Genomic DNA, 72,089 nt, shown 5'->3' on the forward strand with positions numbered 1-72,089 from the left:
TAAACATCACAGCGAGTCTACTACCCTCGTACATGAAAGTACGCATCATGACAAGTGCGATTACAGCCATACATCATGCTCATGACTACAGCGATACTCTAACGGTCTACTGCTCGGTCGGTGCTGCTGCAGGCTCGTCTCCTGAGCCGGACCCTGATCCTGAACTGATAACAGAGACCTCCAGGTCAAGAGGGACGCGACGATGCTGCCTTGAGGGATCTCCCTCAGGGGCAGGCGGTGGATGGGATCTGAGCATAGGAGCAGCAGGAGTAGCGACAAGGGAAGACCATGCAGCATGAGCGCTGCAAGGGTTCACCGTCAGAGGGTTAACGGTACCCTGCGAGGTCGTCGGGGGAACGGAGGTGGAAGAAACTGGAGCATAAGTATAGATGACAGCAGTAAGAGGGTCCCTCATACGAGCAGCTGCGAGAGCGGTGCGAGCACGTGAAAGCTCCCAAGCTAACTCATAGTTCATGAGATAACTAGCGGTGATGTAGCGAGAAAGGTGGCTAGTGGGACGGTCGCACGCCGGATTAATCAAAGGAAAACGGATACACCCATTCTCGTGCAGAGATGGGTAGAAGAACAGACCAGGGTGGGTATGCATGCGGACCTCGTTGTAGTGCAAGTCTACAAGAGCCTCGAGAGCAGCAAACTAAACCGCCTGGGATGGCGTAGAAGCAAGACCACCCTTAGTCGAATGAGTGTAAGCGCCGAAAGGTGAACTATGGTGTAGAGTGACCTCAGCATAATACTCTACAATGCACTGGCCAGATGCTCGTGATACACCCGATACTCTGGATCAGCACCCTCTGGGTAGAGTCGTCGCCACATGTTTTGAAGCAGATGCGGCGATGTGTACGGAGCTGGCTCAGGATGGTACAAGATCGATACTGGTGCCATCTACACTCACAAACCATTCTGTTAGTAATAACCAATAAACATGCATGCAATGCAACAATCGGCACTCAAACGAAGCTATCTACCGTTTCACTAACGCACTAACGGTCTAGCGTGTCCTGCAATCAGCGCGGCTCTGATACCAAGTGTTGTGGCACCCCGGCTCAGAGCAACCTGTTTACCCTGCATTGCCAGCCCAGAGATCAAGTCTTCTGGCAATACACAACAACATGGTATAGAAACAACCGCTTTATTGATGCTAGCGGATTACATAGGTCTGATATTACATCAAGATTCGAGGCCAATCGGCACACATGGTACTGCTGGACATTATGTACATTATTTAATGAACATGATGGGGCCTCGATCACACGAGCTACATGGCAGCGGAAGAACGACGAAGTGGAACTCCATAGCACAGGGACACCGACATGAACACGGCCTAGACATGAGATGCGCTCCGGTGCGAACTGACTTGCCTGAAAACTGGCATAACACGCCAGGTCAGTACATTGAATGTACTTGCAAGCTCACAACATACATAAGCACGATGACAAACAATATCATGGTATTTAATCAGATTAAAACAATGCAAAACTACTACCGAAGGAAAATAAATGTTTCATGCATTGAGTCCCACGGACTCGCTTACCAGACGGTTACCTCGTAACCAAACGGTGACCATACCTGGGTCACACCTGAAACCAATCACTCATGAACACCTCAAGTGTTCATGCTTCGCCACAAACTGATGCATCACAGCACTCACTTAGTTTGCAAGATTTATTAGAAAGGTTGATCCATGGTGTGACTTACTCCCGAGTTATGCCCATAACCGAGGACACGGCTATCGATAGATTAATTACACTTTGCAGAGGTAGCGCACTTTACCCACACTACAGAATACCTGTCCTCGCATTCCCATTCGGGTGGACCAAAGCATTCCGATGAAACCCTCCCTTTGTCATGCACTCTCCCCGGCCACTCCGACCAACTCCCCCTCAGGGCTAGGTCTTGGGTGGCCCCGTCTCTACCAAAGACACCAACGGCCACCGTCGTGGCAAAACGGTCCCAAACGGGGACAAGGTACCATAAAAACAAAAATGAGCACACAAGGTTATGTCTGCCTACCGGGCCAGGGTATGCACGCCCATAACCTTCCCTCGCGGGAGGCACCGGTGAGAGCCACAACAAAGGACCGAATCAAGACCTTCCCACAAGGTAAATGAGGCCGCACTGAATTAAAACCTGATTCGGTGGCACCATGATGTGATCAACATCGTATTCAAGTTGAACTTAATCAAGTTTAGCTTTGATAAAAACTTTTTATCATCAACATGATATAACCCAAAAAGAATCATACAACTACTCGTCATAGAAAGCAAACAACTAATATTCATGGATCAAACTTAACAATATATGCATCTTGCAATTCTTAAAACCAAAACTTTTCTGGTTATAACTCATTTTTATTTATCAAGCGATATCGTTGTTAGTTCTTTATTTAAATGAAACTATCATTTAATAAAATACTAACATTAATTTCCATAGCAATACGTATAGTGCAAAATCTTACTCTACTTAACCAAACAAGTTCATGCATTCAACCAGTAAATGAAACAAGCATATCAAGCATAATAAAGCAACTAGCAATTAACCAAAGTTATTTATCAAATTTTAATTTCAAATAAGAACTCATATTCAAGTAGAAAATCATAGATATTGGAATAACACCATCCAAATGCTGGTGTGGCTTGCCTTAGTGTAGAGGAGGATCACACCCATCTTGGTTTGCTTCAAGACAAGCTTCTCCTTCTAAAAAAGAATTTAAACCACAAAAATATTTGTCAAAACACATTCTGAAAATCACCAGAAATTCTAGGCAACAAGGAAAAATCCACCTTCTGGTGTGCTGCTAGAGCTTTCTGAAACAAATACAATGCAAAAAGAATCAAATCATTTGGACTTATGGTTTAGAAATGGTGGCTAGTCAATGTTTAGTCAAATTTCTGAATAATATTTGAATTAAACAGAAATCCTGGGGGAGACGTCGAAGGTGTAAAATAGAAATACGCCTCCACTCGTACTGCTTCGGGCGCGAGTGGTGAGACCGACAGGTGGGTCACGCGCGTCAAGAGAGAGAGAGGGGGTGCGCAAGATCAGAGATAGGCGGGCCTTCGCCGGAGCTCACGCCGGCGACGAGGGGGTTTGGGGCTAGGCTAGAGGGATAGGATTGAAGCGGGGCTCGAGGCGCACCTGCCCATACCCGTAGCTTTCCTTGGGGTGGACGGAGCTGCTCGCAGTTGAGCTCGCAAGCTATGGTGGCGAACGGGTTTCACTGGAGTGGTTGAAGACGACGGCTAGAGGCGGCTCCGAGGGCTCAGTGGTGTCCAAGCAGCACCAACAGATCCCCAATGCCCCACCCAAGCAGCTACTTGAGCTTGAGAGGCACCGGAGAGCGGTAGCTGGACTGCAGGGATTGCCGGAGTCCTCTGGTCGGGGCGACGGCTAGAGGCCTGCCCGACCGAGCTTCTACTCATCTACGTGTTCATGGAGGTGGTGTGGAGTGGTGCTTGGCGAGAAATCGAGGAGGGGAGCGCTATATATAGCCGGAGCAAGGGGGGAAACATGTTGCTGCCGAAGCTCTCTGGACACGCGGCGAACGGCGACGAGAAGCTTCAAGGCGAGGGGGCAAAGTCTCAGTGTCAATGCAGGAGCTTGCCCACGCTCGTGGACGAGCACATGAGGCGGTTGGGGAAGAGGACAAGAGCACACGCGCACTATGGCGTTTTGGCCGCGACGCGCCCGTGCTTGCTGCGGCGGCTCCGACGTAGGCGAGCGCCAGGGAGCGCTCAAGGGTGATGGGTCGGGGCTAGTGGCGTGGTGTGGCAGTCGGCGGCGAGTGCTGGAACGAGCACACATGAAACAGAGAGCAAGGCGCCAGCCAGAGCGCGTTGAGACGCTGCCAGCATCGTGTCCACGCGTGGTCACCAAGCTGGCATGGTCAAAACGACGCCCAGGAGCGGCCAAACCTTGTCTACGCGCTCAAGCGTGCAGTGTTTAGTCTAGGAGAGGTGATGGTTCATGCCCAGGCCGACCAAACTTGACTCCACTAAGATGACAAGTTTCTGTATAGAAACTTGGTCACCAAGTTTGGCCACCTTCTAGAAGGCCATTAGGGCTGATCTCCTAGGGTTTAGGTTTCTTAGGAGGGTGTTAAAGATCAAGAAAGATCAAGGCTAAAAGGTCAAGAAAAATTGTACTTGTTGTACAAACTGAAGTTTTGGGTTAGAATAGAAATGATTTTCTACAACAAAATATTCCAAAAAGTGGTGCAATATTTTTGCATGGGAAGGTGTGCCAAGGTGCTAAGAATATTTAGAAATTATCTCAGTTTTTCCATAGCAAGAAAATTTGAGGTTGCTTTGGAGCACAAGTTTCTGAAGTGAGTTTCAGAGAGAGAAATGAATATTTACTTTGATGAAAAATATTCATTTGATTATTTTGAGGATTGATCAGAGGAATAAAGTAGATAGGCCACTTGGGTGAAAGTCAAGGATATGCCCAAGTGACAAGTCCATTTGAAATGATTCAAACTCCAATTCAACTCAGGGCAAAGCCACGATAAAAATCAAGTCCGGAAAAGAGAGAGAAGGCAAGTCCGGAAAAAGAGAGAAGTCAAAATCCAGGCTGTCACACATTGATTTTCAAAACTTGCACTTTCTTTGCGTGCAAAACAAACAAATTCTCGGCCATGATATCATAGTCGGCCGTACAAGAGCAGAATATAATTCCAGGCACCAAAAGCTTTCAAACTTCCCGCTCACATCGAAATATCTTGCGCCTGAAAGTTTAGCCCTGCGATATTTCTGTTTTACCCCTGCCACTTGAACGAAAAAGGGCTGCTTTGGTAACTGATACGTCTCCAACATATCTATAATTTATGAAGTATTCATGCTATTATATAATCCATCTAGGATGTTTTATAAGCATTTATATGCTATTTTATATGATTTTGGGACTAACCTATTAACCTAGAGCCCAGTGCCAGTTTCTGTTTTTTCCTTATTTTTGACTTTCATAGAAAAGGAATACCAAACGGAGTCCAATTGGCGTGCCAATTTTTGACAAATTTTTATGGACCAAAAGAAGCCCCTGGAGTGCAAGAGTTGGGCCAGAAGAGTCCCGGGCTGCCCACGAGGGTGCCCCCCTAGGGAGCACCCCCCTGTCTCGTGGACAGCCCGGAGACCCCCCTGACGTGAGACCTACGCCAAAAATTCCTATAAATACTAAAACCTATAGAAAATAACCTAGATCGGGAGTTCCGCCGCTGCAAGCCTCTGTAGCCACCAAAAACCTCTCGGGACCCTATTCCGGCACCCTGCCGAAGGGGTATCCCTCACTGGTGGCCATCTTCATCATCCTGATGCTCTCCATGACGAGGAGGGAGTAGTTCACCCTCGGGGCTGAGGGTATGTACCAGTAGCTATGTGTTTGATCTCTCTCTCTCTCTCTCTCTCGTGTTCTTGAGATGGTATGATCTTGATGTACCGCGAGCTTTTCTATTATAGTTGGATCTTATGATGTTTCTCCCCCTCTACTCTCTTGTAATGGATTGAGTTTTCCCTTTGAAGTTATCTTATCGGATTGAGTCTTTAAGGATTTGAGAACACTTGATGTATGTCTTGCCGTGCTTATCTGTGGTGACAATGGGATATACACGTGATCTATTTGATGTATGTTTTGGTGATCAACTTGCGGGTACAATGAACTTATGCATAGGGGTTAGCACACGTTTTCGTCTTGACTCTTCGGTAGAAACTTTGGGGCACTCTTTGAAGTACTTTGTGTTGGTTGAATAGATGAATCTGAGATTGTGTGATGCATATCGTATAATCATGCCCATGGATACTTGAGGTGACATTGGAGTATGTAGGTGACATTAGGGTTTTGGTTGATTTGTGTCTTAAGGTGTTATTCTAGTACGAACTCTATGATAGATCGAACGAAAAGAATAGCTTCGTGTTATTTTACTACAGACTCTTGAATAGATCGATCAGAAAGGATAACTTTGAGGTGGTTTCGTACCCTACAATAATCTCTTCTTTGTTCTCCGCTATTACTGACTTTGGAGTGACTCTTTTTTACATGTTGAGGGATAGTTATATGATCCAGTTATGTTATTATTGTTGAGAGAACTTGCACTAGTGAAAGTATGAACCCTAGGCCTTGTTTCCTAGCATTGCAATACCGTTTACACTCACTTTTATCATTAGTTACCTTGCTGTTTTTATAATTTCAGATTACAAAACCTATATCTACCTTCCATATTGCACTTGTATCACCATCTCTTCGCCGAACTAGTGCACCTATACAATTCACCATTGTATTGGGTGTGTTGGGGACACAAGAGACTCTTTATTATTTGGTTGCAGGGTTGCTTGAGAGAGACCATCTTTATCCTACGCCTCCCACGGATTGATAAACCTTAGGTCATCTACTTGAGGGAAATTTGCTACTGTCCTACAAACCTCTGCACTTGGAGGCCCAACAACGTCTACAAGAAGAAGGTTGTGTAGTAGACATCAAGCTCTTTTCTGGCGCCGTTGCCGGGGAGGTGAGTGCTTGAAGGTATATCTTTAGATCTTGCAATCGAATCTTTTTGTTTCTTGTTTTATCACTAGTTTAATCTATAAAAGAAAACTACAAAAAATGGAATTGAGTTTATCTCATACGCTTCATCTTTTTAATATCTTTAGTGAGAATGATGGTAAGGAAAATTGTGCTCAAGTGCTATAAGAAGAAGTCTATAAAATGTTTGGCATGAAATCTTTTAATGATGAGCATGATTGCAATGTTATTAGTATGAATTCCTTGAATATCCATGATGATAATGATATGCAAAGCCACAAGCTTGGGGCTGCTATGTTTGATGAATATGATATTTTTGTCCCCCAAGTTTTGATGAGCAAATTTATTATGATGAAAGCATGCCTCCTATTTATGATGATTATATTGATGAAAGTGGATTTGGATAGGTCATGACTTTATTTATTGATGAATCCACTATTTCGGAATAGGTTCCAATTGATTATGAGAACTAAGTTGCTATCTATGATGATTATTGTGATGACTTGTATGCTATTAAGAATAATGGTAACCATGAAACTTGTATCATTATTTTAGTTTTCAATTGGATTATGCTTCACATGATAATTATTTTGTTGAGTTTGCTCCCACTACTATTCCTGAGAAGAAGTTTGCTTATGTGGAGAGTAGTAAAATTTATATGCTTGTGCATCATGAAAATAATGCTTTAGGTGCTGGTTATATGGTTGAATTCATTCATGATGCTACTGAAAATTATTATGAGAGATGATCATATGCTTCTACATATTGCAATAATATCAAGTTTCCTCTCTATGTGTTGAAAATCTTGAAGATTTGCTTGTTTTACCATCCTATGTTAGTTGATTATTGTTCCCATAAGTTGTTTGATCACAAAATCCCTATGTATAGGAAGTGGGTTAGACTTAAATATGCTAGTCATATTCTTCATGATGCTCTCTTTATGTTTCAATTCTTATCTTTTATGTGAGCATCATTGAAATCATCATGCCTAGCTAGGGGCATTAAATGATAGCGCTTGTTGCGAGGCAACCCAATTTTATTTTTGTTCCTTGCTTTTTGTTCCTGTTTAGTAATAAACAATTCATCTAGCCTCTGGTTAGATGTGGTTTTATGTTTTAATTAGTGTTTGTGCCAAGTAGAACCTTTGGAAAGACTTGGGTGAAATCTTTGTGATCTTGCTATAAAAACAGAAACTTTAGCACTCACGAGATTAGCTGCCATTTTTTACTGCAGAGTGATTTTAGGTTGATTATTTTTGAAGATGATTAATAGACAAATTCCTCAGGTCCTCCAATTTATTTCAGAATTGTTGGAGTTACAGAAGTATTCGAATGATACAGATTACTACAGACTGTTCTGTTTTTGACAGATTCTGTTTTCTATGTGTTGTTTGCTTATTTTGATGAATCTATGAGTAGTATCGGAGGGTATGAACCATAGATAAGTTGGAATACAGTATATATTACACAAATATGAATTCATAATGAGTTCATAACAGTAAATAAGTGGTGATTTATTTTCTTATACTAACGGAGTTCATGAGATTTTCTGTTGAGTCTTGTGTTGTGAAGTTTTCAAGTTTTCAGTAAAGATTCGATGGACTATGGAATAAGGAGTGGAAAAAGCCTAAGATTGGGGATTCCCAAGGCACCCCAAGTTAATATTCAAGGATAAACAAGAGCCTAAGCTTAGGGATGCCCCGGAAGGCATCCCCTCTTTCGTCTTCGTTCATCGATAACTTTACTTGGAGCTATATTTTTATTCACCACATGATATGTGTTTTGCTTGAAGCATCATTTTATTTTGTTAGTGTTTGCTTGCTGTTATTTAGAATAATGTTTTGCATCTTTATTTTTAATAAAAATGTCAAGGATAGCCTTTACCATGCTTATTTTGCAAGTATACATGTTACTGTTTCAAAACAGAAAGTTTACCACTGTTGCAAAAATTCCCTAGAAAATTCAGAGAATGATATAATATTGAAACTTTTTTCGTATTGAGCTCTGATAAATCTTCTACAGTGTAGTATTTTTCTCATAATTTTTGGAGTTATGGAAGTATGATGGATCTTGCATTCTTTACAGACTATACTGTTTTAGCAGATTGCTGTTATGTTTGCATTGTTTGCATATGTTTGCTTGTTTAATGATTCTATTTGAGGATAGGAGTATTAAATATGCAGAGACATTTAGTATGCAATGTTGAATAATAATTTTAGTGATTTGTTACAGTAAAAAATGATAAGGTTTTTGCATTGGTTTATACTAACTTATCTCACGAGTTCTTGTTGAGTTATATTATTATTGTTGAGAGAAATTGCACTAGTGAAAGTATGAACCCTATGCCTTGTTTTTTAGCATTGCAATATCGTTTACGCTCACTTTTATCATTATTTACCTTGCTGTTTTTATAATTTCAGATTACAAAAACCTATATCTACCTTCCATGCTGCACTTGTATCACCATCTCTTTGCCGAACTAGTGCACCTATACAATTCACCATTGTATTGGGTGTGTTGGGGACACAAGAGACTCTTTGTTATTTGGTTGCAGGGTTGCTTGAGAGAGACCATCTTCATCCTACGCCTCCCATGGATTGATAAACCTTAGGTCATCCACTTGAGGGAAATTTGCTACTGTCCTACAAACCTCTACACTTGGAGTCCCAACAACGTCTACAAGAAGAAGGTTGTGTAGTAGACATCAGTAACTCCATTGTTTTCCCCTCTTTGCCCCCAACATTCTTCCCCAGAGCCCATCCCCTTCCCCTCACCGACCCCCCCCCCACCATGGCAAGCCGTCGAATCTACTCCTCCGTCGTAGCGGTGGACCCACACCCTGCCGGATCTACCTTCCGTACCTTGGAACCCCCAACTGCCAACTCACCACTTCACCGGAGCCGCTTCAGCGGATGGCTTGTCGACCGCTCCAGATCTCCTTGACGCCATCATGGTCCACCGCACTGGATCTGCTTAACCGGCGCCTTCGTCCACCACAGTGTAGGCCCTTCACTGAGTCCCTCGTCCGCCCCATCGCTGTCCCTTCATACAAGCCCTCGTCCGCCGCAACAGATCCGTCTCACCGAAAGCACTGTACAATGCGCCCGCTGAAGCCTTCGTCCACTGCACCGGACCTGCTCCATGGACGCCATATTCAACTCCACCGACCCTGCTTTACCGACGCCGCAGCCTCATCAGGTTATGTCGATTTGTACTCCTTCGGTTTTTTTCTTTATCGTGCAACTATTCACTTACCACAGATGAGCTTTCTTGTATGTCGACAGGCGCCGCAACCGTAGCACTGGAGCCGCTTTAGCGACAGCGACAGCCGGCCCAAACTCTACCGCAATACGAGCACCATCGATGATTCTTAGCTATCAAGTATGACAACGATACCCATACGCTGCCAAGAATTAGGTACTATTATCCAACGGCCGGTGCCTACGTTCACTTTCTTAGCATAAGCACCACAACTTTGAATTTCTTCAAGGCATCATTCAATTTTTCATGAGACGCGTTATTCTGCTTGCATATGTAGGGCCATACTTCTGGCAGTGAACATGTTACATGTGCTAAATTACATACCAATGCACATATAGTTAATATGCTTTAGTTTTGTCCTAAGTATTATTGTACTTCCTAGATATCACTGCCTACTATTTTACTTCTTGCATGCTATATCTACCATTCTTAAGAAGTTGCTCCCCACTTCTTCCTATTCTCTTAACATGCACGCCGTCCACATCAGATTTATGCCACCTCAGCGTTAACTTTGCAAAGAGCAGCCAATCAGTCTAATTGATTAGCCAGTGCAGCCACGCAGTCCTGATTTGCACAAATGAGAAGTGCATGCATGCGCGCCTGCGACCAGAGAGTTACTATGTGCGAACGACACAAATCAATGCAAGCACGCAACTTCTCATGGACTAAACCCATGCATGGCATCCAAGATAACTCGGTGCAGTTAATTCCAAAAATAGACCACCGAAGCAATCCAAGCGCATGCATGTTGTCACTTAATTCAGTGTAGTTAATTACCATTGCCTAAAGCCCATGGATGCAGTTAATCATGGCTGAATTTACAGAGGATTTTATTCCATTCCAATTCCCTGTCGTAGCATTTAGTTCTGGGCCTGGGCGCGTTATCATCTTCACCATACTCCTTTTCTTTCATCTGTCTCCTGCGGTTCCCTTTCTCTTCGTCTTCTACATCCGGTTCCACTCGCACAAATAAATCAACTTCTTGGTCTTATGTTTGGATTAAGATTACGTAACAATCTTCCTTCAAGAGCGATGTTGGCGTTGACAGCGAGGTGCTGCTTCTTCCAATCCTTCGTGAGTTGACGCTGCCGGAGACAGCCGCGCGCTGCTGCCAACCCAGACCCATGTAATCTTCGCAGTTGAACCGAGCCCTGCACCCGTTGCCGATGAATCGAGCCCTGTAGGCTACGCTGCCTGAAGGCATGCACCCCGGTGTCGACCAGAGCTCCCGGTGGGCAACACGTGCCTGTGCCACCGTCGGCATCCTCATCCAACATCAACTGAATCAAAGGTGGGGGATCTCCTTCTTCTCTATATCCTTAGATTTGAGCGAATTTTTCAAGTTAGCTTGAGTTGAAAGCTCTGTTTGTGTGTGGTACTAGGAATCCTATTTTTAGAAAATGAAGCTTTGTTCCATCACCAGACACCTTATCCACGTCAGCAACTCCGGTCTGTCAATCGCACCTACATTCTCGAGATACGATGGGTCATGTTCAACTATCTGATCTGATTGGATTTGATTAGAAGCACTAGATGGTGAAAAAACTTTTTAGTTTTTGTATTCTTATTGAAGGAATAAACAAATGAAACTTACCGTGTACTACCTGCAACTACAATCTTGCATCTCCCACACAGACGAATTAATATGAATCATATTGGTATTTTTGTTGCTTTCCTATGATTTGTAGAATCAGTGTGTATGACATACTGCACTTCATCTTCAATGTTTTCTTTCATGGAAGTATTATTCCACAGTGATCTCAGATCGATCTAATACCTTAGAGGTACGATTGTCATTCTTCTATGCAGGTATTCAAAACAGAAGGTTTTGTTTAATCGTTGCTTGGTATCCGGAGGCACATGCAGTTCATCCAAAAGGAGGCAAGGAGCTCTAATTTTATTTTATTTGATGATGTGTTTTTCGTTCAGAGATAGATGCTGGAATAGTAATTGATGTTCAGTTTCAAGCATGCATGTATAATTACAATTAATTATATTCTATAACGCTAATCACTTGGTATATTATGTGTTCAAACCTATAGCATCTCTTGATAAATGTAAGAATAATTCTTTTATGTGGTTACAATATCATTATATGATTGTTTTGGTTTGATGACACTCATAGCCTAAAAGGTACATCCTTGCTGAGAGGATCAAGCATGGTCTGTTCCAACCATCATTTGGTTTAATTGTTCTATGCTGGCTGAAAGCCTATTAAACCAAATGATTATTGTACTTGCATGTTGTGTCATGTCTCTGAATGGATTATGTTGTAAGAGCCCCTATGTTGTCCATGTGTTGTAAATATCCAAAATTTTTAGGCGAGGTAATCCTCAGTACTTGTATGATTGACATAAGGTGAACTGCTTTTAGTGTGAGCATATTGTATTGGATGAAATAACTGTTTGACTCAAAGTGTATCCAACCTACTGAATTCGAAGATCACGACATTTCTAAATCATAATCATATATAAAGGTGGAATAAATCTTTGTTGTGGTTTTGAAGAAATAAATAACAAAACGTAGAATTATCTGTGGATATTCGTAATCGAATACAAATTGGATTTGAATTTAGTTTGTCAGGGCCCAGGGCAAACGTGAATGCTAATTCTCCCAAGTTTTGAACGAAGCGGCTAAACACCCACTATAATTTGTGGGCTGCCCGAAGCAAGTGTTTATGAGATGGAAATTACTGTCTACCCCTGACACTTGACATCCTTATTGACTGGATTTACACTGCTGTCAATAGGGGTAGACTAGTAATTTCAATTAGACGTGACACGATGACCTCTGAGCCCATTCAGACACGGTGGGCGCCAAACGTGGGCGGCAAAACACATTTAATTCAAGCTCGTCCGAAAGACATGTGTCTCTCTCTCCATTTCCCCATTCATAAACGATGGGCGGATAAACAAACTCTCATCGTCCGAAATTGATGTAGGCCAATATTTTAAATAGGAGCAGATGTGTAACTTCCCTCAGACGTGACACAACCGCCCTACCTGTCAGGCCCGTTCATACACCGTGGGCGCCAACCGTGGGCGGCAAAACACCCTCTCCTCGCCCGAAATAGTTACCGGCAAATATTCGGGAGATGCGAGATTACCGTCCTATCCCCAACCGACGTGATGTCTGAAATTTTAAACGGGGGATAAGTTCGTAACTTTCCCACATTTCAGAGAAGCGCATTCCAAAGTTTGAGATCCCCCCTCCCCTCCATTTACCCATTCATACACCATCGGTGCCACGACAACCTCCCCACTGCGGCCAGCCTCCTCCGTCCGCCACCCCATCCTCCACCTTGCTGGAGCCGCTACCCCTACCCCGTCGTCCAGTGCAAGAGATGGACGTCTCTCATCCACGGCGCTGGACCAGGATCCTTTCATCGCGTCCTCTCGCTTCACCAGTGTTGTTGTTCACCTTGCCGTTGCCGCTCCTACAACCGCCTCGTCCATGGCAACATGATTTATCCCCTGACCCGGCCGTCTGCCATCTAAAGTCTTCTTCCCCGCCACTGACATCCATCACACCCGCAACACCCTCAATGTATCAGTAGAGGCCTACACGGCGTCGCAAGAGAGGTGGTACTCTTCCATATGTGCTTAAGTTATTGATCTCACCCGGAAAATAGATCGTAATTTGTTTATTGTACTTTTCTTGTCCGTACCAAATCGTAGTGGCTAGTTGAAAGCAAACATTGGTTGCGAAGTAGCTTTGTCCGGTTTGCACCTTCAGATCCGCCATGGCACGGGCACTATACTCATAAAGCTTATGGTTTCCCCCCTTTATATTCACTACCATCATCGTAGGTGCTTCGTGTCGTGCTAGCACTGCTCCTCAAGACCTCAACCCAAAGCTTACGTGTTGAAATACGAATTTGATATGATGCTTATATCACTAAAACAGAGAACGTTTAATTGTTCACCTAATGTTCCTATATTCGTTTCGAAAAGCATGTGTGCCACCCACTGGTCCAGCTAGTTCCACTTTCCTGATTTTACTCTTGATGCTTAGGGTTTTCCCCTTTTATCTACTCTACTATGATCTGCGTAGGTGCTTTATGTAGTACTAGCATTACTCCACCCTTCAAGCTAAACAACACAACACTCAAAATTCCAAAGCTTAGTTGTTCAAATATGATTGTGATATGATACTGATATTAGTTAACTGACACATTTAATTGGTTAGCTAAAGGTCCCACTTGAGTTTCCACTTCAATCCACTTGTTGATTGTACTTTCCTGTCCATACCAAATCTTAGTTGTTATTTCAAAGCGAACATCGGTTGGTAACTACCCTTTGCGCGGTTTGCAGCTTCAGATCTGCCATCCCACTGCCACGGTCAACACTATACGCATCATGCTTACGATCTCCCCATTTTATGATGACCACGATCAGCCTACGTGGTTCGTGTCATAATAGCACTGCTCCACCCATCGAGCTAAACAAGCTTAGTTGTACAAATTCATATATGATATTATGCTGATATTAGTAAAACTGAGAGATGTTTGATTAGTCAGCTAAATATTCCTACTTTAGTTTCAAAATGCATGTGAGCCACATATGGAGAGACCGAAAAGAATAGTATTTCTCTGTGCGCTCTGGTTCATTATGGGTGGCCAACCGACATTGTATTGAAAGACTTGTAATATCTCCAATCTGCTTGCTCTTCTGCTCTTCTTTAAGATGACCCTCTTCTCTTGCGGTCGATTGGTCAGGTTGAGTTGTTCTCCCTTAGTATATTTTGAATCTGTCAGGTCAGGTCGACTCGTTCTTCTTTACTATATGTTGAAGCTATCATCTACGATGTGTCATCACTTCTGGAGCTCTCATATTTTGAGTAGTAGGCCACATTATATTAATGCACACACCAAATTACAGCATGCAGAACATCTCTTAAAAGAATTGCAGAGATAGCACAAAGGGGTTTACAGGGAGGCGGTATTGGATTAGAATCACTTCTGCATTACAAAGATAATCTCACTTGTTTTTATGTTTTCATGCATGTCAGATATTGAACATTATCAAAATGAACATGAGAATGGGCGCACGAGAGGAATATTGTGGAACAATCCACTGGCTAACAAACTTGGCATGGTGGAGGATGGTCTATCTTATTCACCCATCAAGGTGCTTGCTCTAACTTGGCAAGGTTGTATTGGTCGCACATATTTTGCATCTGACCTCTTGCATTACTTCTACTTTGTTACACCATCGGCTTAGTTTAAGCATCATATATGAGTATATGCCATACCTATCCATTTTCTGTACCTATTCCATGTGTCGTCATACTATGTTTTTCCAGTCAAATGTTGTTCTTTCGTAATAGATGTCCAAAAGGAAGAGGGTGAGTGCAGATCCTCAAGGAGTACAAACTAGGTATTTGGAAAAGGTAGTGATACTTGTTAAATCAGATAGATCAGCAGCCACAGAAAACACAGGCCCAACTGTACCACACTTTACCCCTACTCCAGTGGCCAAACCCCTATTAGAACTGCTGAGAGCCCAGCGTCAGGTATTGTCTATGATATCAATTCAAAATTTGAACTCCTAAATTTTTGCATGTGCCTTACCTTCTCTCTTGTATGAAAACTAATTTCAGATGAATCTCCTTGCTCAAAGGATCATACGATCTCACAACAATACTGGGCTCTGCATTGCTCTTGTTAGTACCTCTCTCCCTTTTGCCTTGTAACACTATACTTAATTAATTGCTATTTGATTATGTATCATTAGTCTGCACCTAAGCTTCATTATCCTCTGATTCTTCCAATATTATTTGATCTATATTTACTCTTTACAAGATGTAGAATAATGACAACACTTATAAAGAATTTTCTTTGGGGAATTTATTGAATTATCCTTCCATCAACATGGAGAAGGGCTTTGTCCAACCCGTCTTAACATGTAATGTAAGTTCATCCTTCTCAAGCCTTCAAACTTTGTTCTAGTATAGATTTGGATAGGCATCATTTCCTCCACTGTTGTTTACTTTGTTGTTTACATCTGATTGGATGTTTGCAACAACTACCAGTTTCAAATTGTAGTTGTAAAAACATGTTCCTTATGCAGAACAAATCCATTTATTTGCTTATATAATTGTGAAACTTGTTACGTGTCTCCTTGCTTCTCTTTCAAAGTCGTATCTCTTATGCCAGGCAGAACTTTAGAGTAGATAATGAGCCAAACCATCCTGAGGACATCGAGATGACCCAAATGTCTTGTCTTGATGAAGACAGTGAGTTGAAGCTACTCACCAGCATGTGTGAGACAACCTCTGTGCAGTCGCTGCCTCAATTAGTTCGACTTCTTCAGTCTCAACTTAAAGCGGAAAGACTTGCTTCAGCTCAGCTCTGACTTGAAGTCAAAGATGTAATGAAGATGTCAGACGACTGCCTTGCGCACTATCGTGCCATACAGGTAGGGGTGAAGCATCTATTGTTGACACAACTGAGGTTAATCAGCTTCTTCGGCTGTTTGGGGGGGCCGACCTGGCCAGGCCTAGTGCCTTCTGATGTGCTCTCAGTTTTGTATTTTCTTTTGTCAGCGCGTTTATTTGCACTGGTGGCGAACTTTGATTCTCAGTGGATGTAATATGTGTAATAGCCGTGATAGCCTAGCGTGAATTGCTTGCTTATTTATTTCCTTGTTGCCTTGTTTATTTGTTTGCTTGTAGTCAGTGCAGTCTTTTTTCGCAGTTTGCTAGTGGCCGCAATAACCTATTTTTTAAAACTAGGCCACAGTAACCATGGGCTACATATTTACTATAGTGACACTGGGCCTCCTACGGGCAGTAGAAACAATGGGCCTTCTACGCGCCGTAGAAACAATGGGCCTTCTACGCGCCGTAGAAACAATGGACCTTCTACGGGTCGTATCATCGATGGGCCTTATACGGTCTGTATGATCGATTGGCCAAACATGGGCCAATAACAGACTGCATTATGGTCGTAAACGGGCTAGAGTTGGAATCGTCCGTTCATGAACCGACCATAATAGGCCATCGTTAATAGGCCGTATTTGATGACGCTATGAAAACGGCCCAACGTATTAACGGGCCACAAATGGGCCGACTGTAACCACGGGCTAAATTTGGCCCACAAGCAGAAAATGACAATAACGTGCTGTAAGTAACCGAATGCTGGAAATGAGCCCAAGAATAAATGGGCCCTGAGAAGGCCGAAAGATAACATGGGCTGCAAACGACCCAATAGATTAATGGGCCATTAATGGGTATAAAGTGATACACTGTTCATTATGGTCCAATTTCTGCCCATTTTTTCCACCACCATGCATCCTGAGTTGAAAGCTTACCTTGACGAGTTCGAGGCGAAGGCTCAGGAACGCCACGATGCCAGTGCCAGGCTGTTCGACACGTTGTTCTCCAAGCTCATCACGGGAGCTTCGCCCCCTCAGCCGGCGCGCTCCGCGGTCATGGCCTCAGATGGCGGCCTCATCCACAATACCCTTGTTCTCGCGGTCGTCCCCGGTGTCTTCTCCGCCCCCCTTCCACCAGCAAAGCCCATGAGGTCCTCGAGCTCATCACCGATGCGTCCCCCGCGTGCATCGCGAGGGCGCCCGTCACATGTTCGACAGATTGCTTGAACCAAGTCCTCGCGGGCGTCCCGACTCCACAGCCAGTGCATCCCATGGGCACGGTAGCCGATGGCGGCCTTACCGACAACGCAAGATCCCCCACGGTCATCCCCGGCGCCTTCTCCTCCACCACCAATTCCCAGGGGGTCATGGCGTCCCCCCATGGTGCATTTTAGGACTCCATCAACCCGATGCCCATGACCTGTTCGACGATTGGCTCGACCCAGGTCGATGTCGTCGCCAACATCGATGAGACCCAAGACGCCGCAACCACTGTCCACCCCGAGCACGCGGACATCGTCAACTACACGGAGGTCACGCAGCTCATACCGGTGCAGGCAACGCTCTCCCTCAACATCACCACCTGCTCTGCCGAGGCCATTTCCTCAACGGCAACCACCACCGACACCATCCCCATGGAAACCAAGCCAGATCCGACCAAGTGGGCCACAATCACGACCATAGCAGCCCATGGGCTGGGCCTGGCTGAGTGCCACACTAAGGGAGGCCTGACTACAAGTATCAACGTAGAGCGCAATGAAGATTCATCCGGGCTTGGATCAGAACGGCAACGACGACTTCCTCTTCCCCTACCTCCTGTACTTCCTCCTTCCCCAATCTCTCTATCTGAGCTTAATCTTCCTGTAATGGAGTAATTTGAGTGATTCATGAGTGGGTTCTTAGAGCAACTCCAATGGGCCGACCCAAACGGACGTCACATTTGTCCGCTTATTGTCTGTTTGGGTCGGCCGCCCGCCCGGTGTCCGCCCAGTTTTGCATTTGGGTCGGCAGTGCGCCCAACGCGCCGACCCATTTCATGTCCGCATTCAAATTTAAAAAAAGGCCCGCGGGCGATCATGCCAACGGCCATGTCTCATGCCGGCACCATGCCAGCGCCGACATACAATGTTGGCTTCAGAAAATATCACCATAGTTCATGCTGGCGCACTCGCCAGCCGGCCGGCACACATGCCAGCACACAATAAAAGGGTGGGACTTGAGTTCGACCACGCCATCGCGGCTCCCGTGGTCATGCCGGCACACCTGCCAACATACAAAAAAGATGGTGCTCGCCGCCATAGATCACTCATCGTCGAACTTGAGCATGTCGGCCTGCATCTTCTCAAACCACAACCTCTTCCTTGGCGACACGGTGTTGATATCCACCTTCATGATCTCCACCCCGGTCATCATGCTCGCAGGAGCCACTTCTTTCGCCTTGGTCTTGGTGTTGGCGGCCTCGATCTCTAGCATCTTGGCTTGCTTCTTCGCCTCTAACTCGAACATCTTGGCTTGCTTCTCGGCGTCCAGCTCAAGCCTTCTCCTTTGGATCTCCATGAAAGCATCCATTTTCTCTGCCTTGAAACGTCGGCGCTCCTCCTCCCTTAAGTCCTTATTATTCATCATGTCGTCCACGCTTGCGATCAAAGTGTTGGTGGCCGCATCTCGCTTGTCCTCCTTCTTGGAGTTGGTCTTCCCCCGCGGCCGTGCCGTCTCGCCCTCCCCAACATCCTTCACGGCTTTCTTCCCCCCACGCGACTTGAGTGTGGCATATTGCGCCTTGAACTTCTCCTCGTCCTTGATGACCCGATAGCAATGGGAGAGGTTGAAGCACTTGCCATTGTGTTGAACCTTGAATGCCTCCAAAGCTTGAAATGCCTAAAAAATGTTTCCATGCAAGCATATGGGCAAGTGATATGCAAATGAACATGCAAAGGATGAACTTGATGACACAAAAGAGGGCGGCGAGCTAGCATACCATGTCTTTCATGCAGATGCCGCTCACGGGGCGGGCCTTGACGCTCTCAAGAGTGGCGCAAAACTTGTTGCACTCTTGTTGGATCACCCTCCACCGCTTGGAAATGGAGACCCATCCGCGTGTGCTCACAAATTGGTAAGGTGGAAACTTCTTGCGCTCATGAAACTCTCGGTGGAAACGAATCCAAAAGGTTGAATGCTTTTGCTCGGCACCCGTCTTGGGGTCTTGCCCAATGTCTCGCCAACACTCGCAAAGAAGCTTGTCCTTGGCCGCCGTGTACGCCTTCGTGCGCTTGCTCTTGCGCTTCGGCTTATGACCGGCGGCTTGGTTGGCGAGCTCGTCCTCGAACAAAGGCTCCACTTCCATGTCGCACTCGTCCTCTTCCTCTAGCCCGTAGTCGTCCGGGAACTCGTGGTCGAGGGGGAAGCCGTCCAGGTCGATGCCGACCTGATCACACATGAAGGCCTCCTCGTCGGAATCATAGCCAGCGGCCGGCGTGAACGCCCCGCGGCCGTCCTGGCTTTGCGTCTCGTCGGGATCGTAGCCAGCGGCCGGCGCACCGCCCTCGAAGATGAGGTTCTGCATGTAGTCCTCGTCGACGGCGGACGACATTTCCTCGAACAGGTTGCGGGCGTCCGGGAGCACGCCGGCCAGCGTCTGCCACACGCATTTCCTCGCGCCGCCGGATGATGAGCCACCGGCCACCGGGATGGCGTTGAGGTCGATGGCGAGCGCTCCCCGGAGAGGCGGGAGGCCTGCGGGTAGACATGGAAGTCGGAGATCGGGTTGCAAGCCGACGCGCGGGGCGAGTCAGGCAGCACCATCCGAGGAAACGCCGACGAGCCGGTGCTGGCCGCGGCGACGACGGCTTGGACGAGGCTGTGTTGGCTAGTGTTTAACCCTAGCATGTAGAGCGCCTCCCTCGTTGCCGCCGCGACGCGGGCGCTGGTGACCTCCTACTGCGCGGCGGAGACGACTGCGGCCTGCGCGGCGGCCTCATCCCTCGCGTCCGCGGCATGCCTCCAGCCCTTCCTCTTGGCCGACTCGCATGCCCGTTGTTCGGGCGTCAGCGCCTTATTTGGCTTCCTCGGGGCTGCGGCGGCTGTCTTGCGCGGGGCACGAGGCTTGCTTTTCCCGGCGGGGGCGGCGGCGCCGGACGAGGCGGACGAGGCGAGGCCGGCGGTGGCGTCCATGGCTGGTTGTGGCGGGAGCGAGCACGCGCGGGGCGGGAGTATTTTTGGAGAAAATGGGGGAAATGCTGGTGACTGCCACCGACCAGCGGGCCCGGGGAGAGGAGTAGGCGCGCACGCGTCTGTGTCGTGTCCGCGCCGACGCAAATCCGGCTCAAAAATGGATCGGAAATGGGTCGCCATGCGGACGCCAAAAGGACACGCGTTCGTTTGGGTCGACACGTTGGGCCGCTTTTTCTGTCCGCGCCGACCTAAACGGACGACCGCAGACAAAATGGGTCATCCCGTTGAAGTTGATCTTAACACATGGTTGGCTCTTCCTCAGCTGAGATGCAGATGGATGGAAAACAATCTGACCGAAAATCCCGGTCACGAAGAGAGTTTGATCTATCCGCCCAACTTTCGCCAGGTCATCGATCCGCGCCGAAGCCACCAGGGCCGTCCATCATAAACAGCAACGAGCGGCTGATATCCGTCGATCCACCACCCGACGTCACCGATCCGCGGCACCAACCCGTCCTCCAATCAGAGCGCACCTCCTCCTCTCCATAAATAAAGCCGCCGCACCCTCCCCTTATCGTCACCAAAAAGCAATCCAATTCCCCACCAGCCCCCTCGCACCTTCCGGCGAATCACCGCACCTCTCCCCGGCGAAGCAGCAGCGTCCGATGGCCCCCAAGGCGGAGAAGAAGCCGGCTGCCGCGGAGAAGACTCCGGCGGCCGAGAAGACCACCGCGGGCAAGAAGCCCAAGGCCGAGAAGCGGCCGCCCAAGTCCAAGGAGGGCGGCGCCGACAAGAAGAAGAAGAAGGCCAAGAAGAGCGTGGAGACGTACAAGATCTACATCTTCAAGGTGCTGAAGCAGGTGCACCCGGACATCGGTATCTCCTCCAAGGCCATGTCCATCATGAACTCCTTCATCAACGACATCTTCGAGAAGCTCGCCGGCGAGTCCGCCAAGCTCGCCCGCTACAACAAGAAGCCCACCATCACCTCCAGGGAGATCCAGACCTCCGTCCGCCTCGTCCTCCCGGGCGAGCTCGCCAAGCACGCCGTCTCTGAGGGCACCAAGGCCGTCACCAAGTTCACATCCTCTTAGATAGGCTGTTCTCTGTCTTCGTGGTTGATCGATGGTTCTCTGTAATGCTCGTTAGCTGTTCGGACCATGTCGCTGTGTAACTTGTGCTGGTGTTGTGGCAACACACTGTTTCATCATCTCGTGAATCAGTAACTTTGCTTATTTATTCTGGCCATCATGTTCTTGTGCTCGTTGTCTGAGTAGTTCTTGCTATGATCCTGTTTCGTTCATCTTGGTTTGGTCTGCTATGCAACCTTTGTTCTGAATTATGAACTGCAAATCTCTGTAGACAACGACAGTGAACTTGCAGAGATGTTTCTCTGTTCTATTTCTTGGTTGTCTGCAGACAACGGCACTGAACTTTCAGAGATGTTTCTCTGAACCTTGGGGATCCAGCTTGTTGGTCGAACTGAAAATTACTGGCACTCTAGGGTTCATAGTAATTTAAAATCGTTGGCACGACGACATGATCTTTCGGTTTGGAACCCCGGCCCAATTCGATAGTTTGGGTTTGCAAAACGGCACCAACTTGGCGGGCTAGATGCAATTTGTAGGTATCTGGTTTCCTGTACGAGAGATCGGGGCAGGGCAGAAAGTTGTGGGATCCAAAACAAGCATAAACCAAGGAGGAAAAATGACCATATTTCTTGAAATAATGTACATTTTTCAAGTATGGGTTTACAAAAGAAACTGTCAAAACCTGCAAGTGTGAGTTTATTCCTTTCTTCGAGTTAACTACGAGTTTATTCAACTCTGAAGATTACTTGTGAGTTGCATTGGTGTAAAAATCATATTTGCAAACCAGAGTTTAGGCCACAAAATGTTTGCAGAAAACATTTAGTTGCATATAGGACGTGTCCCTCTTTGTTCCTAGCATTGTTGTATCATAATATTTCTTTCATTCACGGCCTCCTTGGAATCTAGGGAAAGAAAAGTTGGTAGAACAGACACAACGAAAATGGCGATATAGCCCTCAAAAAACAGAAATGGCGATACACAATGAGATGGCGCGGCGGTGATACAAAAACAGATGCTACAAACTGTATCCAGAAGGCCAGAACATACAGAGAATCACTACGCATCTGAGCCATCCCATAGGAATTCAAGAAGCTTGTTCATTTGTTCAAAGAGGGCCACATAGGAAATTTTCCTGTAGGGTTCTAGTCCTTCCGACATTCCTCCAAAATCCTTCACCAGAGATGGTCATGGTATTGCTATAGCAGTTTTACATCCAGTTCCTGCACATTCCCCATCTCTGCATTTCCCCTGCTTTCGGCGTCAAGTTTCTGTTCACTAAATACCCAATGTTCTGTCTAAGACATTCCATTTGGAAAGCATGATGTTTTCCTTGAATGAATGTGACCACCACCTATTAATCATTTACATAGTTACATGATACGCTGGCAAGGATCAACAGCTATACTTCTCCCGGAAATCTGTGACATACGATGTGCTCTGCATTATGCCAAAAGAAGTCCCATCCCAAAAATTTCCGAGCGGCGACTTTGCCAATGAGATCTGTGAATCATCGAACTGTCTGTTACTCTGATTCCTCACGAGAAGCATTCACGATGCTAGTTATGTCCTGGACAACTGCAGACACCGGTGGCCTGAATTCTGGCTCCCTCTGCATCATGAAAGTTTCTTATCAGATATGTTTTATGCCTTTGATTCATAAGGTTCTTGTGCAAAAAGTGGCAAGCATCACCTATAGTATGCTTAGGAAATTGCATCCTGGCACTATCATCAGAACAAAAATGAATTACCTGGATACAGCGGCTGATTATGTCAGCAAACCGCGACAATGCTTTCTCGGGGCACTGCCCTCGAATAGAAGGGTCCACCATCTTGGAAAGGGATTCAATGTCATGGAGCTGACAACCGGCCCATCTAACAAGATGCTGTTCATGGCGTGGGCGTGAACTGTATAATTTTTCGGTTTTCACAACAGACATGCAGGTGAGTCAGAGAGTTGTTTTCTTATGCCATGCAGAAAGAAAATAATGAATCTGAAACAAACAAGGTAAGTTCGTTGTGAAGCCAAGCATGAGAGTTCAAATCTCTTACCTATCGTATGGTTTACGCCCGGTAAGAAGTTCTAGCATCACTACTCCAAAACTGTAAACATCGCCTCGTTCTGAAATGATCCCAGATTCCTGGAATTCAGGCGCATCATAGTTCAGTAATGTGCGCAACCGACCTGACAGCTGCAATAAAAAGAAACATCCGTGAGCACATAACAAAGATGAGTCTGTCAATGCATGGGCGAATTAAATAGGCTAAGGCTAAGTATACTCATTTGTGGTCAAAATATAGGATATAAAGCATCAACAGCTACTGAAGTCAGTAACTAATTAAATCCTTCTAGCGAATGGTCCATAAAGCTTTTCTAACAAGTTTAATCTACTCATTTTACAGGTTGATACTCTAGTGGAATACACCGGGAAAGAAACAGTAGGCCCTGTTTGGATTGGATGTAAATTTTGTGTCATGCGCAGTATTCAGTTCAAACTTCAGCTAAATACCGGGGAGCTCACTAATTTTACACTTAATCCAAGTGGGGCCTTAACAGGAAAGACAATCTATTATCCCCATTACCAGATTACTAGTTTTAAGACTTCGAAGGGTGAAGGTATACACCAAAAACCTTTCATTTTCAGTACAGTGCACTGATTTACTGATACTAAAAGACTATTAACAAATTATTACAGTCTATTAGAAAGCTAAAGGAAGACAGAAAGGCCGTATCATGCAATACACAACCACATTAGCAAAGCTGATTATCAACATCTGACGTTGATACAGATTTTCTTAGAATGAACTAGTGCATGTTGGTACATCACTATTAACAGATATGCTTCACATGCTATACTAACTTTGGGCTGTATCACAGTTTTGAGACATAGCACCATCAGCCCTTAAAGTAAGAGGGACCTGAACTTGCCCCATTTTTATGTGCTTAGAACATGCAATATCTATAACACATATTACAGCTTACCTGAGTGACAGAACTTGAGGGCATCAGCTCTGCTAGTCCACATTCAGCAACACACACTGACAACTTATCATCTAGGAGAACATTAGCTGGTTCAAAATTCTGATGCACGATTGGGGGTTGGAAGCTTTCATGGAGATACCTGCAGGGAAAGAGTAATTCAGAGTATAAATCTCCACACATGTTAAGAGAGGCAGATATGGAGTGCATAAAAGATAAAAAATAATTTGGCTTACTCTAAGGCTTTTCCGGAGCTAAGAGCAACCTGGAGACGAGCATTCCATGATAGCTCAATGTCGATTTCCTCTCTATCATGAAGTGCATCATCTAGTGTTTTTCTGCTGAAGTGATTGTATACAAGTAATCGCTGTCCATATTCAGCACAGTATCCAACTAACTCAAGGGTGTTGGGATGCTTGATCTCTGAGATAAGCGCAACCAATTCTAGAAAGTCATCCACTGACACTCTTCCGTTAGGATTGTCAATCTTCATAACTTCCAATAACTACAAAGAATAGAATAAATCAGGCATAATGTTTGAACTGCACGACAAATAGTGAGTTGCATTGATACAAGTAGTACTTCATACCTTGCCTTCAGGAAGCTCAGCTAGGAATACCTTTCCTAATCTACTCTCTCTTATCACGTTCTGCTCTCTGAAATTGCTTGTATATTGCTGAAGAGATGCAACAGAGTAGGGTGTGGCAGAAGTTGGGGTACTTGTCCTTGGTGGAGGGCTATATCTCTTTTCTGGAGTAACAATGGGCTTGGGCTGTACAACAACTTTTTCAGGAGGGGGTGGTGGAGGTGGAGGGGGTGCAACTGCAAAAAGTTCCGAGTCTGTTCGATCCAAATTAATTATGTGCTCCTTTCGGTTTTCAGCAGGCTTCTTTGGGAGAGCTGCAAGCAATAGCACAGAACTTAGACATTTTAACTTGGTGAACATCATGACAAAGTTAGACCGTCCTTGCCCAAGGGCTTCATACCTGCTGCTGCCAAACTTGACTCGCGGCTTCTCTTGTCAAGGGCCTCACCTGGACCTATCAAATAAATTATTTTCAATTAATACAGAAAAAATAAATCTAGAACACCCTGTTCTACCGGTATATGCACAGAAGTTAACCTTTTTTAGTATCATCCTTTTTTTGCACTGAAGCCGGCATAATTTGGGGTTCAACCCTATGATGCACCCTTCCCAGCTGACTTCTGTTATAATCATATCTTGACCGTCTCTCTTGGTACTTGGACAAACAAAAGATTACCAGCAGGGCTATAGATATTAATAGCACTACTACAAGAAGAACAAATCCGGCAATCTTGAGCTTTTTTGACGAATTATGTTTCTGAGATGACGAGGTGCTATCTCGAGTAGTTGATCCATCAGAAGAGTTTGAGGGCGGAGGGGATTTTGAAGGGGGCGATGGAGGTGACGGTGCTCTTGTTGGACTTAGATCTGTAGGCGTTGTTGTTGGTGTTGGGGCTTGTTTTGGTCCTGCTGGTGTTGGAGTTGGTGCTGGTCCTATTGATGAAGGCGGTGACGCTGAAGGCGGTGATGCTGACGGGGCTATAGTCGTATTAAATGGATTACCATCCTTTCTGCACTGGAATTATGTCAGTCGCTTAACAAGTCACACAAAATCAGTGCGATTAAATATCTAGATTGTCAATAGATGAAATAATGTCAACATTAGACAATGTGATAAGCTGATAGCTATTGCAACTAGGCTGGCACTAAGAAATAGATAAATAAAAGAATGAAGAGGCTTTCTCACTTGAAGGTCGGTATGTTCTCTAGTTTCGGAGGTACTGGTCCAGAAAACAAATTGTTCTCTACATTCCTGTTCAGAGTAAGGAAATTGATAAGTAACAAAGAAAACCATGTAATATCTGGAGTAACATCTTTACCACTAGAACAGCAAATGGGTTAAACTTTATACTTTGGTAATTTCATCAATAGCATTGTTCTCTTCTATCAATTCAAACCAAGCAAATATATAGTGTTTCCAAAGAAAAGTTCAGAAGCAAAGCAAGTGCCTGTTGGGAAATTAATTGCTGATGTGGTGCCCGTTTAACAAAAACAGCAGTAAAATGGAAAGATGCTTTGGCTTCTCGAAAGAAGAAACCATAGTCACAACGGGAAAGCATTGCCTCCAGAAATAAATGAAAGCCAGAGGACAGAAGTGCTTCCTACTAGGAATAGTGTTTTAACTCCTTAATATATTGTGCAAAACATTCAAAAAGCATAAGCTTTTGTGTGTCGGCCACCATGATCTTATAGACTTTTCCTCTGAAGACAAATGTTGTGCAACTGATGGCTTAACGGTTTTGTAAGTAACTAACTATCTAAGGCTCTGAGCGTCAATCAATGCAGAGGCCGGGGGCATGGCTCTTTTTCGAAGAAAAAGTAAGTAACTCACTAAGCACATAATAATATAAATATCAAATGCCTTCTATTCAATTTGCTAAGATAACTGAAAGAGGATGATATAAGGAAGAAGACATTGAGGGATTACAGGTCTTTGATGGGGAGATCCTGCAAGTTGTCAAGGGTCCCTGACAGTTGATTGTTTTGTATGCGCCTATCATATAACAGTTAACAAAATAAGGAAACATAAATGATCTTGGAAAATAGGAACATCAAAGGTAAGATGTAAACTCACAATGTAGTCAAAGATGACAGGTTTTTCATTGAAGGTGGTAACACACCAGTAAAGTTGTTCTCAGAAATATCCCTGTAACGAAGCTTGGATGCTATCAGCAAGCAATTAATACATCATCCTGGTCAACACCTATAAAAGTGTATGAAATGGGATACATCTTACAGATTTATAAGTCCAGCAAGTGAATCGAAAGCATCTGGCAGTTCTCCATCTAGATGGTTGACATTGAGTGACCTGGGAAAATAAGGGTATTAAGAAATGCACTTAACAAAACAAACTAGCATGAGTACAGATTCGCTGAGAAAAAATAGAAGTGGAGTCTTACATGGCTGATAAACCTGTAAGTTTGGACAATGAACTGGGAATACTTCCAGTGAGCTGATTAGCAGAGAGGAAACTGCAGCAACAAGGAGTAAAGATTGTACCATCAGATGGATTATGTCTCAAAGACTAAAAGAGTTGCAGAGGAGATCAAAAACACGTACAGATTCTGCAGTGTGAGAGGTAGGTCTTCTGGTATAGTTCCACCAATATTATTGTTACTAAGATCTCTACAGGAACAGGTAGATTTAAATCAGCAAAAGACTTTATCTGGATACAGAAAACATAAATTAAACCAGCGGAAGAAGCCGTAGAAAATATCAGTGTTTTTTTACTGTGGCGACAATGGCGAAACAGGTTCCCTAAGCCGTAAAAAATATCGATATAAAAACATAAATTAAACCAATAAATTTCAACAAAGAATAAATTTACTGCGTTAGCACCCTTACATGGTGGTGATTGAAGTGAAGTTCCCTAAGCTGCTCAGCTGCCCTCCAAGGTTTGCGACATTCATCTTTCTGGAAAATGGTAATTTCATAACTAGTCCAAAACAAACGAATCAACGAAACGAAAGAGAGCCCAACGAAGAGCCTGACATACATTTTGGTTATGCCTGTGCCGGTGCAGGTAACTCCCTGCCAACCCTCGCCGCAGGGGTCTCCGCCGTTTGGAATCCACCCGGGAAGGCTTGGCGATCCGAGTGAAACGTACAGCCCATTCATAGCAGTAACTACACACCATGAAAAGGATACAAAGAAGAAGCCATGAGCATTATTAATAAGTGGAACCCATACAAATCCCCATGCCGCCAACTTTTGCATCACAGCACACATGAGCTGAAGGCAGCGAGCGATTTTTAAAGAACATGAATGCACTTGCAAAAGCCACCGTGGGGGGTACTGTTCCCCACCCACATTTATACTAAACAGAGTAATGAAAAAAAAGCTAAAGAGAATCAACACGTGTTACTTGGATCAGTTTTTCTTCCTACAACAATCCAGTCTCATCCCCCATCCCCTCAACCCCCCGTTTATGGCCACTATTTTGCAGAAGATTCATCGATATGGCAATTACCGCGATTAAGACTGAAATACGCGTTGTGGTGCCACTTAAAAGAAAATTCCAATCTACCATTGCTTTCCCCGGCCCTGCATGGCATCAACTTCACCTTCCACCGATCCGGCGAGCGACCAACATATCTCTCTTTATCCCGTTGCTGTCGAGGACGATGGGGCACAGTTGAGCAGAGGACACCACGTTACTACTGTAGGCCTCACAAGTTGCTCTCGTTATCCCTGCCGAAAGGGACGGCCCGGTCGCTGGAAAGCCAGTAAAAACATCAACCGATCCGAATTACACATGTCGCGGTCGATCGCCTCGCGCTCGCCAATTCTGCGTTGCCGCATCCGAGACACAAAAAACATGGTGGCAATCTCATGAACCCCGCCGCGGAATTCACCACCGGAGTCGACTTGTTCCAAAAAAAAAAAAAAACATCGGAGTCGAAGCTGTAGACCTATCCGGAAAGCCGGAGGGTCACTTGGGGTCCCCCGTCGGCGCGCTAGCTGTCACCACGTTCGTGCTCCCTCAAAAAAAAGAAAGTAACCACGTTCGAACGCGAGCGCCGCCCGCAGCCGACACAATTTCACCGCGCATGGTCAAATCGCAGAGTAAAAACCGCGGAAGCGGCGGCGGACCGGAAATCGATCCCCTGCCTGCTTCCCACGTCCACCGGGGACGGCGACGCACGCAGCTCCACGCGGGTGGCACGAGCAGCGGCGCAACCGTCTCGCTCGCTCGCCGCACGCACGCGCGCACGCAGCGGAACTACTAACGAGAGGAGGAACAAAAGGGCGAGGGAGCGTACCGTCGGAAGCGTCGGTGACCGCGCGCGCGCGCAGCGGCGCCAATGCCGCGGCCGCGACAAGCAATAGAACCAGCAGGAGTTGGCCGCCCCCGCCCCCGCCGCGCGCCGGAGCCCGCCTCGTCATCTCCGCTCGACAATTCACACCATCCGGCGCGCCGTCTTCCCCGCGAGGCCCGGCCCAACCGCTCCCCTGAACACGCGCGGGCGGGAGGGGAGCACGATCGGAGTCGGATGGGAACCGCCGGGCCGGCGGGTGAGGAGGCGAGGCGCGGATCCGCCGGGCAGACAGCGAGGCAATGGCCTCCGCTGGGGCTACCAGGGAAGGAAGACCGTGGGAGGGGTGGCGGAGGAGTGGACGCGGGCGAGACGAGACCAGCGCAGCAGCAAGTCGCGAGCGAGCGAGCAGAGCAGAGCACGAGGGAGGGACGGAGGGAGGGACGGGAGCACGCAACAGCAGGCGTAGAATAATAATGCGGTGACGGGTGAAGACCAAAGACAGCCGCGAGGAGGAGGAGAAATGCGTGGCGGACGGACGGACGGGATGGCGCCGGGTGAGTTTTATGGTGGCGGGCGTACGTGCGTGCGCTACGTTGGCGGGCGCGGCCAGGGACCCAGCGTGAGTGACGTGGTGGATCGGGAGCTACCCGGCCCGAGGCGGATCGGGCTGGCGGTCCACGGCGGCGGCGGCGGCACGGTGCGGCGCGGACAGGGGAGGCGCGCATGTGCGGCGCGAGCTCTGCGTAGCTGTCGTGCCTCTGTATTTTTGCGGCGGTTTATGGGCGGGCATAGCTGGTTTTGCCGGGGCGTTTCGGGGCCTCTGGACTTTGGACCCTTTCTGCCCTGCGCCATGTTCATTTGTCACGGCATTGCCTGGCTTGGCTTGCGACGACACGGAACACGAACCCAAGTTGTATTCTACTCGTGTGTTTCTGCCATAATCTTTCGAGAAGAATCGTGACCAGATAGATACACTCGTGTGTTTGGTTACCTGTCGAAATTTCGAGATTTTCCATGGTTATCGCATATTTTTCCGTGTCCCTTGATAAATCCTCATACCGAGCAAAAAAAATACCAATTTTTTTTGAAATTTTTGAATTTAAATGCTTCGTTTGTAGTAAAGTGCGTAGGATCTAATTAATGCCACGAGAGTTGATTCTGACGTGTTCGTAGCAACCTACTTCCTGTTTTGACAGGTCTCTGGTTCGAATGTTCGTTCATTCATTAATCTGAATTCAAAATTCAACTATAAAATTCGTTTGAAATATTATCGGTATTTCCCGGTAACCGTGGTAACCATGTTTACCCGTCCCCCTTAGTAAAATTGCCTCGTTCGGTAATCAAGACCTTGCTTATTTATCATTGGATTGGAGAAGCCATGCACCGTAAGCATGCGTGTCGTGTCCACAAACTCGTGTTGTTGGGATCACTGCATGTTCGCATCTTGTAGACCGAGAGCAACTCCAACCGTTGGCCCTGGGGCTCTTAAAATCGCCGCCTGGGGGCAACCCGTCGCTAAAAATCGGCTTGCGGGCGATTGGGTTCCCAGACACCCTTTTTAAACTGTTTTGAAAAACAATCGGCTAAAATTTGGCAAACATGATAAAATTTTGGCGAACAAGGCATAAACTTCGGCGTTCTACATTTTTACATAGAAAACATGAAATTTACTAAAAAAACAAAGAGCCGCGACAACAGGCTGAAGAACTCACTGAACGCGGCGTAGTCGCCATCGTTGCCGCCGTCGTCGTCGCGCCGTCGTTGTCGTCGCCGTCCTTCTCCTTCTTCACGCCGCTAGACCCCTGCCTGGGGTCGCCCACGCGGACAGGGTTGGCCGGTGGTGGCGCGTCGTCATCGCTGTCTTCAAGCACGATGACGCCCCCTTCGTCGCACCCATGGCGGCTCGCGGTGATCTCCTCCAGGGCGCGGCGCTGGCGCTCTATCTCCAGCCGCGTCCAATCTTCCCACGACCACTTCATGGTCGCGTCGTCGTCGAGTCCCGGCTCCGTCTTCACGAAGCTGAGCCCCGACTCCGTCTTCGGCTTAACGAGGCGGGGAGAAGCCGAGGAGGAGGCACGCCCGCCCTTGTTGATGATGATGTCGGCGCTGCGGGTGTGCCGGCCGAGCGGCATTTCCGTGGGCTCGGCCTTGACGCTGAAGAGCGCCGGCGACTCAAATGAGTGGGAGGAGGATCGAGAGGAGGAAGAGGAACTGGTCCTCCTCGAGATCCATTTGGCCGCCACTTCGGCGGGGATCGGGGCGGCCGGGTATGTCAGCATCGGATCGTTGCCGCCCTCAAGGTACTCGAGGACGGCGTGGAGCGTGCGGTCGAGGGCGCCCCACCACAGGCGGCGGCCGTCACTGTTATTGCTCCCCTGCACCACCGGCGCGTTGTGGAGGCCAGCGCTCCGCCTGCCGGCGCTCGAAGTACGCCGCCCACGCCTCGTGGTTGCCGGCGGCGTACTCCGGGAGGGCCTGCTCCTCCTCCGAAAGAGAAGCCCGTGCACGCTCGATCTGGGCGCGGAAGTTGCCGAGGCGCGTGATGTCGGGCAGGGGGGGGGGGACGCCGCCGGCGCGTGCATGTTGGGAGGCGCCGGGTAGTTGGCTTCTGCAGGAGATGGGCTTCCCACTCGTGCAGAGAGCGGCGGCCGAAGCCATTTGGCCCCCGCCGCGTCGCCGGGGAATCTTTCTCCCACCGTCTGCGGCGGCTGTAGGGAGGGAGAGGAAAGAGAGCTCGTCGGCGACGGCTGTGCACGGGGAAAGAGAGGGGTTGCGGGCGGGTGTGTCCACCGGCGGGGGAGGTGCTGCTTTATATAGCGGCCCGGGGGGTGTCGTCGCGTGTACGCGTGACGGGAGGGGGCGCGTCGCCTCACCGCGCCGCCTGACCGGCGGCAGCCTTGGCATTGATCCCCCGCGGGAAACTGAGCCAATGTGAGGACGACAAGGCGCGGGGATCGCTGACTCGGCGGGCCCGCCGTTCTTTTGCGCCAAAAACGATTGCCCCGGCGCCCCCCCCCCAAGCGCACCGTGTTTGGTCTGGGTCCGTCGACACTAGTTTCGGGCCTAACCGGCGAAAAATGGGCTCCTGGGGGCGCGACTAGGCCATTTTTTGGGCGCCGGCGCCAAAAAGGGGCCTGGGGGGCCTGTTGGGGGTGCGGCTGGAGATGCTGTGAGTAGGAGTACTCATTTGTGGGGGGTTTCTCTGCCTCCCGTCCGTTCGCCTTGTCTCCGGTTCGTCTTGTCTCCAGTGGACTTAGGGCCACGGCGGCGCGGTGCATCCCGGCCCTTACCAGCGGGAGGGCGCTGTTTTCTGTTGTTTCTTCGAGTTTTGTTAGGATATGTGTCATGCTCAGGAAAGACAAGATGGTGACGGCTCCCTAAAGATGAAATAAGTTTCTCCCCGCCTATAGCCTTCGTCCCGGTGGTGATCTAGCATCATCGCTGGACGTGTGAAGGTGTGTCTCTGGTGGATCTGTCCTTGGTGGATTTGCTCGGATCTGGTCGTGGTTCGTCTACATTCGTGTGTTTTCAGGTTGGATCATTTCGATCTAGGCTACCCTTCATCGGCGGCGGCTGCGGTTCTGCTGCGCTGGTCGTTTGGGGCTTTAGCACGGCGATTTTCCGACTGTCTACTACAAGAAATCTTGCTCGGCTCCGGCGAGGGAGGGGCGATGACGGCGACACGCCTTTGGCTCGCTTCAGTACTTGTAGTTGTCGCTAGGCGGTCTACGGATCTGAATGTAAATTTTCATTATTCTAGTGTTCATTGTACTAGTATGATTAAAGGTGGATACACTGAAAGTTTCCTAAAAAAGGAGTGCTCATCTTTTGCGTAGTACGTGACCTTTTTCTCGTGATTTTGCGAAAAGGTTAGGCCTTCCGGGTGCCTCAATCACAATGTATGTGTGCACGCCAATGCATGAGTCGCCATAGAATCCTCATGCGTGCACGTACACGGGCACGACACGATGCGCCCGTCAATGGCGACAGACGGATGTTGGCCCCCGTCAATGCATGCGCACGCGACGGCTTACAGTGCGACTTCTAGTTCCGTGACCGGTTCGTGCTGGCAGCCTACGGGCCGCTGCTTTTCTTGATTTCTTCTTCGTACGTGCTACGTTGTACTCTACACTCCAAGTTGATGCCGAGACGATGGCGACGACGTCGTGAGAATCCATTCGCGTTGTTGTCTACCGCTTGGTTTGTAGTGCCATCCTGGGCGATGGGCCTTTTGACTAGCGAAAATGCAGTCACCTACTAGCTAGCTCCAAGTACGTACGCAGTATTCCCTCCCTCTAGGTGTGTAAGTCACCTTACGAAAATCAGATTTTCCCAAAACGTTTAGGCGCCGTTCATTAATTTCTCATCTCGATTCCCTCCTAGCCTTGTTCGCCAGCCAGCTTTGCCTCCTATACCTCGTTATCTTCCAGCAAAAGCCCCTCCTTTTTTTTTCTCAGGCAATGACCAATGCATGCAGCATGTCTATGCGTTGATTAGGCGAGAAATCAATGCGGCTTTGCATGCTAGAAGTACGTGGGCATGCATGGTAGTTAATACGTCATCCTTTTAATTGTTGCAATTAAATGCTATGTTTAGAAGAAGGAAATCAACGTTTTGATTAGAAGAAGGACCGGTCCAAATTTTTCTTCTCCTCCAATCAGCTTGTACCTAGGTCGTGATGCACCTTTTAATGTGACTTACACACCTAGATAGAGGGAGTAGGTATTGTTGCTCTGACCAGGGTCATTTGTAACTACATACGTACTAGTACCACATTTGTCGGCGTTAGTGGTTGCTTGAATTATGAGCTGAGAGTTGACCGACCTTAGTTTTGCATGTGTGGCTGTCATTCGAATTTAGAATCACACGAGTTGACCGACTTGTGCATGTATACTACCTACAGTAGCTAGTCCTCGTTTCGAATTGCAATTTGGCAGATTTAAGTACTTGCATCTGTGTGTTTAGTTGACTTTTGGGACATTAAAGTATTCTTACCATTGTGAATTTGGGATGAATCCAGATCCTACGGGCCGACTTCATTTTCTTTCTTTCTTTCTTTCTTTTTTTCTGTCTTTCTTGATGCATCAAATATTCAGATTGTACCGTATCCGTCACGAAATGGTAGTCGACGGCTTAGGGGATGTGTGAACACATATTTCTTCAACCTTGAAGTATATACCACTAACTCCCCGTAAAAAAAATTACACCACTAACAACTAAAATTAGTCAAGTGAAACCAATGCTACTATATTGATTAACATTGCCACATTAGGGCATCGCAACGCCGACCATCAAACCGCCCGCATTTGTCCGAACCGCGCTAGCTGTCTGGACCACAGAAGTCATCCAACAAGGTCTTGTACCGGTCTGCAACGTTGTCCGTACCATGATTTTCCCATAAACCGGAATCAAGCGTGGGGGGCTTTTGCGTGAGTTAGGACATGCGAAACGTCGCTCTCTGACCCCCCGGCCGACCCAAAAGGAAGGGGGAGGCCGCACTTTTGTCAACCCGTACTATTTCCACGCCAAATCTCCCACTCTCTTCTTCCATTCCCGGCCGCTCTCCACTCAATTCTCGCCCTTTTCTCCCATCCTCTCATTCCTTCCGCCGTAGGCGCATGGAACCGTCGAAGAACCTGTCGAAGATGTAGGTGGCGGAGGTGCCGGAGGATCCGAGCATCACGCATGCATCAATCAAACTTCTATAAATGTGTAGGGGTAGTTCATGAAAATAGTTTTTTTTGAGAGTACGACAAAGGCGTACCATATTTTTATAGAAGGCAGAAGACAATTACAAGAGACTACAACTCATTGCGAACAACAAGTCTAGTATCAACACCACACCCGAGCTAATCCGAAGAGAAGCCTCTGCACACATTACAAACACAACACAAAGGAACTTGTCCCGAAGAGCATCAAGGCCGCGTCTCGACCTACCGATCACCACGAAGAGTAGCAACTTTAATCGGACCTCCCTTGCCGACGCACCAACCACTCTTGATTGCCGAAGGAGATGGCAAGTGGGTGGAGGGACTTGGTTGGCCCCGCCAAAGCCACCGTCTTGGAGTCACCGGCATCGACGTGTATTGCGCCCAAGAACCTCTACTCGGACTAGCGACACGCACCGGAAGACTGCAGCACCGAACAAGCCATGTCTCCCTCCACGATGCTCCCAACAGAGATACAGCGCTAGGACGCCGCCATCGCTGGTCCAAGACCTAGGCTTTCGCCCGGAGACCGCAACCAACCAAGATGGGAGATAGTGACACACCTAAGCGACACCTCCAAGGAGGGTAACGACGCCCACAGGCGCCGTCGCCGCCAACACCGATCGAAGACGGGCAGGATTTTCATCCGTAAAGTTGGCCACCTCCCACCCCTTGCGAAGAATTGAGGCCGTCGTCAGTGCTGGATCAAACCGCCGCCGCAGCAGCACCTCACCATTGTGATCAAAGTGCACTGAACACCAACACCCTGTACGCCGAGGACACGCAGTCCAGCTTCCACCTCCCGCACGGCCGGGGACAACAACTCCATCTCTCCTACCACAACCAGCACAGCCAGGATCTTCCGCCGCTGCAAGCAGCTGCCACACCACCTCCTAGCGGACAGAGCCCAGGGAGCCACGACAGGGGAGCCACCTCGCGCGCGCATGCTCCCCGCAGCAAGCCGCTGACCCGGGCACAAGCTCCCCGGAAATAGTGACGAGAGAAGGTTGGGTGAAAACTGAATGAAACGTATAGAAAGGAAAAAAAAAAGAAAAACAATCGATGGATATACACCTTACTTAGATCCATAGCATTCTCTCTTCATGATTCTGCGAAAAGGTTCAGGCCTTCGGGTGGATGCCTCAATCAACAATGTGCGTATGTGTGCACGGCAATCCATGAGTCGCGATAGAATCTTCATGCGTGCACGTACACGGCCACGGGACGACGCGTCCATGGCGACGGCGTTTGGCGCGCGTCAATGCATGCGCACGCGACGGCTACTACAGTGTCCCGGGATCGGTTCGTGGCTGGGAGGCCAACGCCTGCTGCTCTTCTTCGTACGTAGTCGATGCCAAGACGACGACGACGGTCGTCGTGAGAATCCATTCGCGTTGCCGTCCAGCGCTTGGTTCGTAGTGCATCGGTGGCGACAGTAGGCCTTTTCACTAGCGATGGCTCGTAGTACTAGTACTGTACTACTGCGCAGTAGGCGTTGCTCTTGACCAGGGTCATTTTGTGAGTAGTACATTTTTATGTGCATCAGTGCATGCGTGGTTGTTTCTCGGAATGATGATCTGCGCCCACGTTGACCGGCCTTAGTTTTGCATGTGTAGCTGCCGCTCAAATTTAGAATTGCACGAGTTGACCGACTTTGCATGTATACTAGTACTAGTGTAGTTTCTCATTTATAATTGCAATTTGGCTGCTTTAACTACTATTTGCATTTGTGTGTTTAGTTGACTTCGGGACATTATATGTATTCTTTACCTTCGAGAAGTTGGGATGAATTGAGATCCTATCGGCCGACTTTAATTTTGTTCTTGCATCAAATATACAAATTGTAATGCATCCGTCAGGAATTAATGAGTAGATGAAGTTTCAATGATGATGTGTGAGCACAAATGTCTTCGGCGTTGAATTACACCACTGTAAACTTAAATTACTCCCAACTCGACAAGGAAAAAAACTCAAATTACTCGAGTGCAAACAATCTTCTTACATTAACATAGCCACAATAATTTATTTCTTCAACACTAGCATATTCATATGGCAACTGGTGGTCACGCGGTTGCATGATAAAGACTATGCACATGAACACCATCTATATTATGGGCAGGGTGACGGTACATCTGGTTGAACTTTTCTCCGTGGGTGACGCATGAGGATGATTTTCCACAAGAAACTTTTCTCCGTGGGTCACTGCCCATGAATTTTACCTTCCCACCCAAGTGTGAATGATCTCAAGTCAACAAGGGTAACTGAGAGGGACTAGGCTAGAGCCAACCCAACCTCATCCTAGAGCCTCACCTCTCTCCTCGTCCCCTGACCCTACCCCCACTCTCGTTCCCGTGCGGCGGCGCCCCACCGCACAAGAGCGCCCCTGCCCCCTTTCTCTGGTCCTCTCCAACGCCATCTCCCCTACCGCCGCCGCCTTCGGCGGCTCGTAGGCAAAACCTGTGCGCCGCAACGGTGACGGCGGCGCTTCTTCTCGGCCAGATCAGGTCAGGGAGGCGGCGGTCCACGCCGACCGTACATACGCCAGTGGCGCGAGGTGGCGGCAGCTAGTTTCGGCATACAGGCGGCTGCCTGCGGCGACAGGTCCTGCGGCGGCGGCGGCTTGGGTGCCCGATCTGATTCCAGATGGGCTTCGGCGGGCCGCACAGGCTGCTGTCGTGTACCATCCCTGTTCCATCAACGTCAAGGGCTTTGGCCCTGGGCATGGCGGTGGTGGCCACCTCCTTCGCCGGAGGTGGTCGCCTTGAGGCTGGGTGGTCGGATCTCAAGATCCGTCATCTAGTCCCGGCTGCGAGTTGGGGAGACATAGTTCCCAGTGATAACCGAGCCGTTGGCGGGGGATGGCGGCGTTTTGCGGCGTTACCATGATGAAGGCATCGTCGTATAACTATTGTCGACCCACTCGTGCTGCTTCGGGGAAAACCCTAGGATCCGGTCTTCCAGATCGACCTATGACGATACTGCGGTGCCATTTCTCTCTTGGGAGCATTATTTGTGGAGCAGCGCTGGAAGACATTGGCAGATGATGGAACGGCTTTGTCTTGCACGGAATTTCGGTGGAACTGTCAAGTCATGCCTAACCGACATGTGCTACAGTAAGACTTTTAGTCCCGTGATCGGTTCGTGGCTGGGAGGCCAACACCTGCTGCTTTTCTTCGTAACTACGTACTGTACTACCAGTACTACATTCGAGCTTCCGAAGTTGACGCGAACACGACGTCGTCGTGAGAATCCATTTGCGTTCTTGTCTACTGCTTGGTTTTTAGTGGTGCATCTGTGGCGATAGCAGGCCTTTTGACTAGCAAATGCAGTCATCTAGCTCGTGCATTTGTGTTGCTCTTGACCAGGTCATTTGCAACTAGGCACCACATTTGCGATGTGTGTGCATAGTTGTTGCTCCAATTATGAATCGCTCGTTGACTGACCTTAGTTTTTGCATGCGTGGCTGTCACTCAAATTTAGAATTACACGAGTTGACCGACTTTTGCATGTGCATATGCCACTCTAGTTTCTCGTTTAGAGAACTGCAATTTGCCAGACTCAAGTATCTGCACCTGTGTGTTTACTTGACTCTGGGACATTATAAGTATTTCTTACCACCTTCGTCCTGGTTTATTAAGCCTCCTTATAGTCTGGGCCAAACTTTAACTTTTAATTTAACTATTAAAATATAAGTTATATATCCTAAAAATAGTATCATTGGAAACCTCTTTCAAATATGAATCCAACAATATAAGTTTTATGACATACAACTTACAATTCAATAGTCAAATTTATGGTCAAAATTGAGCACAAAATACGAAAGGGACCAATAAACCCAGACGGAGCTAGTAGCTTTGAGGATTGGGGATGAATCAAGGGCCGACTTCAATTTTCCTTTTTTGTACGGATGCAGCAAATATTCAAGTTGCACCGCATCCGCCATGAAAATGGTAGGTGACGGCCGGGTTAGAGATATATGTGTGAACACATATTTCTTCCACGCAGAATTACCACGAACAACTTAGCTTACTCGAGCGAAGACAATGTTGCTATTGATTAACATTGACACGACGCATTTTTTCTTCAACACTAGCATATTCATATGGCAAGTGATTGTCACGCGGTACATTTGGTTGAAGTTTTCTCCGTGTGGGTGACGCATCAGGATGATTTTCCACGAGAAACTACCAGCGTCACGGCCCATGAATTTAACCTTCCCACCCAAGTGTGAATGATCTCGGGTCAACCAGGGGCACGGCATGGAAACTACCCATCGATCACGCGCATCCACCCATCCAAGTGTCGGGCTTAAACAAAGCATTCTGGACATACAATGACGCGCACACGGACATGTCACACCGTCGCCATCATCACAATTCACGGTGTGAACCTTGAAAACTTCAGTGCTCACTCCACAAGAGTGAAGTTTTCCACAAGCGAGCAAGCGGCCAAGCACGCGTATCCCTGTCTCCCCCTCGCTAGGGTTGACTAATCAAGTCACTCCACTGTGATTGGGCGCTGGTTGGTTGATCCAGCGTGCATTAGGTGCGTCTGAACGGGCGGCTCATAAAGAAGAGTAGTTCTCACGTGCATGCACATACAGTACGTTTGTCCCGTCCATCAGATCGTAGGTTTGGTCATTAGTTTTGGTTGGTACCATCCACTGACGTACCATAATGAAGAGGAAGCCTGTGCAAGTGCACTGTTGATGCATGATTCCCCTAGGTGGTACACGTTGAACTACTGTGGTACACTAGAAGCTATCGGAGTGCTTACGTACCGCGTCTCGATTCTAATCTATTTAGAAGGCAGGAATTTCACCGATACTTTTCAAAAGAATTCTGGAGGTCCGAGAAAATTTGATGGTTACAAGCATGGAGATGGTATTGCTTCGCTCGTGGCACACCAGCAGAGCAGTGTTTGCTAGTAGTTGCTTTGTGCACCAATAAGCTAGCCAGATCATATTTTTTTTCAGATCGCGCGACCACCCACAGCCAGCAAATAGTATATCACTTCTGTATAGAAAGAACTTTTAGGACTTGCATATATATTCGTGGGGAAACAGCTGATTTATTATGTATCGGCTCCATTGTTGTTGGATCCGGGCATGGCATGGGCATAGCCGCCGCGTAGATGATCCCAACAGGCAGGCAGAGGAGGATCAAGCCTGTCTGAGCTCATCCATGTGACTGAAAACTGTACTCGGCCACTTGTCCCCTACTTGCATCCTTTGTTTAAGGCCAACTCCACCGCGCGATCTTAAACGGACGTCCGTTTTGTCCGGATTCTGTCCTTTTGGGTAGGGCAATGAGGTCGTGTTCGGGCCTGTCCTGGGATGCGGTGGCCGCGCGCCCAGCGCGCGGCCGCATCGGTTTGCCCCATCTCGTTCGTCAGGGCCTAAAAATGCCCATATTTTCATATGAAAACAAGTTTGCACGTTCGAATATTAATTGTTTGAAAATTAAAATAGTTTTATAACCCAATCAAAATTGTCTCTAATAAAGATAGTTTTACAACCAAATCAAAATTGCCTTGAATGAACATAAAACGAACCAATACATTTATCGGTTGCCAACATGCTCCTACACGTGCTCAACCAAGTCATTTTGAAGAGCCTTATGAGTGTGCCAATCACGCAGCTCACGATGGAACTGGTAGAACTCATCAAACGTGGCCGGTTCTTGGTGCAGGGGCTCAACATTGTCACCTTAAAAATCAAATCCTTGGTCGAAGATACTGTCATCACGCTCGTCCTCGACGATCATGTTGTGCATGATCACACAAGCAGTCATCACCTCCCAAAGCTTCCTTTCATCCCATGACAACGCAGGGTATCGAACGATGCTCCATCGGGATTGAAGCACACCAAAAGCACGTTCCTCATCCTTTCTAGCACTCTCTTGCATTTGGGCAAATCTCTTTCTCTTCTCACCTTGGGGCTTCGAGATTGTCTTCACAAAAGTTGACCACTGAGGATATATACCATCAGCTAGTTAGTATCCTTTGTTGTACCGGTGGCCGTTGATCTCAAAGTTGACAGGTGGGGAGCGGCCTTCTGCAAGCCTCGCGAAGACTGGAGAACGTTGCAGCACGTTGATATCATTGTGAGAACCTGCCATGCCGAAGAAAGAATGCCATATCCAGAGATCCCGCGATGCCACCGCTTCTAACATGACAGTGCACTCGCCTACATGCCCCTTGTACTGGCCCTGCCAAGCAAATGGACAGTTCTTCCACTCCCAGTGCATACAATCTATGCTGCCAAGCATGCCTGGAAAGCCTCTAGCTGCGTTGGTCGCCAACAATCTCTCTGTATCAGCGGCAGTTGGCTGCCTCAAGTACTCTGGACCAAACACCTCGATCACAGCCTAACAGAACTTGTGCATTGACATCAGACATGTTGTCTCGCTCATACGCACGTACTCATCCACAAGATCGCCTGGAATTCCATAGGCAAGCATGCGGACAACTGTGGTGCATTTCTGGTAAGAGGAGAACCCAAGCTTGCCAAGGGCATCCGTCTTGCACTCGAAGTATGGGTCATGAGCAACCACTCCCTCTCGGATACGATTAAACACATGCCTTCCCATTCGAAAACGGCATCGGAATTTATCCGGCTTGAAGAGCGGTTTGTTGGAAAAGTAATCGGCATAGAGCAGGGCGTGGCCTCTCTCCCTGTTGCGGTTCAGGTTGGGAGCACGGCCAGGGACTGACCCCCTGTACCGAGGAAGCTGCCGTTGAATGTGGTCGTGAACGACCAGTGCAGCCACCACAAGATCTTCATCATCCGACGACGAATCATCCGATGAACAAAGGAAGTGGTGAAAGAAGAGCTCGTCTCCACTGTCCATACCTTTGTGGGTAAAATGTCGAACACCTTGCGGTCGTGGTGGCGAACAGGCCGCGATGATCACCTCGACGCAGCAGGGGTGGTTGTCGGTCGGCTACTGGCCGCTCTGGAGCCGTCCGAAGCTGCCGCGGCTGCCGTGGTACGTTGCCGACGGTCGTGTCTCCTCTGCCACCGGCAAAGACGGCGACGGCCAAACCTCCTTCGATCGACGGCCAAAACTACGGCGAAAGCGCCGGCGTGATGGCGGCCACGTGGTTTGGTATGGACGGCCGGGGGCTGCGCGGTGAGGAGGCGGCTGGAGAATAGCGGCGGCAACGGCAACGGGGCAGGGCGGAAGAGAAAGGGTCGAAGCGTTGGGAGGGAGGGACTGCTAGTGTCCCCGACAGGCGGGCCACGGGGGGACAAGGGCGTGCGTCGCGGCCGTCCGCGCGCGTCCGTTTCACCCCAAACCGAGCGCAACTTTGGACCGAGATGGGTCGAAAACGGACGGATTCCGGACATTTGTCCGTTTGAGGCCGCGTGTTCGGCCGCGCTATTCGTCCGTTTTATCCCAAACGGACGCACTCGGACAAGACGGGGTTGCACGATGGAGTTGGCCTAACGGCCAAAATGATGAAGCTTGCCAAATCTCACCACACTTCCTCAGGCGTCAGATCGATTATATTAACACCGCATAGTGTAGCAGGCCTTCCAGACAAAAGAACTAGTCCTGCACAGCAATACAATAGCACAATCATACTACTACTGCATTGGAGTAGATTATTGTAGAGGTACAGTAGCAGTGAAAATCTACTGTCCGTGTGAGATTGTGTGTGCGCTTGCCCCTCTTTTCTTTCTTCCTCGGTCGGTACACACAACCCGTTTGGACTCGTGCACTCGAGATATCCTATATCTTATCTGCAAGGCACTGCACTGCACAATCGGATAAGTCAGAGATGAGTCGATGGCACGAATAATTGCCGCTGCCGACTGGGACGACGACGACGACGATGATGATGCCGTCTCGCCGTGGCGTGGCGTCTGCGAGGCTTGCGATCCTAGGCAAAAGGCGGAGACGTCACCGGACTTCTTCACCGGCCAACCCCGAATTCTCCACGCCCGACAGCGGCCGCCGTCCACGCCACCACTTTCACCCCTCTTGCTTGCCTTCTTACGTGATGCACCACCAATGGCCCAGGCCCTTTTTACTTTTACTACCCGCTCGGTCAGTCAGTCAAAGTAAGCAAGCGGATGGATAGAGTCATAGAGAAATCCCCGCAAAAAGAAAAAAAGAGTCATAGAGAAATCAAAAGGGGTGGCCGGACCAAAGAAAGGCGTACGGGAGGATCAAAAGCCCGGTGCTCGCCGCAGGCAGCAGTTGCCTGCGAAAGTCCCTCCGAATCCTCTTTGGGCCACGACTCACACCTTTGGGTTTGGGTGGATCGTCGTCGTCATGATGGGCACCCGCACCTCCACCCCCGTAAAGCCTGGGAAGTTGGGATTCGCGGTCACTCCTCCCGTCCCGTCTCATCCGGAAGGTCGATCGATCTGCAAGTACTTGCCACATGATTACCCGTCCATCGCCATTTAAACCCAAATCATATCTTGAAAAGAAGCATGACACGAGCTGGAGCTTGAGAAAAGGCTACAAAAGAGGGAGAGCTGACCCTCACCTGCTTGATGTGAATGGCGGAATTTTACAAAATGTTTGGCTCAAGATTGGAGTGGGGGTGGCACAAGAACCGAATCCTGCCATGAAACTTGATGATAATTTCCCTCTTCCTTTTTTAAATTCATTTATCATGGTTTCCAGTCTAGAAGGCAGCCCTACAACATCCACAAAGGGGAAGATTCCGTGGTAGCTGAAAGATAATCATTGTGGGAGTGCACCCACTCAGAGAGGAGGCCTGGCCTTTATCAGGTTGTTGTTTGTTACACTGCATCAGATGCTACTACACCCTACACCATCGCTAGTGCCAGCTGCTCATTGGTTCAGGGTGAATGAACATCATCCCCTTTTTCGCTTTAGCACTACATAAGCTCGCTTTCAAGGAGCTTCCGCGTCACTAAACAGTCCAAACATCAAGCATGGAATCACATCACACCATAAACAGTACTATATCAGTACCACATCACAAGACAAAACTTAGTGCAGAATCAGCGGAAAAGGCGACCGTTTGTTCCTCCAGATATCTCGTCGTTGCAAATCAGTACAGTTTATTCCAACAGGACACCAACTCACATACATCTCACTAATGCCTGGCTACAGGCATACTTCTGCCAATCAACCACCAGATTCATCAGATGTCTCTTGGGTTTATTTTATTCATTCGGTTCTGCTGTGCATCTGCTGAATCCGGCGGCGCTTATCAAGGGGATTGAGTCTCCTAGCTACTACAACAGCCCCGCTTCGACGCTATCAGGCGAGGTGAGCTGTCACAGCCTCTTCAGGCTCTTCTTCCTGGCATCCACCTTCTTCTTCTCGGCTGGGATTTTGACGGCAAGCGGCCCGTCCTTCTTGTGTGCCGTTGATGGTCCTACAGAAGGATCAGAAGGAGCAGCGTTCTGATCCTGTATGCCAAGAACTTTGGTCGAGGTGGATGCAGATACTAGTGCTGGCGCCGATGGTATGTTCTTGCTCGGAACGGTGTTGTTGCTCTGGCCAACGTTTAGAGCTGTGGTTGACTCACAAATGGCTCCGCTCTTGGACTTGTTCTTATGTTTATGTGCATGAATGCCGGTGTATAGCCTGCATATGGAGCAATATTAAATCATCAGTTGCCTAGTTTAGAGCTCTAGGTGAAACCTCACTATCGCCTGCGATCTGATCTGACAGAAATGGTAGCCATGAGATTCATGATCATGTTCCGAAATTGCTTTGTAAGTAAAGGTCTGCCAGCATCGCACTAGAACTGAAAAATACATAGTCGAAGGCTGACCTTGCTAGGCGTGCATACTCCTCGTAGTTTTCAAGCAACATTTTTCCAGCTTGTTCATTAAGGGCAGATTCGGGGAATGGTTCGATCAGAAGGCATCTCACTACCTGTGGCACATGACAAAAGGAGCTCATAGTTAGTCTCCCCCATGTTGTGAGAGCAGACGGACCTTTATTCCTAGGCCATAGCTATCATGGAGTCCTTTTAAATCTAAATTCAGCAATCTCTTACAAAGAGATCATGCATTGCTCTCAACAGAAGAATGGCGAATTGTGCGGCAGCTTTAGCTCACCAGCAGAACATGTCTCAATCCAAGACTAGGGTTCCAGTCTTTTTTCAACGTGTTCACACATATCTCGCCACTAGTTGCTATGTTTGGATGGAATATTTTTGTCGAGAAGAATCCTGCAAATCAATCAAAGGAAAATGCAGATTTTCAGTGAGAGGCTTCATTTAAAGAAAGAACTAAGTATAGAAGATTGTAAATTTTCAGTCAGAGGCTTTATTTAAAGAAAGAACTGAAGTACAGATTCCAGACCTTTCGGGGGAGAGTGAGGGAAGTCACGGGACAACAATAGCTTCATCCGGAATACTCCATTCTCATATGGAGTACCAGCTGCATCACGCCCAGATACTGATTTTTAGAACACGAGATTGAAGTAGTGCAATAAGGAGAGAGAGAAAGAGAAACTTGAAACACTTGAGGTTCTGTAGTATGCACTGGCAGAAAGGACAAGATTCATCAATGCTTAACTCTAATATAAATAATATGTTAAAAAAAGTCTTTGAAAACCAAAACACACGTAAATTACGAGGAAGGTCAGCATAGCTGCACAGGCACGTAAATTCAATTGTGGATGGCCAAAACAATTAGATTTATGTGCCTGTATAATAGCATGGTCAGCATAGCTGCACAGGCAAGTAAACTCAATTGTGGACGGCCAAAACAAATAGCAGCTGAATACATCTTTAATGGATCATACCAGGGCCCTCAATATCAGCAAAAATGGTGCTGAAGTCATCATCATTAACAATAACTTTAATCCCTTCCGGAGGTGATTCATCAAGATTCTTCAGTTCTTTAGCCAATTGCCTGATGACATTTGGTGGGAGGTTCTCATTTGTTGCCTACGAAAAAACACACCATTAGAAACAGAAAAGCAGAAAGCATTTCAATTAAGTCTTTCAGGCACTCACCATGGAAGCAATAACAGCAGACAACTCTAAAGGTTCTCTGTGTGCAGCTTCACTTAGAAGTTTTCTTGTTCCAAAGATTCAGCCCTGTGCAAACAGTGTGGTCATCCTACAAGGCAACAAAATTTAGGAGATTAGATATGACTGAACCAATATGATATAACAACTCAGTAGACTTATCTGTAACATAAGAAATCAACACTTGTAATATGTTATTTATGGAGAAACTGTAAAACATCATTAGTAAACGACTTTAATACAACAATTATCGGCGCAAGGGGTGTACATACATCTTACAAGTATTACATTCAATATGAAATAAGTGAATAACCGCTTCATATGCTAAGTGATAGCTTAGTGATGCCAATCCATACTGATGTATGAGTAACGCACAAGTAAATTACAATTTTGTAAAATTACTCACACGGCTAAGGTATTTTGGAAAGCCAGTACAAATAATGGATCCAATGAAATATTGCGATTAGTTAGAATTGCAAATTTGGAATTTTGAACAAAACAATTTATTGCGAGTCTAAAGTAGTCATCCCAGCAGACTAATTTATGCACTGTTAACACTTTGACCTTTAAACAACAGAAGGAACATTCACAACTATAAATAATATATTTATCCGCCCTCACTGTGTGCAAACTGTGAGCACACTCACATGTAACGTGAGTGCTGAACTAGTAATTGAACGATCCTACAAATTAATGGTGCATCCATTAACACCTGCAAGCGACAAGTATTCCTACATAAAGCTGGTCATATACCTTTTGTCTAATACAGTGGTAAGAACTCCAGGAGTGGGGCTACCGGCCATGGCTCGAACCCTGGTAATCGCAAATAAAAAGGCCCCCACACTCACTGTGTATACTTGCGACGTAGTGGCAGGTGCAGGCTGGTTCGGGCCTTTTTCCCGACCTTACAGTGCTATGCATTTGGGTTGTCTCTCCCGAGGGGTCAATTTGTTTTGTCTAAATATAAAGGTATTGTTACACATAAATGTTTGCGGGGTGAGGAAACCAGTTAGACCAGACCATATAATTGGCGATTCGGTATTAATTAGGGTGCATTCCTTGTCCCATGCTACTGCGTTTCTATCAATTTACTAACGTGGCAATGTGCCATTTGCCGGTGTGCTAATTTATTGCGAACTTGATAGTAAACTGGACTAAAATGGCAATTCATACTGGACATATCAACTTGTATCCCCTTGCCCCGGCAACGTACTCACAGGCATGCTGGCAAGTACTCTCACCCACGCTAGACACGAGCAAACATGCTCACACACACTCACCCAGTGCAGGTTCAGTCCATCGGGTAGCCGGCGTGATAACAGGGCACACATGCTCACTGCTGCAGGTTCAGTCTATCCAGGGACCGGTGTGGTAACAGGGTCCCAACTGAACATTACAAGCACAAATCACAGACCTGCCCCTTTTCTACCTACCTATAAAGGAACTAGACACTCAAATCTCTCTCTCGTTACACACAGGAAGGATGCCTCCGCTACGAGGCCGCATTGGGTGGAATGCTAATCGCGGGACCAATGCACACCGGCGCGGGTGACGAACGAATCTGAGAGTAACCGGGACCCCCAATCTCACCCCGAATGGAAGAAACCGACTGCTCACCTACTACTGCCGATGCTGCGCAGGGCGGCGACCACAGCGCTGGCCTTCCCCTGCCCGCGCGCCCAAGCGCCGGTCCGGGGAAGAGATCGAGTTCGGGCCGGCGGGGAAGGAGGGAGCGGCCGATCTCCCCCCGCGCTCGCTCCCTCGCGGTGGCAGCCTCACCGCGAGGAGGAGAATGCAATCGGCACGCGGTGCGGCGGTGGAGAAGGAATGGGCGGCGCCGGCCGGAGCCGCGGGGATCGAGGGGCGAAACCCTAGGCGAGGGCGAGGGGAGCGCTCCCGATTTGGGCAGACCGAAGGGGGAAGAGGGGGAGCGGAGCAGTAAAAATCGGGAGAATCGGGACTGAAATGATGGATTCCATAGGGTAGAGAGGAGACAGGTGGGCGGTGGGTGCGGGCGGCCGTGCCGTGCGGGTGATCGGACCGTTGGCGGCACGTGGGCCCGGATGGGCAGGCGCGCGCGTGGGGCCGCTGCCTGCGGCTGCCGACGCGTTTGGTTGGTAGCCGTTGCGCGGGGTGGCCGGCCGACGGACGGCCGGCCTCGCCTCGGGCTTCGAAGCACCGACGGGCGTTGGCTGCTGCCGGCCATCGCGCCAGATGGGGAACAGTCTCGGCCGTAAATCACTTTGGGTTTGAGGTCTACTCCATTGCGCGACCTCAAGGGTGTGTTTGGTTACATTCCCGATTCAGCCTAGCTCTATTGAGCCGGTTTGAGGGGATGCAGGCAAAAAAAAACCCAGACGCACGTAGTTTGATTGCCTGCATGCCCCTAGTTGCACGAGACAACCATTTTTGACCCGGCGTTTGGTTGCCCGTATTGCATTAGGCGCACATATGGCATGATGTTTGGTTGCAACCTGCATAAGGTGTTGTCACCACTTTTAACTAGTGGTGACCTTACTACACATAATCTGAACATAGTGCCAGCTAGTTAAACAAATTACAGTTCATCCTAACTAATATCAAATGACGTTCGAATTATTAAGAGCCATTGGCTAAATAGGGGATAGTTCTTCGGTGTTGTTGCTTCATCTTCCTCTTCTTCTGCTTCTGCTGTTGCTGCTTGTTCTTCCTCTTCTTCTTTGCTTCTGCTGCTGCTGCTGCTTCCTTCTCCTGTTCTTCAAATCCTGCACTGACTTATGTTAAGCCACATCGCCTCTGCCCACTTCAACCTTCTGTTCTTCCAAGCGTCATTGTCAAATGCCTCCACACCATGGCCAGAGCTAACAACATCGTCAGGCTCGACCTCTTCCTCCTCAGGCACGTGTTCATCAAAGCCCCACTGGAGGATCCAGTTATGCAGAATGCAACGAACAAGAACTAGCTTAACCTGAGTGGAGTATGGGTGGAATGACTTCTGATCCAGGATCTTAAACCTATTCTTCAGAGCTCCAAATGCCCTCTCAACAGTTACTCTAAGGCTGGAGTGTCTGAGATTAAACAGCTCCCGTGCAGTCATAGGAAAGTTCCTACCAGAGAACTCGTTGAGATGGTACCTTGTTTTCCTGAAGGGTGGAAGAATACCAGGCCGACATGCATAGCCAGCATCTCCAAGGTAGAACTTGCCGTCGGGGATGTTGAGCCCATCAGGTCGACTCATGCTACCAGTGAGAATGTTTGCATCATGCGCTGACCCCTCCCAGCCAGCCAACACATATGTGAATTTCAGATCAAAGTCAACAGCAGCAAGCACATTCTGGCTTGTGTAGTGCTTCCTCCCCCTGTATGCTGCAGACTGTGACCTAGGAACTCTGGCAGTGACATGAGTACCATCTATTGCCCCAATGCAACCTGAAAATGGCATCACTAGCCTGTGTTAGTGCTCAACTTGAACAATACAAGCATATCAAGCCATGAAAAGTGTAGTCAATGCTCACCTTGAAGTATGGATACCATCTTGGGCTTCCGTGAATCTTGGGTGGAGTCTGGCCAGATGGTCTCCTGATCATCTCTCCTCTAAGCTCCCCAACATCAAAAAGCACTTGCTTGAAGTACCTAGAGATGGTATCCATTGATCTTCTGAACGTGTTGTGAATGACCCTGAACCTCTGGTTATGGCCAACAACATGGAGGAATATGGCCACTTGCTCTTTGACACTGGTGTTGATGCTATCTTGTAACAGGCCCCTGCTCCCAAAGGTCTCGACAAGCCTGGCAAATGGTGCTCTTTTCATTCTAAGCATCCACAGAGCCTCGACGTCATTGCAGCTGTAGATGTAGTTCAGATTTTGGATCCTCTCGTGTTCCCGGGGAAACAATGGACCATAGCGGATCAAAGGTCTCCCAGCACGACGAACAGCTCTCTGGTGCATGAACATGACCCATGCCCGAATCACACTAACCAGTGCTGCTGCCTGGATTATCAGCCTCATCCGTGCATCCATAACCTAGTCAACATCGATGGTTCATTCAGTGGGAAATCGATCCTACACCTAGCTTAACGGCCTAACCACTTAGCTAACAAAGGGGGGAGGGGGTGCTGCTTACAGGCATCGGAGACGAGGATGGCGTAGGGGGAGCCATGGCATAGATTAGGTCGACCAGATGATGACCAACAACAAGGGGAGCACCAGATCCGCCGCAAACGCCGCCGCCTCTTCCGCCGCCGTCGCCGCCGCCGCCTATAGCGTATATCTGAAATCGCAGCCACCGCCGATGGTGATGCAGTAGGGAAGAAAGGAAGGCAGTGGCTATGTGTGAGCGAGTGAAAGGAGGGTGAGGCTAATTTGGCGCCGGGACGACGCGCCAGATTTCCATCTCCCGCCATCCCCCCTCGCCCTCGCCTCGCTCCCGCCCATGCGACCTCGCGCCGCACTCAGCCTAGCTTGCGAGAAACTGCCGATCCCAGGGTTTCCAGCGAGCCAGGCTGTGGGCTGCTTTGAGAAGCGTGCGACGCAGGCCCAACAGGAAAACCAGGCAACCAAACGGGCCTCACCCTTCTCGCGCGGGCCTGGTTGGGCTCGATGTGGGCAACCAAACACGCCCCAAATGAACGCCCGTTTTGCCCGGATTCTGTCTGTTTGAGCAGGGCAATGGAGTTGTGTCCGGGCCTGTCCTGGGGTGCGATGGTCGTGCGTCCAGCGCGCGGCCACATCCGTTTGCCCCATCTTGTCCGCCAGGGCCAAAAATGCCCATATTTTCATATCAAAACAGGTTTGCATGTCCAAATATTAATTGTTTGAAATAAAAATAGTTTTACAACCCAATCGAAATTGTCTCTAATAAAATAGTTTCACAACCAAATCGAAATTGTCTTCAATGAACATAAAATGAACCAATACATCTATTGGTTGCCAATGTGACGTGCTCAACCAAGTCATTTTGAAGATCCAAATGAGTGTGCCAATCATGCAGCTCACGATGAAATTGGACAAACTGTTCAAACGTGACCGGTTCTTGGTGCAGGGGCTCAACATTTTCACCTTGATAATCAAATCCTTGGTCGAAGATACTGTCATCACGCTCGTTCTCGACGATCATGTTGTGCATGATCACACAAGCAGTCATCAACTCCCAAAACTTTCATCCCATGACAGTGCAGGGTTTCGAACGATACCCCATTGGGATTGAAGCACACCAAAAGCACGTTCCACATCCTTTCTAGCACTCTCTTGCATTTGGGCAAATCTCTTTCTCTTCTCACCTTGGGGGTTCGAGATTGTCTTCACTGAAAGATTGTGGATGTCGCCTAGAGGGGGGGGGGGGTGAATAGGCACTTTAAAATAATTACGGTTTAAGCTTGAACAAATGCAGAATAAACCTAGTGGTTAATTTGTCAAGCAGAAAACCTACAACAACTAGGCTCACCTATGTGCACCAACAACTTAAGCTAAACAAGATAAACAACTAAGTGATAGCAAGATATATGACAAGAAACAATATGGCTATCACAAAGTAAAGTGCATAAGTAAAGGGCTCGGCTAAGAGATAACCGAGGCACGCAGAGACGACGATGTACCCGAAGTTCACACCCTTGCGGATGCTAATCTCTGTTTGGAGCGGTGTGGAGGCACAATGCTCCCAAAGAAGCCACTAGGGCCACCGTAATCTCCTCACGCCCTCGCACAATGCAAGATGCCGTGATTCCACTAAGGGAACTTTGAGGGCGGTCACCGAACCCGTACAAACGACAACCCTTGAGGGCTGTCACCGAACCCGTACACTTTGGCAACCCTTGGGGGGTGGTCACCGATACCCGTCAAATTGCTTGGGGCAATCTCCACAACCTAATTGGAGACCCCAACGCTTGCCCGGAGCTTTACACCACAATGGTTGATCTCCGAACAACACCAACCGTCTAGGGCACCAAGGCACCCAAGAGGAACAAGCTCTAGGGTGCCCAAACACCCAAGAGTAATAAACTTGTCAAACTTCACTTCCACGTATCACCATGGAGAACTCAAACCGATGCACCAAATGCAATGGCAAGGGTACACGGAGTGCCCAAGTCCTTCTCTCCCAAATCCCACCAAAGAAACTAATGCTAGGGAGGAAAATGAGAGGAAGAACAAAAGAAGAACACGAAGAACTCCAAGATCTAGATCCAAGGGGTTCCCCTCACTTAGAGGAGAAAGTGATTGGTGGAAACGTGGATCTAGATCCCCTCTCTCTTTTCCCTCAAGAACTAGCAAGAATCATTGGAGGGATTGAGAGTTAGCAAGCTCGAAGAAGGTCAACAATGGGGGAAGAACATGAGCTCAAGAGATAAGGGTCATTGGGGAAGAAGACCCCCTTTTATAAGAGGGGAAAAATCCAACCATTATGCTCACATCCCGCAACAGAGCGGTACTACCGCTTGACCTCACGGTACTACCGCAAGGGGTAGCGGTACTACCTCAAAGGGTAGCGGTACTACTGCTTGCGAGCAGTACTAAAAAAATACATCCGTGCCTACCACCACTGGACTTATGATGAGTTTTTGGTCCGAAGCGGTAGTACCACTGTAGTAGCTGCGGTAGTACCACTCTAGGGCGGTAGTAAAAAATTACATCCGCTCCTGTCCGCGGTAGTACCGCTGCAGCCTTTTCAGAACGCCAAAACTGCCACAACTTCTGCAAACGGACTCCGAATTCAACGAAACCAAGTTTGTTGGAAAGCTAGCGACAAAGGTTAACACAATCTTGATAGAACTAAAAATAAGAAGGAAATTAGAAAAGGCCCAAGAGAAAATGGTGAGAACCCTTCCTCAAAAAAGACCGGTAAAACCTCCAACACCGAAAACGCGATAGAAGAAGCATATGAAATCCGTTTTTGATGTACTAGAGCTTGTCACGAAGATAACCACAAGCTCTAAAACCTTAAAAGAAAATACAAATAAGAATCAAGAAATATGATGCAAGGATGCAATGGTTTGAGCTCTCGACAAATGATATGATCACGCTACTCACTTGAGAGCCCCCCTTGATAGTACGGCTATCGATCCTATAACCCGGTCTCCAAACTATCACCATGAGACCGGTAAAATATAAAACCTATCAAGGGCAAACCTTTGCCTTGCACGAAGTCCACTTGATCTAGATGATAATGATCTTGACTCCTTCAAGTGGGACCACCTTTCTTGATTGCGTTCGCTCGATGAAGACTAGTTGATTGCTCCTCCATACTCCACTATGGGTGAGACACTCTTTGGCACAACTTCGCAAGTCCATTGATACCATAATGGACGGCAAGCTACAAGCATGATTTCTTCGTGATGCTCCACTTGAACTTGCACAACACAACCTTGATTTGATGTCATCCTCCATGGGTTGTATGTGATCTTGCTCTTGACGCAAGCCCATGGAAGCAAACCTAACCCCACATAGAACTCTCACAAAGACCATGGGTTAGTACACAAAGCGCAATGGACAATGCTTACCAAACTGTGAGATCACTTGATCCCACTCGGTGTATCTTCTACGCTTTGTGTTATGATCAACTTGAATCACTCTCTATACTTAGTCTTGATCAACCTTGACTCTTTCCAACTCTCTTCATTTGGATGATGTCTTGAAGGTAAACATGAATGATCACACAATTTTCTTATTCAAGACATGCTTGCAATAAGCTCAATACTCACATGACCAATCTTTGGATAATTCCTTAAGAGCAGCTTGATCAACTCATAAACTCCTTGAAACCAACACATGTACTTCAAGAAATGCCTATGGACAAATCCTTCAAATATAACTCAATGCAACCATTAGTCCATAGAGAATGTCATCAATTACCAAAACCACATATGGGGGCGCCGCATGTCCTTTCATTCATAAAAGTTAACCACTAAGGATATATACCATCAGTTAGATAGTATCCCTTGTTGTACTGCTGGTCGTTGATCTCAAAGTTGACTGGTGGGGAGTGGCCTTCTACAAACCTTGCGAAGACTGGAGAACCCTGCAACACGTTGATATCATTGTGAGAACCTGCCATGCCAAAGAAAGAATGCCATATCCAAAGATCCTGCGAAGCCACCGCTTCTAACATGACAATGCACGCTTTGACATGTCCCTTGTACTGGGCCTGCCAGGCAAATGGACAGTTCTTCCACTCCCAGTGCATACAATCTATGCTGCCAAGCATGCCTGGAAAGCCTCCAACTGCGTTGGTCGCCAACAATCTCTCTGTATCAGCGGCAGTTGGCTGCCTCAAGTACTCAGAGCCAAACACCTCGATCACAGCCTGGCAGAACTTGTACATTGACATCAGACATGTTGTCTCACTCATACGCACATACTCATCCACCAGATCGCCTGGAATTTGATACATTCCCGTCGTATCTACTTTTCCAAACACTTTTGCCCTTGTTTTGGACTCCAACCTGCATGATTTGAATGGAACTAACCCGGACTGACGCTGTTTTCAGCAGAACTGCCATAGTGTTATTTTTGTGCAGAAATAAAAGTTCTCGGAATGACCTGAAAATCCACGGAGCAACTTTTTAGAATTAATAAAAATACTGGTGAAAGAATCAACGTCAGGGGGCCCACACCCTGTCCACGAGGGTGGGGCGCGCCCCCTCCCCTAGGGCACGCCCCTGCCTCGTGGCCCCCCTGGACGTCCACCGACCTCAACTCCAACTTCATATATTTGCTTTCACAGAGAAAAAACCAGAGAGAAAGATTTATCGTGTTTTACGATACGGAGCCGTCGCCAAGCCCTAATCTCTCATAGGAGGGCTGATCTGGAGTCCATTTGGGGCTTCGGAGAGGGGGATTCGTCACGGTCGTCATCATCAACCATCCTCCATCACCAATTTCATGATGCTCACTGATACATCTCCAACGTATCTATAATTTATGAAGCATTCATGCTATTTTATTATCTGTTTTGGATGTTTATGGGCTTTATTATACACTTTTATATTATTTTTGGGACTAACCTATTAACCAGAGGCCCAGCCCATATTGTTGTTTTCTTGCCTATTTCAGTGTTTCGAAGAAAAGGAATATCAAACGAGGATGGGGGGCGCGCCCCCTACTGGGCACTCCCCCCTGTCTCATGGGCCTCTCGAGCGTCCCCTAGTCGACATATCTCTTGGTAATTAATGTGAACATATCTCTTGTTGGACTAACACTTTTATCTAGTATGTTTCAGATAAGTTCAACAATGGAGTGGCATGGACTAAAGGATGTGGGAACTCCTTCAAGATGCTAAGGACAAAGGATTGGCTCAAGCTTCAAGCTCAAGACTCTTCATTTTAAATTTTAGTGATCCAAGATCACATTGAGCCTATAGGATAAGCCAATACTATCAAGGAGGGATGAGGTGTTGCTTAATGAGCCTCTTGCTTCAAGTGCTTAGTGATATGCTCCAAATACCCTTAACCACTTTCCCACTTCCACACATATGTCCTAAACCTAAAGTCAAACTCGGCCCCACTGATTCTTTCCATCCGGCGCCACCAAGTTTTGATGACATAGCCACTGCCACAAACCCTAGGCAAATCGGTCTCACCGATAGGGATCTCGGTCTCACCAAGATGGGATTGTAATCTCTATGTGTATGTCCATTATCAAAATCGGCCTCACCGAGTTTGAGCAATCGGCACTACCGAGATTACAATGCAAACTCTCTGGTTAACTTATTATCAAAATTGGTCCCACCGAGTTTGAGTAATCAGTCCCACCGAGTTTGCCTGACCAACTCTCTGGTTAGCTAATTACCAAAATCGCTCCCACTGAGTTTGTGTAATCGGTCTTACCGAGATTACGTTATGCCCTAACCCTAACCATATCGGTCGTAACGAGTTGCATTTCGGTCCCACCGAAAATCCTAACGGTCACTAAATTTGCTGAACCGGTCCAACCAAGTTTGTTGATTCAGTCCCACCGAGTTTGGTAAATTGTGTGTAACGGTTAGATTTTGTGTGGAGGCTATATATACCCCTCCACCTCCTCTTCATTCGTGGAGAGAGCCATCGGACTGAACCTACACTTCCAGCATCCTATCTCTGAGAGAGAACTACCTACTCATGTGTTGAGGCCAAGATATTCCATTCCTACCATATGAATCTTGATCTCTAGCCTTCCCCAAGTTGCTTTCCACTCAAATCTTCTTTCCACCAGATCCAAATCCTATGAGAGAGAGTTGAGTGTTGGGGAGACTATCATTTGAAGCACAAGAGCAAGGAGTTCATCATCAACGCACCATTTGTTACTTCTTGGAGAGTGGTGTCTCCTAGATTGGCTAGGTGTCACTTGGGAGCCTCCGACAAGATTGTGGAGTTGAACCAAGGAGTTTGTAAGGGCAAGGAGATCGCCTACTTCGTGAAGATCTACCACTAGTGAGGCAAGTCCTTCGTGGGCGACGGCCATGGTGGGATAGACAAGGTTGCTTCTTCGTGGACCCTTCGTGGACTCGCACAACCGTTACCCTTCGTGGGTTGAAGTCTCCATCAACGTGGATGTATGATAGCACCACCTATCGGAACCACGCCAAAAACATCCGTGTCTCCAATTGCGTTTGAATCCTCCAAAACCCTTCCCTTTACATTCTTGCAAGTTGCATGCTTTACTTTCCGCTGCCCATATACTTTTGCATGCTTGCTTGCTATATGTATTATGAATGTTAAACTTGTGCCTAAACTCCACTTAAACTTTAAAGAACTTAAAAACTGCAACTTTGGTACTTAGTGTCTAATCACCCCCCTCTAGACACCTCTTCTCAAGGTCCTACAAGTGGTATCAGAGCCAGGTTTCCATTGCCTTGGTTTAATCACCATTGGAGGAAGATGGATGAGTCTACTTTGGGGAGTCTTAGACATAGAGTGCCTATTCTTGATGGAGAGTATTTTCATGATTGGAAAAATGAGATGCTTGAAATTTTCAATCAATATCATTTGAACAAGTACATTGCTAGCCCTTGTGCACCTCATGTTGATCCTATGCATCGTACCCATGATGAGTCAATTGACATGATTAGGAATCTTAGAACTGCCGAACTTATTATTAGAGGATTGCCTAGAAACTTGATTGGATGTTTGCCTACTCTTAAGTGTGCCTACACTATATGGAAATTTCTTGAGGAACGATTTCCAGATTATTCTTTGAAAAATCTTGATGAAATTCTCCATAAGTCTATTGCTTTGGTAAAATGAATACTAGTGATCCTATGTTTGGTGATCGTCTATTTGAGCTTACAAACCTTATGCATGCCAAAGGAAATGTTGGAATTATTAGTGATATTGTTTCCGAAGCTATAAAAATTCATAGACAAGATCATTGTCAAACTCACTCTAACGAATCACCCTCTCTAGGATTTGATCCACCACATGACGATGTTGAACATGGATACTATGATGAGGATGATGATAGTGACTTCGATCTTGATGATGCAATGAGACATTTTGGTCTTATGGCAAATCTTCGGGGATATATGTCAGGAGGAAAGGAATGGGTTCTTGATAGTGGATGTACCGATCACATGACCGAAGATAAATACATGTTTCGTGAGCTTGCTGAAAATGATAGTCCTCGAAAGTATGTCACTTTCGGTGACAACTCAAAGGGTAAGGTGGTTGGCCTCGGTAAGGTGGCCATATCACATGATAGCTCCATACAAAATGTCATGCTCGTTGAATCTCTTGGCTACAACTTACTTTCAGTATCTAGACTTGCTGATTTCGGTTTCAATGTCCTATTTACTGAAGTAGATTTCCAAGTGTTTCGTCGAGACAATCATAAAATGGTCTTTACCGGTATACGTAGAGGTGATCTATACATTGTTGATTTCACTAAAAAGGCTCAACCTAAAATTTGCTTCATTGCTAAATCCTCAAAAGGATGGTTATGGCATAGACGATTAGGTCATGTTGGTATGCGAAACCTTGACAAGCTTATTAAAGGGAATCATATCCTTGGAGTTAATGATGTCATATTTGATAAGGATAGACTTTGCAGTGCTTGTCAAGCAGGTAAACAGGTTGGAGGAAGGCATCCCGTGAAGAACATTATGACCACAAGGAGGCCACTCGAGCTACTTCATATGGATCTCTTTGGTCCCAACTCTTACAAGAGTCTCGGTGGAAATTCTTTTGGTCTAGTTATAGTTGATGATTTTTCAAGATTTACGTGGGTGTTCTTTCTCGATGATAAATCGCAGGTCCAAAAGATCTTCAAAAACTTCGCTAGGAAGGCCCAAAATCAATTTGAAGTGAAGATCAAGTAGGTTCGCAGCGACAACAGAACGGAGTTCAAGAACGCAAATGTGGACACCTTTCTTGATGAAGAAGGGATTTCACACGAGTTCTCGGCTACGTACACACCTCAACAAAATGGAGTTGTTGAGAGGAAGAACCGGACGCTCATCGAAATGGCGAGAACGATGCTTGATGAGTATAAGACACCGAAGCACTTTTGGGCAGAAGCGGTTGAGACAACTTGTGATGCAATAAATCGCTTGTATCTTCACAAGCTACTCGGCAAGACGGCATACGAGCTCCTCACCGGTAACAAACCCCAAGTTGGATACTTTCGAGTATTCGGCTCAAAGTGCTACATTCTTGATAAGCATCGTCGTTCTAAATTTGCTCCTAAGTCTCATGAAGGTTTCCTACTAGGTTATGGCTCAAACTCTCACACATACCGTGTCTACAACAATTTCACCCGAAAGGTTGAAGAGACGGTAGATGTGAAGTTTGATGAATCTAACGGCTCGCAAGTAGAGCAATTGCCGATTGATGTAGGAGACAAAGATCCTTCGGAAGCAATCCAAGACTTGTCTATTGGCAAGATCCGCCCAACGGAGGTGAAGGAGAGTACCTCGTCCGTCCAAGTGGACGCTTCTACTTCACGACAAGGTGAACAAGAGTTGATACAGAAGCATCCACAAGTGGGACACACCAAGATGAAGAAAATGAGGAAGTGCATCAAGATGAACGTCAACAACCTCCTTCTCCACCACGACAAGAGAACGACAACGCCAACAATGAAGAAGGCCAAGAAGAAGAACAAGATGAAGAAGATGTTCAACTAAGACCTAAGCAAAAGCTTTCACGAGTTCGAGCAAGAATTGCTAAAGATCATCCCGTCGAGCAAATCTACAATGACATTCAAACCAGGAGAATCACTCGCTCTAAAACTTGTTTAGCTAACTTTTGTGAAAACTATTCTTTCATCTCTAGCATTGAACCTATGAAGGTTGAAGAAGCATTGGAAGATCCGGATTGGATAAATGTTATGCATGAAGAGCTACACAACTTTGAGAGGAACCAAGTTTGTACATTGGTTGAGAAGCCCGACAACGACCACAACATCATCGGTACCAAATGGGTGTTTCGCAACAAGCAAGATGAAGATGGACAAGTAGTTCGCAACAAAGCACGTCTCATCGCCCAAGGCTACACACAAGTCGAAGGTATGGACTATGGTGAGACTTACGCCCCCGTTGCTAGACTTGACTCTATTCGCATCTTACTTGCCTATGCTAATCATCATGATATCATCTTGTACCAAATGGACATTAAAAGTGCTTTTCTAAATGGTGAAATAGAGGAGGAAGTTTATGTTAAACAACCTCCCGGCTTTGTCAATCCTAAGAAACCCAATCATGTTTACAAACTTCACAAAGCTCTTTATGGTCTTAAACAAGCTCCTAGAGCGTGGTATAAATGCTTGACCAAGTTCCTTATTGAAAAAGGCTTTGAAATTGGGAAAATTGATTATACTCTTTTTACTAAAAGGGTTAATGGAGAACTCTTTGTGTGCCAAATCTATGTTGATGATATTATATTGGTTCAGCTAACCCTCATTTTAGTGAAAAGTTTGGGAAGCTAATGTCGGAGAAGTTTGAGATGTCTATGATGAGTGAACTCAAATTCTTTCTTGGGTTGCAAATCAAGCAAACTAAGGTACTTTTGTCTCTCAAACCAAGTACACCAAGGACTTATTCAAGAAGTTCAATATGCAAGAATGCAAAGGTATGACACACCCATGCCTACTAGTGGACATCTTGACTTAACCAAAGATGATGAACCGGTTGATCAAAAGGTTTATCGCTCTATGATTGGTTCATTGTTATATCTATGTGCTTCACGTCCCGATATTATGCTAAGTGTGTGCATGTGTGCACGATATCAAGCTGCTCCTAAAGAATGTCATCTTAAGGCCGTGAAAAAAGGATAGTGAGATACTTAATCCATACACCAAATTTTGGCATTTGGTATCCTAAGAGGGCCTCTTTCGATCTTGTTGGCTACTCCGACTCGGACTATGCCAGAGACAAGGTTGATAGAAAGTCCACTCCGGGTACTTGTCAATTTCTTGGTAGATCTCTTGTGTCTTGGTCCTCCAAGAAACAAAACTCGGTATCCTTATCCACCGCCAAAGCGGAATACATTGCCGCTGGTTCATGTTGTGCTCAGTTACTTTGGATGACCCAAACTCTTAAAGATTATGGGATATATGTTAAACATGTTCCATTGCTTTTTGACAATGAAAGTGCTATCAAAATTGGTCATAATCCTGTGCAACATTCTCGAACTAATCATATTGAAGTTCGTCATCATTTCATTCGAGATCATGTTGCTAAGGGTGACATTGATCTTAAGCATGTTCGCACCGAAAAGCAATTAGCGGATATATTCACTAAACCTCTTGATGAGAAAGTGTTTTGCAGGTTAAGAGGAGAATTGAACATCATTGATGCTTCAAACTTGGAGTAGAAACTCCATCGGATACATGCAAGACATGAGCTTATGACTAATCCTTAATATTTCTCTTATGATGAAAATCTTATGTCTTGGATATATTTGTATCTTGCATGTTATCTAACCCATGTAGGTACTTGGTTGAATCAAATTCCATGAGATTGTAACCTACTCATATCTTGAGCATTCTCTACATCACCAAGTCTCTACACTATGGTGGTTGAATACAAGGAAGTACGGAACCACTTAAACATATCCTTTGACAAATTCTATGTTGAGCTTCATGATTGTCATTTTTGGATATACAAGTGCTCTTCCTTGCAAGAACTAACCCATGTAGGAAGATGGACTCAAATTCCAAGTGGTGCTCCAAATTCTTGATAAGCTACATCACCCTTGAGCAACCCACACAAGTTCAACTACATGGTCAACACCACCAACCAAGGTATGTTATTCCATCTTAGAGAAGCTTTACTCCAAGTCATGAGTTAAAGCAACTCGACAAGATGTGAATACATCAAGATGCTTAAACGAAAAATGGCAACCCCATTTCAAGCTTAAACGATGAGTATGACCTATGATCAAGTGATCTCACTTGACTCCTAAGTCAATATACTCTAACATAGGTGACTTTGTCGCCGACCATCTCTAGATGAAGTTCTCTTGTGTTCTTCTCTGTGTTTTTGCATTTGTCTCATGCATATGTGTTTCCCCTTTCAAAAAAAACTAAACTTCATCTAGATTTCTTTCTGTTTGCTCTGCACTTTCTGCATCCAATTCATTGCAAATCTTTGTGAGATCTTATTAGTCTAGTGAGCTGAGGTGACAAGTGTTTTCTCTGTGACGAACTCGGTTACACCGATTTGTTATTTTTGGTCCAACCGAATCTTTTCGGTCCAACCGAAGCATACCACTCGGTGCCACCGATTTCACAACAGGAAAAACAGCTTGCCACTTATTCTGTGTTATCTCTGATCCATCTCCACTCAATGAATCTTGTCCTCTACAAGCATCACATTTTTATCATTGCCTTGTGCAGTGACTCAAGGACCAAACCCATTCGACAGATTCCAGAAAACCCTTCTTGGAAATTGATGTCAAAGGGGGAGAGAGAGATCACATCAAAGCTTATCATTTAGAGAGAGATCACATCAGAGAAAGAGTATATCACCTCCTCAGGGGGAGAGAGAGATCTCCAGGGGGAGAGAATACTCAAGTAGAAAGTATTTCTCAAGGATCCCAGATGCTTGGTGTTCAAGAGGAGAGATGCCACATGTCTTCTTGAGGGGAAAGACATGGTCATATGTGCTTATTTGCATTAGCTTGCATTAGCTCTGTTCATTTATGTCTTTCAGCTCTGATTTTCTGTTCCCTACCTCCTCCCAGTATCCTATGCTAGATTCAGGGGGAGCAAGACATCTAAGGGAAAGAAATCATTTAAATTCATTGCATATCTTTACTCTTGGGGACATGTCTAATCCAATGTGGTACTTAGTACTCACTCTCTACATGTCATCCCAGTCTTGGTATTCTTGTGGTTTCTTCTGTTTGCTCTGGCTAGTAGATGTATCTGTGTTATCTAACCTTGTTTACGCAGGTTCATTCCATCCAAAGCCAACTCAAGACTACAAGGTAAGTATATGCATCACAATAATGTGTATGAGGAACTCTTGCTGATGTACATACTGTTTGCAAGAAGGACTTATGAGCATGAAGGCATTCTGGTTAATATTCTTAGCTCTGATGCATATGGCCAAGATACATGTAACACATTGCCTGCTCTATCATGGTTATGCTATCACATGCTTCTATATTCCATATTCACATGATTGCATACATGTAGGGGGAGCCTATGCTTGTTACGTGTCTTTCCAAAGCTTTACTTGCTGTTCTTCATATCTTTATCTAAAGCTTTGATGTATGTTGTCATCAATTACCAAAAAGGGGGAGATTGAAAGCACAAGTGCTCCCTAGGTGGTTTTGGTAATTAATGTCAACATATCTCTTGTTGGACTAATACTTTTATCTAGTATGTTTCAGATAAGTTCAACAATGGAGTGGCATGGACTAAAGGATGTGGGAACTCCTTCAAGATGCTAAGGACAAAGGATTGGCTCAAGCTTCAAGCTCAAGACTCTTCATTTTACATTTTAGTGATCCAAGATCACATTGAGTCTATAGGATAAGCCAATACTATCAAGGAGGGATGAGGTGTTACTTAATGAGCCTCTTGCTTCAAGTGCTTAGTGATATGCTCCAAATACCCTTAACCACTTTCCCACTTCCACACATATGTCCTAAACCTAAAGTCAAACTCGGCCCCACTAATTCTTTCCATCCGGCGCCACCAAGTTTTGATGACATAGCCACTGCCACAAACCCTAGGCAAATCGGTCTCACCGATAGGGATCTCGGTCTCATCGAGATGGGATTGTAATCTCTCTGTGTATGTCCATTATCAAAATCGGTCTCACCGAGTTTGAGCAATCGACACTACCAAGATTACAATGCTAACTCTCTGGTTAACTTATTATCAAAATCGGTCCCATCGAGTTTGAGTAATCGGTCCCACCGAGTTTGCGTGAACAACTCTCTGGTTAGCTAATTACCAAAATCGCTCCCACCGAGTTTGTGTAATCGGTCTTACCGAGATTACATTATGCCCTAACCCTAACCACATCGGTCATACCGAGTTGCATTTCGGTCCCACCGAAAATCCTAACGGTCACTAAATTTGCTAAACCGGTCCAACCAAGTTTGTTGATTCGGTCCCACCGAGTTTGGTAAATTGTGTGTAACGGTTAGATTTTGTGTGGAAGCTATATATACCCCTCCACCTCCTCTTCATTCGTGGAGAGAGCCATCGGACTGAACCTACACTTCCAGCATCCTATCTCTGAGAGAGAACTACCTACTCATGTGTTGAGGCCAAGATATTCCATTCCTACCATATGAATCTTGATCTCTAGCCTTCCCCAAGTTGTTTTTCACTCAAATCTTCTTTCCACCAGATCCAAATCCTATGAGATAGAGTTGAGTGTTGGGGAGACTATCATTTGAAGCACAAGAGCAAGGAGTTCATCATCAACGCACCATTTGTTACTTCTTGGAGAGTGGTGTCTCCTAGATTGGATAGGTGTCACTTGGGAGCCTCCGACAAGATTGTGGAGTTGAACCAAGGAGTTTGTAAGGGCAAGGAGATCGCCTACTTCGTGAAGATCTACCACTAGTGAGGCAAGTCCTTCGCGGGCGACGGCCATGGTGGGATAGACAAGGTTGCTTCTTCGTGGACCCTTCGTGGGTGGAGCCCTCCGTGGACTCGCGCAGCCGTTACCCTTCGTGGGTTGAAGTCTCCATCAACGTGGATGTACGATAGCACCACCTATCGGAACCACGCCAAAAACATCCGTGTCTCCAATTGCGTTTGAATCCTACAAAACCCTTCCCTTTACATTCTTGCAAGTTGCATGCTTTACTTTCCGCTACCCATATACTTTTGCATGCTTGCTTGCTATATGTATTGTGAATGTTAAACTTGTGCCTAAACTCCACTTAAACTTTAAAGAACTTAAAAACTGCAACTTTGGTACTTAGTGTCTAATCACCCCCCCTCTAGACACCTCTTCTCAAGGTCCTACAGTGCTCCCCCTTGTCTCGTGGGCCCCTCGAGCGTCCCCTGATCGACATCTTTCGCCTATATAAGTCCATATACCCTAAAAACATCGAAAACGAAGAGAGATCGGGAGTTCCGCCACCGCAAGCCTCTGTAGCCACCAAAAACCTCTCGGGAGCCCGTTCTCCGCTTCATGTTATATTGTTGAATTAATTCATGATGCTACTGAAAATTATTATGAGAGAGGATCATATGCTTCTACATATTGCAATAATATCAAGTTTCCTCTCTATGCATTTAAAATCTTGAAGCTATGCTTGTTTTACCTTCCTATGCTAGTTGATTATTGTTCCCATAAGTTGTTTGCTCAAAAAATCCCTATGCATAGGAAGTGGGTTAGACTTAAATGTTCTAGTCATACTCTTCATGATGCTCTCCTTATGTTTCAATTCTTATCTTTTATGTGAGCATCATTTCATCATGCCTAGCTAGGGGCGTTAAACGACAACGATTGTTGGGAGGCAACCCAATTTTACTTTTGTTCCTTGATTTTTGTTCCTGTTTAGTAATAAATAATTCATCTAGCCTCTGGTTAGATGTTCTTTTATGTTTTCATTAGTGTTTGTGCCAAGTAGGACCTTTGGGAAGACTTGGGTGAAGTCTTTATGATCTTGCTGTAAAAAACAGAAACTTTAGCGCTCATGAGATTAGCTGCCATTTTTTTTACTGGAGAGTGCTTTTAGGTTGATTATTTTTGCATATTATTAATAGACCAATTCCTCAGGTCCACCAATTTATTTCAGAATTTTTGGAGTTACAGAAGTATTCAAATGATACAGATTACTACAGACTGTTCTGTTTTGGACAGATTCTGTTTTCTATGTGTTGTTTGCTTATTTTGATGAATCTATGAGTAGTATCAGAGGGTATGAACCATAGAGAAGTTTTAATACAGTAGGTTTAACACAAATATGAATTTAGAATGAGTTCATTACAGTACCTTAAAGTGGTGGTTTGTTTTCTTTTACTAACGGAGCTTACGAGTTTTCTGTTAAGTTTTGTGTGGTTGAAGTTTTCAAGTTTTGGGTAAAGATTCGATGGACCATGGAATAAGGAGTGGCAAGAGCCTAAGCTTGGGGATTCCCAAGGCACCCCAAAGTAATATTCAAGGACAACCAAGAGCCTAAGCTTGGGGATGCCCCGGATGGCATCCCCTCTTTCGTCTTCGTTCATCGGTAACTTTACTTGGAGCTATATTTTTATTCACCACATGATATGTGTTTTGCTTGGAGCGTCATTTTATTTTGTTAGTATTTGCTTGCTGTTATTTATAATAATGTTTTGCATCTTTATTTTCAATAAAAATGTCAAGGATAGCCTTTACCATGCTTATTTTGCTAGTATACATGTTGCTGTTTGAAAACAGAAAGTTTACCGCTGTTGCAAAAATTCCCTAGAAAAGTCAGAGAATGGTATATTGTTGAAACTTTTTGCATATTGAGATCTGATAAATCTTCTACAGCTTAGTATTTCTCTCATAATTTTTGGAGTTAGGGAAGTATGATGAATCTTGCATTCTTTACAGACTATACTGTTTTGTCAGATTGCTGTTATGTTTGCATTGTTTGCATATGTTTGCTTGTTTAATGATTCTATTTGAGGATAGGAGTGTTAAATATGCAGAGACATTTAGTATGCAATTTTGAATAATAATTTTAGTGATTTGTTACAATAGAAAATGATAAGTTTTTGCATTGTTTTATACTAACTTATCTCACGAGTTCTTGTTGAGTTTTGTGCGGATGAAGTTTTTGAGATTTAGGGAAACCGTGATATAAAAGGAATTAAGGAGACATAAAAGCTCAAGCTTGGGGATGCCCAAGGCACCCCAAGATAATATTTCAAGAAGTCTCAAGCATCCAAGCTTGGGGATACTCCGGTAGGCATTCCACCTTTCTTCTTCAACAACTATCGGTTAGTATCGGTTGAGCCTAAGTTTTTGCTTCTTCACATGAGTTGTGCTATCCTTGCAATGTCATTTTATTTTGCTTTGCTTTCTGTTTGAATAAAATACCAAGATCTGAAATTCTTAAATGAGAGAGAGTCTTCACATAGTTATGTAATTATTTAGCTACTCATTGATCTTCACTTATATCTTTTTGGAGTAGTTTGTCATTTACTCGTGTGCTTCACTTATATCCTATGAGTAAATGGTTGAATGAGTTGAATGTCATAAATCTGAAATTATATATTTCTCATTTGCTTATCCCATGGGGAGTAATGACTTCACATCTAAGAAGTAGAGGTTGTAAATTTATTGAAGGTTAGCAAGCATTGTATTGGTCATTTGAACAATTCATGAAAGAATATTGAAGGAAGAGAGATTTCACATATAAATATACTATCTTGGCCATCTTTTATACTTGTGAGCACTCATTAAAGTATGACATGCTAAAGAGTTGATGTTGGACAAGGAAGACAACGTAATGGGTTATGTTTTCTCACATCTCAGTTAAAGTATATTGTCATTGATCATTCAAACATGTTGAGCTTGCCTTTCCCCCTCACGCTAGCCAAAATTCCTTGCACCAAGTAGAGATACTACTTGTGCTTCCAAATATCCCTTAAACTAGTTTTGCCATGAGAGTCCACCATACCTACCTATGGATTGAGTAAGATCCTTCAAGTAAGTTGTCATCGGTGCATGCAATAAAAATTGCTCTCTAAATATGTATGACTTATTAGTGTGAAGAAAATAAGCTTTATATGATCTTGTTATGGAAGCAATAAAAGCGACGGACTGCATAATAAAGGTCCATATACAAGTGGCAATATAAAGTGACGTTCTTTTGCATTAAGATTTTGTGCATCCAACCATAAAAGCGCATGACAACCTCTGCTTCTCTCTGCGAAGGGCTTATCTTTTACTTTATGTCTTTTACTTTATGCAAGAGTCAAGGTGATCTTCACCTTTCCCTTTTTCATTTTATCCTTTGGCAAGCACCTCGTGTTGGAAAGATCCTGATATATATATCCAATTGGATGTAAGTTAGCATGAACTATTATTGTTGACATCACCCAAAGGTGAATATGTTGGGAGGCGAAATTATAAGTCCCTATCTTTCTCAGTGTCCGATTAAAACTTCATAACAATAAGTATTGCATGAGTGTTAGCAATTGTAGAAAACTATATGATAGTTGAGTATGTGGAGTTTGCTAAATCAAAGCTCTGACATAGACCCTTCCTGAAAATAAGATGAATTGCAATTGTTTGATGACTAAGAATGAAGTTTTCTAGTTTTCAAGAAAGTTTACGGTCTATGCTTTAACATGTGAATAGCTTGTTACTTGATCGTGAGAGGTTTTATGAGATGAACTACTGTTATGACATATAATCATGCTAGAAAAGGTGATTGAAATTATCATTGATCAAACTTATGCACCTGCTAGCATTCACACTTCATAAATTCTTTCTTTTATCATTTACCTACTTGAGGATGATCGAGCAGGAATTAAGCTTGGGGATGCTGATACGTCTCCAAACGTATCTATAATTTATGAAGCATTCATGCTATTTTATTATCTGTTTTGGATGTTTACGGGCTTTATTATACACTTTTATATTATTTTTGGGACTAACCTATTAACCAGAGGCCCGACCCATATTGTTGTTTTCTTGCCTATTTCAGTGTTTCGAAGAAAAGGAATATCAAACGGAGTCCAAATGGAATGAAACCTTCGGGAGCGTGATTTTTGGAACGAACGTGATCCAGGAGACTTGGAGTTGAAGTCAAGGAAGCTTCGAGGTGGCCACGAGGGTGGGGGGCGCGCCCCACCTACTAGGTGCACCCCCTGTCTCGTGGGACCCTCGAGCGTCCCCTGACCGACTTCTTTCGCCTATATAAGTCCATATACCCTAAAAACATCGAAGACGAAGAGAGATCAGGAGTTCCTCCGCCGCAAGCCTCTGTACCCACCAAAAACCTCTCGGGAGCCCGTTCCGGCACCCTACGGGAGGGGGAACCCATCACCGGTGGCCATCTTCATTATCCCGGTGCTCTCCATGACGAGGAGGGAGTAGTTCACCCTCGGGGCTGAGGGTATGTACAAGTAGCTATGTGTTTGATCTCTCTCTCTCTCTCTCTTTCGTGTTCTCTCTATGGCACGATCTTGATGTATCGCGAGCTTTGCTATTATAGTTGGATCTTATGATGTTTCTCCCTCTCTACTCTCTTGTAATGGATTGAGTTTTTCCTTTGAAGTTATCTTATCAGATTGAGTCTTTAAGGATTTGAGAACACTTGATGTATGTCTTGTCCGTGCTTATATGTGGTGACAATGGGATTTCACGTGATCCACTTGATGTATGTTTTGGTGATCAACTTGCGGGTTCCGCCCATGAACCTATGCATAGGGGTTGGCACACGTTTTCGTCTTGACTCTCCGGTAGAAACTTTTGGGCACTCTTTGAAGTGCTTTGTGTTGGTTGAATAGATGAATCTGAGATTGTGTGATGCATATCGTATAATCATGCCCACGGATACTTGAGGTGACAATGGAGTATCTAGGTGACACTAGGGTTTTGGTTGATTTGTATCTTAAGGTGTTATTCTAGTATGAACTCTATGATAGGTTGAACGGAAAGAATAGCTTCATGTTATTTCACTACAGACTCTTGAATAGATAGAACAGAAAGGATAACTTTGAGGTGGTTTCGTACCCTACCATAATCTTTTCATTTGTTCTCCGCTATTAGTAGCTTTGGAGTGACTCTTTGTTGCATGTTGAGGGATAGTTATATGATCCAATTATGTTATTATTGTTGAGAGAACTTGCACTAGTGAAAGTATGAACCCTAGGCCTTGTTTCCTACCATTGCAATACCGTTTACGCTCACTTTTATCACTTGCTACCTTGCTGTTTTTATAATTTCAGATTACAAATACCTTTATCTACTATCCATATTGCACTTGTATCACCATCTCTTCGCTGAATTAGTGCACCTATACAAATTACCATTGTATTGGGTGTGTTGGGGACACAAGAGACTCTTTGCTATTTGGTTGCAGGGTTGTTTGAGAGAGACCATCTTCATCCTACGCCTCCCACGGATTGATAAACCTTAGGTCATCCACTTGAGGGAAATTTGCTACTGTCCTACAAACCTCTGCACTTGGAGGCCCAACAACGTCTACAAGAAGAAGGTTGTGTAGTAGACATCACTCACCGCCGTGCGTGAGTAATTCCATCATAGGCTTGCTGGACGGTGATGGGTTGGATGAGATTTACCATGTAATCAAGTTAGTTTTGTTAGGGTTTGATCCCTAGTATCCACTATGTTCTGAGATTGATGTTGCTATGACTTTGCTATGCTTAATGCTTGTCACTAGGGCCCGAGTGCCATGATTTCAGATCTGAACCTATTATGTTTTCATGAATATATGTGAGTTCTTGATCCTATCTTGCAAGTCTATAGTCACCTATTATGTGTTATGATCCGACAACCCCGAAGTGACAATAATCGGGATACTTCTCGGTGATGACCGTAGTTTGAGGAGTTCATGTATTCACTATGTGTTAATGCTTTGGTCCGGTACTCTATTAAAAGGAGGCCTTAATATCCCTTAGTTTCCATTAGGACCCCGCTGCCACGGGAGGGTAGGACAAAAGATGTCATGCGAGTTCTTTTCCATAAGCACGTATGACTATATTCGGAATACATGCCAACATTACATTGATGAACTGGAGCTAGTTCTGTGTCACCCTATGTTATAACTGTTACATGATGAACCACATCCGACATAATTATCTATCACTAATCCAATGCCTACGAGCTTCTCACAAATTGTGCTTTGCTACTGTTACAATTACTACAAGACTGCTACTGTTACTCTGCCACTGTTACGGTTACTTCCATACTACCTTGATACTAAATACTTTGCAGCAAATACTAAGTTATCCAGGTGTGGTTGAATTGAAAACTCAACTGCTAATACTTGAGAATATTCTTTGGCTCCCCTTGTGTCGAATCAATAAATTTGGATTGAATACTCTACCCTCGAAAATTGTTGCGATCCCCTATACTTGTGGGTTATCAAGACTATTTTCTGGCACCGTTGCTAGGGAGCATAACTCTATTCTTTGAGTCACTTGGGATTTATATCTGCTAGTCACTATGAAGAACTTGAAAGACGAAAGAACTAAGATTTATCCCTCAACTATGACGGGAGGTAAGGAACTGCCATCTAGCTCTGCACTAGATTCTCCTTCTGTTATGAGTAAGCTTGCGACACCTAAACCTGCTTCTGCTATTAATTTTTCTGATATGTCGCATGTTATTGATGATGCATGTTCTACTATGCATGATGCTTATGATGAAACTACTTCTATGCTTGATACTACTGTGCCATTAGGTGAATATCTTGATGAACAACTTGCTAGGGTTAGAATGAATGAAATTATTGAAGATAGTGATGATGAAGGTTCTCCCCCTAAATATGAATTACCTGTTGTTCCTGAGGGTTATGTTATGGATAAAGAAACTTCTAGAGATTTTCTTGCTTGCAATGATAGATCTGATCCTAAGAAGTTATTAGCTAAACTGAAACAGAAAACTCTCAATGCTAGGATGAAATATGACCCTGCTTTTGCTACTTCAAATGTCTTTGTTACTGACAAGGATTATGAATTCTCTGTCGATCCTGAGATAATTACTTTGGTTGAATCTGATCCTTTTTATGGCTATGAATCTGAAACTGTTGTGGCACATCTTACTAAGTTAAATGATATAGCCACCCTGTTCACTAATGATGAGAAATCTCGCTACTATTATATCCTTAAGATATTTCCATTCTCATTAAAGGGTGATGCTAAAACTTGGTTTAATTCTCTTGATCCTGGTTGTGTGCGTAGTCCCCAGGATATGATTTATTACTTCTCTGCTAAATATTTCCCTGCTCATAAGAAACAAGCTGCCTTGATGGAAATATATAATTTTGTGCAAATTGAAGAAGAGAGTCTCCCACAAGCTTGGGGGAGGCTTCTCCGATTACTTAATGCTTTGCCTTATCATGCTCTTAAGAAAAATGAAATACTTGATATCCTTTATAATGGATTAACTGATGCTTCCAAGGACCACTTGGATAGTTGTGCTGGTTGTGTTTTCGGGGAAAGAACAGTCGATCAAGCTAAATTGCTATTGAATAATATGTTGACTAATGAAAATAATTGGACACTTCCTAAACCAACTCCTGAGCCAACTCCTAAACCAACTCCGAAGAAGAGAGGTGTTCTATTTCTCAGTCCTGAAGATATGCAAGAGGCAAAGAAATCTATGAAAGAAAAAGGTATTAAAGCTGAAGATGTTAAGAATTTACCTCCTGTTGAAGAAATACATGGTCTTAATATACCACCTATTGAAGAAACACATGGTCTTGATAACTCGTCACAAGTAGTAAAGGTAAATTCTCTCTATAGGTATGATAAAGTTGAAATCCCGTCTACTAAGTTTGCTAGCCAATGCTTGGATGGTGCTTGGATGAATTTGATGACTTTATGGGTAGACAAGAAAATTTCAATGCTTATGTTGGTAGAGAATTAAAGAGTAATGCTTACATGATTGGACGCTTGAGTGATTATATGGCTAGAGTTAAAGGCGAACTAAAACTCATTAGTAAATATGCTTCTATGGTTACCACTCAAGCAAAACAAGTACTTAAAGCTCAAAGTGATTTGCTCGATGAATTAAATAATAAACATGATTTTGCTGTTAGAGTGGCTACTAGAACTGGTAAAATG

At 45.9% G+C, this 72,089-nt stretch overlaps 3 protein-coding genes across 3 annotated transcripts; 1 reads left to right on the forward strand and 2 right to left on the reverse strand.

Annotated features, from left to right (window-relative positions):
* The first annotated feature begins 20,904 nt into the window (after positions 1-20,904).
* Positions 20,905-21,589, forward strand: LOC123161791 (histone H2B.3-like). The gene has a single exon (XM_044579603.1). It carries the CDS (start codon positions 21,004-21,006, stop codon positions 21,430-21,432), a length of 429 nt encoding a protein of 142 aa, XP_044435538.1. The 5' UTR covers positions 20,905-21,003; the 3' UTR covers positions 21,433-21,589.
* Positions 21,590-22,370: 781 nt separating this feature from the next.
* On the reverse strand, positions 22,371-29,797 carry LOC123161792 (protein STRUBBELIG-RECEPTOR FAMILY 3). Its single transcript, XM_044579604.1, has 17 exons — positions 29,255-29,797; positions 27,988-28,117; positions 27,837-27,905; positions 27,552-27,617; positions 27,392-27,463; positions 27,229-27,300; positions 27,067-27,138; positions 26,920-26,985; positions 26,179-26,244; positions 25,530-26,002; positions 25,393-25,446; positions 24,996-25,306; positions 24,643-24,911; positions 24,410-24,548; positions 23,479-23,618; positions 23,178-23,334; positions 22,371-23,038 (listed from the first exon to the last, which is right to left on the reverse strand). The coding sequence occupies exons 1-17, from the start codon at positions 29,376-29,378 to the stop codon at positions 22,952-22,954; spliced, it is 2,367 nt and encodes a 788-aa protein (XP_044435539.1). The 5' UTR covers positions 29,379-29,797; the 3' UTR covers positions 22,371-22,951.
* Positions 29,798-43,934: 14,137 nt separating this feature from the next.
* LOC123157275 (ubiquitin-conjugating enzyme E2 22) lies at positions 43,935-47,908 on the reverse strand. Its single transcript, XM_044575530.1, has 7 exons — positions 47,554-47,908; positions 45,922-46,027; positions 45,708-45,852; positions 45,263-45,340; positions 45,017-45,129; positions 44,728-44,831; positions 43,935-44,537 (listed from the first exon to the last, which is right to left on the reverse strand). The coding sequence occupies exons 2-7, from the start codon at positions 45,922-45,924 to the stop codon at positions 44,225-44,227; spliced, it is 756 nt and encodes a 251-aa protein (XP_044431465.1). The 5' UTR covers positions 45,925-46,027; positions 47,554-47,908; the 3' UTR covers positions 43,935-44,224.
* Positions 47,909-72,089: the final 24,181 nt, after the last annotated feature.

This window comes from Triticum aestivum, chromosome 7B (genome assembly GCF_018294505.1).
Source record: "Triticum aestivum cultivar Chinese Spring chromosome 7B, IWGSC CS RefSeq v2.1, whole genome shotgun sequence".
NCBI classification, from domain to species: domain Eukaryota; kingdom Viridiplantae; phylum Streptophyta; class Magnoliopsida; order Poales; family Poaceae; genus Triticum; species Triticum aestivum.

Coding starts and splice junctions, on each gene's coding strand:
- LOC123157275 (XM_044575530.1), bottom strand. Junction 45,130..45,262: donor CCCTCACTCTCCCCCGAAAG/GTCTGGAATCTG, acceptor ATTGATTTGCAG/GATTCTTCTCGACAAAAATA. Junction 44,832..45,016: donor GATTGAGACATGTTCTGCTG/GTGAGCTAAAGC, acceptor CATGTGCCACAG/GTAGTGAGATGCCTTCTGAT.
- LOC123161792 (XM_044579604.1), bottom strand. CDS start 29,378: ATGACGAGGCGGGCTCCGGCGCGCGGCGGGGGCGGGGGCGGCCAACTC. Junction 27,301..27,391: donor CTTACAGGTTTATCAGCCAT/GTAAGACTCCAC, acceptor TTATTTTCCCAG/GTCACTCAATGTCAACCATC. Junction 26,003..26,178: donor GAGAACATACCGACCTTCAA/GTGAGAAAGCCT, acceptor ATTCCAGTGCAG/AAAGGATGGTAATCCATTTA.
- LOC123161791 (XM_044579603.1), top strand. CDS start 21,004: ATGGCCCCCAAGGCGGAGAAGAAGCCGGCTGCCGCGGAGAAGACTCCG.